The 72,089-nt window shown below is 40.5% G+C and overlaps 1 protein-coding gene and 2 long non-coding RNA genes across 12 annotated transcripts; 2 read left to right on the forward strand and 1 right to left on the reverse strand.

Moving 5' to 3' along the window:
• The first annotated feature begins 20,003 nt into the window (after positions 1-20,003).
• On the forward strand, positions 20,004-22,224 carry LOC126988900 (uncharacterized). The gene is made up of 3 exons (XR_007742639.1): positions 20,004-20,073; positions 21,330-21,468; positions 22,053-22,224. It is a non-coding gene; the product is annotated as an uncharacterized LOC126988900 (long non-coding RNA).
• Positions 22,225-29,374: 7,150 nt separating this feature from the next.
• Positions 29,375-41,174, forward strand: LOC126988902 (histidine-rich glycoprotein-like). 10 transcript variants are annotated; one of them, XM_050847288.1, is made up of 9 exons: positions 29,375-29,481; positions 33,023-33,101; positions 33,705-33,807; positions 34,101-36,346; positions 36,553-36,749; positions 37,557-37,707; positions 38,037-38,552; positions 38,604-39,131; positions 40,551-41,174. In XM_050847288.1, exons 6-9 carry the CDS (start codon positions 37,683-37,685, stop codon positions 40,781-40,783), a joined length of 1,302 nt encoding a protein of 433 aa, XP_050703245.1. In that variant the 5' UTR covers positions 29,375-29,481; positions 33,023-33,101; positions 33,705-33,807; positions 34,101-36,346; positions 36,553-36,749; positions 37,557-37,682; the 3' UTR covers positions 40,784-41,174. The 10 variants fall into 10 exon arrangements, 6 of the variants coding, with proteins under 6 accessions (XP_050703245.1, XP_050703247.1, XP_050703248.1 ...); XM_050847290.1 differs by having other exon boundaries at positions 38,037-38,501; positions 38,553-39,131; XM_050847291.1 differs by having other exon boundaries at positions 38,037-38,381; positions 38,451-39,131.
• A 14,585-nt stretch (positions 41,175-55,759) lies between these two features.
• Positions 55,760-60,497, reverse strand: LOC126988901 (uncharacterized). Its single transcript, XR_007742640.1, has 3 exons — positions 59,926-60,497; positions 59,707-59,780; positions 55,760-56,162 (listed from the first exon to the last, which is right to left on the reverse strand). It is a non-coding gene; the product is annotated as an uncharacterized LOC126988901 (long non-coding RNA).
• Positions 60,498-72,089: the final 11,592 nt, after the last annotated feature.

The raw sequence follows: 72,089 nt of genomic DNA on the forward strand, positions 1-72,089 counted from the left end.
GCAAATCGCACTTTGAACTTGGCGGGCTTAAGGATTACAGTACACATATATACATCCACACAAGAAATTAGTATCTCAAGTCATATTATGTGAAATATGTGTATGGATGTATGTTTAAGTGTCAGTTGCCATACTCTTAAAAAAAAAAAGTCTGTATCATTATATTATTGCCATATTACAAAATGATAAAGTGCATTGAAGCTTTGTTTTGTATTGGTCCATGGCATGCAGTTAGGTTTGAGCAGGCAGGGCTAATGGTGGACTTCTGGTCACTGGTCACTGGTCACCGCCCTCCACACCACCTCCATGGGCCAGCATCATCAACTCCTCCACACAGCTGTGGGTGAGGATAACGTATCGCGTCTCAGACGTGGTGGCCCTGACGTACGGGCCTCCGCCTGGGCCTCACAATGGTCACCTCCACCGCCTGGCCTGGCCCCCGACCCTCACTGACCCTGGTGCAGGACCGTCAAGGAGACCACTGAGCACTTGCTGCACTGCCCCACCTCCACTCCCAGTGGGTGCTGCCATGACACCACCTCCGTGTCCCGGACATGCCCTCCTTCGACCTGCCCACCCTGCTGGCAGCGGCAGGCGTCCACCCCTCACGGCAGGAAGTAGCGGCCACCCGCCCCTGCACCTTCCTCAGGAAAGGCAGCCTGTGAAGCCCTCTCAGGAAAACACCAGAGATCATGTAAGTGAATAGTTGCCTCAGCCCATAGCAACAACAAGACTGGTCACTTGTGGTGTGAGCAACAGATACCGCATTTCACCCAACAAAGGTATGTAATTTGATTCGTACCATTAGATGCAAGCATCATGTTCACTGTGTTCTACTAAACTATGAAATTATACTGGTGCTTTAATGGTTATCTCGAAAACTAGTGCAGGGGTAGGGGTGGCCATGAGTCAATTTGAAAATTTTGTGAACCCAGGCTTGGTATACTGTATGTTAAATACGCTAGTGTACGTATAGGATGCGTGAGTACATAAATCTATATATAACTTAGAGAGAATGGGCCTCAGTGGCTCAGTGACACTGGCTTGCCAGGGTGTTGCATCGCATAGGTTAGAGCCCCACCCTGACCCTTTGAGGTGGAGAGGATAGGCCCCCGGGATCTTTCCTTCACCCCAGCCTGAGTGTTGGCCTTAAACTTATGGCATTGGGCTTATCTATTACTGTCTGGGTGGTTGTGCAGCATGCACTGCCCCCCAACCTTGGGGTATATATACCCAACAATACCCGCAGGTATTACAGGTAACTCGATTTGCGCGAGTTTGGTTTATGCGTTTTTTAAAAAACGCAGGGTTCAAAATCAAAATAAATGTTTCATTTACACGTTTTTTTCACTTATACACGATATTTTATGGAGTGGCCACCAGATGTCTCACGCAACTGGACTCTGCAGTGCAGCTGACACACAGCTCAGATCAGTTGTTCCCTCACGCCACTTGAACAACAATACAGTACCCTCCCTGCCACGCTACTCAACAATAACAACACCCTCACTGCTGTGCTACCACGAGGGAAAGGGCAGCCAGAGGAGGAACCACGAGAGGGAGAGGAGGCAGAGTGATACAGTGGGCAATAAAGGTACAAACCTACCTCCTGTTTGATTTACATTGTTTTGATCTGCAGCGACCTCTTCAAGGACACAATACTCGTAAATCGAGTTACCTGTATTTCATAACGTTCCCGTCTCACTGTGGTACTTCTTACCTAACCATGGGTTAGATCTCATTATTCTATGCATTTTGAATGCCATATATGTGCATAAACGGCTAAAAACTCCACTGCCAATTTTTAAAAAGTTAATGAGTTTTTATGGGTGAGAGAGTGAGTAAAGTCTTAGTATTCAAAGTGGCTAGATTTACAGTGCTGTAACTATATGAATTCTCAGGCTCTTTATACAGCCTCCCTTTAATATTGGTAGGCCTAGGCCTAGAACACTTCTAAATTAGACTAGGTCAATGGCTGAGGATTTGTGGGAAATTTACTGTAAGCACCACCCCTGTAATGTTAGGAATTAGGTCAGTTAACCAGGGGATTAGACAAATTAAATATTTCCCTTATGGAACTAGTCTCGGGCCGAGTTCAAGCCAACTAAGAGTATCGTCTGAGCTCAAACAAGCCTTGGATGGTACCCATCGCTCATCGGCTCCCAGACCGAGACAGTATCACCGTATTCACTGCCTGAAGACTAAACACATTTACCATGAAAGGAATAACAATAGTTAAGTGTTTCCTTTCATGAAATAATAAATAATTGCCCTTGCGGAATTATAATTACAGAGCAAGGATAATTTAACCGATCGAAAGCCACGCCATCTGGCGAGGGAAATTAAAAATACCCCTTCAGACCCGTGTTGGCTTTTGGCCTACAACATCACCTGCTCTCAAGCTAGCAACACCTCAAGCGCTTTACGCCCCATATTAACTTCGCGGCAGTGCTGATTTAAACTTAGTCTCGAGGACAACAGGACTCCTCCAGAACTTACTTCAAGAGACCACTTCTTTTGAAACCCTTGAAGATAAGCGCCTCCTCGGTGATTACAAATAGGTATTACTATCAGGCCTGTTAGGATTATCATTGCAACGCTGGGAGGTGCTTGGAGAAAAGCCGGCACCCTGGTGTATTAGTGGTAAGTGGTTTCTGTGCCTTTTGTGGAGTTGTCCTGGTGTGGTTCAAGTGTCTTGCAAGAAACAATACCGTTGGGTGCGGTAAGTTCACTGTATCACAACAGTAATGGCTTGTATGCTTTTTATTTATAGTTGCAGGAATTAATAATAATAATAGCAGCTGTAGCATTATATGGGCAGTATGTTAACCCGAAACCCCACGGAAACCATTCAAACCCCCCGGCAAGCCCTCAATATATCATGAATAGCAACAAAAATACTTCATATATACACATCATGTCATGGATGAACGCTCCTATAGTGTAAATTTTGGTAAAGATTTACCCTGAGTGTGTTGTTCAATAGAATTTCAGAACACTCCTTCAATCTCAGACTGTTGTGCTGATTTCAGTGGTGGTATTAATTTCTTGGGCAAATCCTTCGTTACTTATCTACAGGCTTATTTCAGAATTTTTGCACGCGATGACGGGGGTTGAGGAAAACCCCATTTAGGGTGAGGGTCAAGAAGCAAGCCCCCGTTAGGTAGGCTAACTTATGTTAGGTTTAGTTTAATTACATTAATTTCAATTTTATTTGATCTGTGGCAGCAGGGAGGCGCAAATAGTCGGTGCAGGGTGAGGTAGGGCAGCATGGTGCTAGGTGAACAGGGTGTTTTGCGAGTGAAATATTCTACTTATTATTAACCGGACTCCCACTTCAATGTCCCAGACAAGACATAACCCTACTCCCTGTACTTCATTATACAGTAACGTGTGTACTGTTCTTATTTGAATTTATATATTTTCATTTATTAATTTATATTCTTCAACATGTAAAATGGTATAGGTAGTAATTATGGCACTACCTTATATTCTTTGTATAAATTTTCAAAATAAATATGTCTACATGTGAAATTAAGAGCATTGCATGGTAATTCCAAGCTTATGCTCTTTTACTTTCCTTTCTTTGTAATTTATTTCATTAAACTGATTCCAGGTGCTGTTACTCCCGGGCTGCCAGCAGTGAAGCTTTATGACAGAGTACAGGAGGAGTTCCAATCACCTCACAAGGAGACGAGAGGAAGGAGGACCAAGTTAGTGGGACAAAAGGGTGAGAAAATGCAGTCACATAACCATATTCTTTACCTATCTTTTGATGCATATAATCAACAATGAAAATCAATGGTAGTTACACCTGAAGATTAGCTGATCCTGAAAATCTAACCTGGGCGGTATTAATAAAGACTCCTAGGAGTGAAATTCAACTTTCAAGAGAGTTTCCTCTAACTTAGCTGCTAACTTCTAGAAGTCGCAAGTTTACTGCTAGGAGTCGCCAATTTTAAGGTTATAAAGAGATGGTTGCATGTGGGCGGAGAAACTGACTAGTTGGCATCTCGTCTTGGCGGCGAGCTCCGCCTCGCCTGCCTAAGCCACGCCCATGTTGACAAACCAAGTTTACTGCTAGAAGAAGCGACTTAACTGATAGGAGTCGCTGAAAATGTAAAGTCCTCGTGGGTACTTTTAACGACTTAAAAGCTAACATTTCAGATGTCTCATTCAATATAATAACGATAATAACAGCTGACTGATGGCCCCCACGCACTAATTATCGTGTCTGAAGTGTTGTGCCAATAAAAATACGGACAAACAGCTGTTCCAGGGGGGAGGCACCAATTAAAAAAAAAAAGCAATGTAGCATTGAAGGCGATTATAGTAGGCTACTTATTTAAAGTAATGCACACTTTCCGACATTATTTCCTACATAGCTCATTCACATAGGCATACTAAATATAATCACATAAATAATATCTTTTACAGTAACTTCATACAGGTTGGAATAAGGAATAAGTTTCGTATCTGTGACTTGGAGGGACGGGTGCGTCGTCTGCAGCTCACCCGTCACCAGACGTACACACCTGTCCTCAAGCCAGGATACAAAACTTATTCCTTAATACAATGATTCCTACCTGTATGAAGTTACTGTAGAATACTTTTATGTGATTATATTTAGTATGCCTAATGAGCAAAATGCGATACAATAAACTTACTATTAAACCTGCTACTATAACTTTTTTGAAGGGCCACCTGTTATCCCATGAAAACTGGCATAATTATTATTGTACCTTGTTTCTTAGGTGACGTCACTGATTGTCAGAGTAGAGTACCAACATTCAATTAAATTACGAATATTTTATTAATCATGAAAATAGCTAGATTATCTCAATCATATATATTTGGTACATGTCTTTGATACAATGCATGACGTCATGAACAGCCAATCAGGTGAAAGGGGGGGGCGGAGCCCGCATTGGGGAGAGGCTTTTTAGTGTAAATAATTATTATTAGCCAAGTAATTTGGACAGACTATAGCAGTAAAGTTAAAAGCTACTGCTAAAAGGAAAACAGCTTCAAGCAGCACTTCTAAAAGTACTGCTAGGAGTCTTTATTAATACTGCCCCTGGTCTTAACCACCAAATGAACAGAGATAGAACAAGATATAGTTAACTAATATTTTATTCATACTTTGCTTCTTTCTCTTTTGAAAATTAGTATATGCAATTGCAATATAACACGTTTTCTTAGATAAGTGCCTTAACCCCTTAACTCCGGGTGACGACATATGTCGACATTACCTAAAAAGTCCCTCACCCCGGGTGACGACGTATGTCGTCTTACCAATTTTTGAAAAATGCACCAATATTAGTGGCTTCCAGAACATTCTGGGAGTGGAAAATTCCATCATCCATCATCCCGCGCACTCCCGCCACCTCAAGCCGCCCTCCAGGCACCGCCCCTCCTTACTCCCTGTCATCACCGTTTTACACCGGCACCAACACACGCTGAGCACGTACCACTGCCCCGGCACTCACTCACTCAGTACACTCACTCAGTACGATTGACACACGGCAATCGTGGGCGCGACAGCGAGGAATACAATGTGTAAACAGCTTGGTGTGGTAGGTATACAAACACGTAGACAATGCAACGCAATACGTAAACATTGGCAAACAGACGGGTGAAGGAAATGTACATTATTTTTCACTTTTGTCGCGAAAAATACAATAATTTTAGTTTTAGGTGTAAATAATTACATTCCAGTGCAAACGATGCGTTTTTTTGTATTTTATAGGTTCAGTAATGGGGCCATAAGTCATGAATGCTCAATTTGCCACCGAAACTTACAACTTTTTCACAAAAATTTCATGCAAACAGGAAGCAAACAACACTTGGAAATCGTTTATGGCGGATTTTCTCGGTTGATACTGATACCACACACTCATATATCATGAACAAACATTTTTTTTCTTCAAAATTCAATGTTTTTTGGGGTGTAAACAATTATCGTGGGTGTAAACAATCACTACTTGTGATTTCCTTCAATGAATAAGCATAGCCAAACAACGGTGTAACTCACATACGTCGTTTTTACCTCTTCATTTCATATGTATCGCGTAAACAAGTCACTGTTTATAATGTAAACAATGATGTTTGTTTGCCACTGTACCTCATATATTGCTACAATACACTTGCAGTCACAAGCAATGGAATGATGTTTTTTTTTCATAAAAAAAAGTACAATCATCCAATAAATTTAGATGTAAACAACCCATAAACAGCTTTTTTTTTCAGGCCAGCCAACTCTGCAAACAAACAGTGTTCTGCGCTAGTACCATTTCACAGAAAAAACGCGTGTTAACGTGCCCCACTTGTTTATGCAAACAACCGAAATTCCTTGTGAAAACAAAGTGATACTGTGTATATATGAGCTCAGTATTATACAAACAGCTTTGTGAGTGTGTGGTACGTCCATGCGTGCTGGGAAGTGCCAATAAATGGGGGGCAAACTACCTTGTTTGCTCCCCCCAGACTTCATTGTCTACGTGCCGGTCAAACAACAACTCCATCTTGAAGTCCAAGGATGTACTTTATTATGCTGTTCGGTTTATTGCTCTGGGTTTAGTATTTTTTTTTGCGAATATTTTCAAAAGGGCAACGTTTGCCCAATTTTTCCAGACTGCAGCACAACACTGCTTAAATATGCCCGTGGTTTAAGGGTTGAATAGTGAATTTTATTCTATCTGTTCTCTACTACTAAAAAAAAATCCACCATGTTAAAATTAGCACGGACATGATCTAAGCATGTTATATTGTAAGTGCATACACTACCCTCTCAAGTTTTGCGGTTTCTGAGTTTAGCGCTTAGTCCTAAATTCTTACCATCCTGACTTTTGCGCACTTTCACCATGAGTTTCACGCTGCTTTGACATGTCTGAGTCACGTCTGCCTACCGTCGGCATCACGTGCGCTGCCTTAGCCCGTACAGCCCCACGCTGTTTGAGCTCTTCTTCACCTCAATCCCGAGCCCCTATCAGTTTTTTTATTGCATAAATCAATTGTAAATGATCTAAACCTAAGGGAAAGGGTATAATAACACTCATATCAGCTTATTTTGCCTCTCTGGGGATGTTACGGATGGTGCTGCGGCGTCCTCCGCCAACTCCCACATCTTGCGTGCCACTCTGGCTGTATTATTCTTGCTTTAGTGATGTTTGTAAGCAGTATGATTAACTCTTTAAATTTATAGTAATAACTAAATACATATTATTTGTGTGTAAATTTATGTCATACATTCACTTTTATTGTTGTCTCTTCGATCTTACTGTCAATCATTATTGTCTTGGTAATAATATGTAAGAAACACAAAATGTTTTGATATAGACTAGTTAGTGTTGAGTTCACTATGGTTGTGGCTGGGTGTGGTGGGGTCAGGCGCTCTCCTCTCTCTCTCAAACAAACAGTGGCGGTGCACTAGTGACTGACAGCCAACACATTGCAAACCTCTTAAACAATTACATTTCCTCGGTGTTTAATACTAACAGTCTTCCTCCCGCTACCACCAACACCAGTACTAATGTAAATCTCGAGCATGCATTGCCTAATTTTGAAATAACAACCGATGAAGTCCTTAAAGCTCTCCATCCACTTGAAATAAATAAAGGTTCCGGACCCGATAAAGTATATCCTATACTGCTTAAAGAAACAAAGAGCGAAATACTCTCCTCCCTCACAACCGTATTCAATATGTCCTTGCGACAAGGCATCGTCCCTTCGGATTGGAAAAAGGCTAACGTGACACCGATTTTTAAGAAAGGAGACAAAAAAATAGCAGGTAACTACCGACCCATTAGTCAAACTTCAATTGTAGGTAAGCTACTTGAGCATAATTAGAGACAAAATTGTGAGTTACCTCGAAAGCCACTCATTAATTGGGGATTCACAACATGGCTTCCATAACAAAAGATCCTGCCTATCAAATCTATTGACCTTTTATAACAATCTCTTCCTAGTTTATGAAGTAACCAAATCATTGGACGTAGTCTATCTTGATTTCCAGAAAGCGTTTAATAAAGTCATAAATTACTTTATAAATTAAAGCAGATAGGTATTGACGGTCAAGTAAACCAATGGATTGTGAATTGGTTGAGCAACAGACAACAAAGAGTTGTGATTGACGGATCTCACTCAGTGTGTGCGGCGGTCACTAGTGGCATCCCTCAGGGCTCAGTTCTTGGCCCAGTGCTCTTCATTATTTACATCAACGACGTGGATGCTGGACTCAATAATCGCATTAGTAAATTTGCAGACGACACAAAGATTGGTAACTCGGTTCTCACTCACGAAGACAGGCAAAGCCTCTGTAACGGTCCAAATGTGTAATGAGTGAACGAGTATGGAATGCAAGTGAGTGAATGATTATATATTACAACAAACAAGCAAGTGAGCGGATGTGTGGACGGGTGAACGAATGTGTGTGATAAGTAGAGATGTAGAGATTATTGGCGTGAATGAGGGTGTGAATGGATGAAGGACTGTTCTGAAATCCCTCATCTCCAGTCTCGAACCCTAGAATGATTATTAGTTAGCTAGCGATAGATTATCTAGTTGTAATGCAGAGAGGGAGTCACGTGAAGAAGGGGGAGGAGCTCAGCGAGGAGCAAAGGCGAGAGGGCAAGGCAGGGAGAAGCACGGGCCAGTGAGGAGACGAGCACCACTACAGCATGGAGGGCAACCAGGGAGACAGAAACCCTGAGATACAGGCAGACAGTGAGAGGCAGAGGCGAGACCGACGGCGGTGAAGGGCGCACGTTAAGAGGTTGGCATGACCGTCCATCACAGCCCTGTGAACACCACATAAGCACGCAGAGGCGAGGCAAGGCACAGCAAAGCTCAGCAAGGCGAGGCGAAACAAAAGCATGGCAGAATCAGCCTCTTTAACAACGCCTTAAACCAGCCTTGCCGTCATAACCACCTCCACGGCTTCTGCAGCCACGCCTCAGCTCGTAAACCACCCAACCACGGCCTCTTCAACCACGCCTCGTCACCAACGCTGCTGCAGTTACCACCCCGGCAGTCTACCCCCGCCGGCGCCTCAATCGCCCCAGTGCCCTCCTCCATCCTGCACCAGTCAGCACTTCAACACAGATAAGCATTCAGATGTTCCCCAATCTCCCTGATAGTTAGTTAGGCTCAATAATATTCCGTTATGTATGTATTCACTTAAAACTGTCACTCCGCTAACCGCCCAGGGGCTGTAACTATATTCATACATAAGAAAAGTTATTAAGATACTGTAAGTGCTATAATTTCAAGCCTGTCAACCTGCCATTTGGGCATTACTGAACACACCACACCCACACACGCACATTATCACCACTTCCCCCTTAACTAAACATTGTCTCAGAGTGGTTCACACAGGAATCCACCCACCTTCCATCATTACCGCACTAAAACCCAGAACGAGTGTTCACTTGTCCTGAGGCTTGTCTCAACATCATTGACAACCGCTCGGAAATAGCCAGATGACCACCCCGCTACCACATTACCATCTAAACAGTGGCCGTCAGAAGGAATGTAGCGTTGGCTTGAAAAAAAGACGTTACACCTCCAAGAGGATTTGCACAAAATTTCAGTTTGGTCGGATAGATGGGAGATGCCCTTTAACGTAGACAAGTGCCAGGTCCTTCAAGTTGGAACAAGAAATAAGAAGTTCGATTACAAAATGCGCGGCGTTAAACTCACAAGCGTTCAATGTGTTAAGGACCTGGGGGTCAAAATCACGTCAAACCCCAAATTCTCACATCAATGCATCGATGCAGCAAATAAAGCGAACAGAATGTTGGGCTTCATTGAAAGAAACTTTTTATTCAAGAATAAAGATGTAATACTTCCGCTCTACAATAGTTTAGTCAGACCCAACTTGGAATATGCGGTACAGTTTTGGTCTCCTCACCATGCAAAGGACATTGCTAAATTAGAAGGTGTTCAGCGTCGGGCAACAAAAATGATCATTTCCTTGTGCAACAAATCCTATGAAGAAAGGCTTTCCACCCTTAACATCTTCTCTCTTGAGAAACGTCGCCTCCGAGGAAAACTGATCGAATGTTTTAAAATACTTAATGGTTTCACGAATGTAGACAGAACAAAATTGTTTATGATCGATGACACTTTGCGAATGAGGAACAATGGCATAAAACTCAAATGTAGACAAGTAAATTCAGACTGCACCAAATTTTTCTTCACCAACGTTGTAGTGCGAGAATGGAATAATCTCCCACCATCAGTGGTCCAGTGTAACACGGTTGACTCCTTTAAAAACAAGCTCGACCGTCACTTCCTTGAACTTAATATTAACTAGAGTAGAAAAACAACGTTTTGGAGCCATCTGATTAGTGTAAATTCACTTCGGTTTAAGGACAGACCACCTAGTCTGGACCATGGGGTCTGTGTGGTCTGATTTTCTATGTAAATCTATGTAAATCTCTCTCTCTCTCTCTCTCTCTCTCTCTCTCTCTCTCTCTCTCTCTCAAAGAGACAGAGAGAGCTACCCTATCAATTTGGAAACCCTTGCAATGGCTACCATACAAGCTGCCTAAGTAAAGGGAGAAGTTGGTGTTGGATACAGGCAGCAGCGGGCCTCGGTGTACAAATGCGGTGTTGGTTAAAGTCGACAGGGGTTGTATGGGTTAAAAGGCGATGTCACAATGGCCGTTTTCCTCCAACCATTAGGGACATGGGCAACCGTAATTGCCCATGCTCAACCGGGAGCAAGTTGTCGGTTGTCTATGCGGATGGAAAACAGTGGTCGGTACGAGCATACTGTTTTCGATCTGAAATGCTCTCGTCTTGCAGCAAACAAAGTTAACCTACGCTGGCGTCTTTGACTTGTAAAGAACAGGTGCTCGTACACCTAGGGACGCTTTCACAGTCACTTTTGTTTGTACAGATCGTTACCAATGGCTGCGATCGCCACTACCAATAAGAAATACGCTGTCACAGTTGTCTTTCGCGGCAATGTTTGTTTGTAGCACTACCAGAGATTGGAACCTCTGGTAACGGAGCTCTGGTAGCCACGGGGCTCCCAATGAAGCTTACCAATGACATTATATAGTAATTAGTACAAATTCTTGCTCTTAAGTGGTTATATTACTTCTTTATACAGGCGTAAGAAAAATTAAACAATACAGTAACACGTTGCAGGGCTTCAATGGTAATATGAGAAAAAACTTGGAATATGAATGACATGAACTCACTTCACCTGCTGACCAGTAAACGTCCTGCTGAGAATTTCAATTTGATTATTTAATGGTTTATTGTTGCAAAAGTACACAATTGAGGAGAAGGGAGCTAGGACTTTAATACTTGTTACCATTATTCACCTGTTAGGCCTTCTTGGCCAAACTTTCATATTATTCTAGATCTAGACAGCCTCATTATGTATACATGCATAGGGCATACAAATAACAAAATTAGCCCTGTTATGTAAAAAATGAATGTGGTCTGGTAAACAAGTGTGACTAATGAACAAATGTAATGAATGTAGGTGAGGGGTCTGTCTTGCTGACACCGATATTCATAACTAGAGACACAAGTATAGGCGATAACCGATATAAATCCACAATTCCGATACTAGCTAGCGATAAGTCCGACAGGCGAAAACGATACTATATTGATATTTCAGATCGAACAACATTGATGAATTTAAATTTTCATTATCTGTATTTTAGGATACTTACAAAACCTTAAAACCACATAACCAAATAACACCGTCCATGTGAACACATGGATGGTAATACTAGAAATGCCTGAACCGGTGTTGTGTTATTTGGCGTCTCCACCGTCAAAAATTGTTTACAAACATTGGTCTCTCGTGAACGGTGCATGCTCAGACCAGCAAGCGTAGACCTGTACAGTCTCACAAAGCTTTTAAACCGTAATTAAGAGTTGCTGGAAGGCTGAATCAGACATATAGTACCACTACCACCATCCTCGCTGTTTCTAGAACGACACTCTGTACGAGTTGTATTTATATGTACAGAGTGTCGTTCTAGAAACAGCGAGGATGGTGTTTGATTCAGCTTTCCAGCAACTCTGTGTTAAAAAGCATTGTGAGACTGTACAGGTCTACACTAGTCTGATCATGCGCAGTTCACGAGACCAGTATTTGTAAACAAAAGCGCCAGCTTTTGACGGTGAGACACCAAAAAACACAACACCGGGTACCTTCAGTATCATGGCATGGTCACAAACGAATATGGAATATCAAATTTGAGGCAGTGAATAATCATTTTTGGGGGCAAAGTTAAATGATTTTTCTCTATGATATATTGATTTTTGAGTATCATAAAAAAATAACCTAGTGTTTTAATTTTCATGATCTAAGTATGAAATCTCATCACCGAAGATATTTCATACCCCAAAGTTTTTTCATAGAACACCGGGCCACGCATGCGCAGTAGGGAGACAACGGTTTTTTTTTCTGAAAGGCGGAAAAAAAGTAGCGATTATCGCTAGTTTGGTTACAAAAGTAATGAAGATACCGATATATATTTAAATAAGTAGCGGATGGTCGATAATCCGATTTTGTTATCAGCGATAAAGTATCGCGATAACGCCCAGCTAAGGTCATATTACCGTATTTCTTATATAGGATGAGGTCATCTATGATGTGATCTCAATCTGAGATGAATATAGTATGACAAAATGTCGCTGTGAATCTATCTATCTGTATATTGAGGCTGTTTCCCCCATAAAAGGAGTGACTCCACGCTCTCCAAAACCACAAATCTCCTGAACTGTGGCCCCATCACCGGATGCAGTTTAATGTCCGACCCAGGATAATTACTAATATTTCCTATTACATATATTTCACAGATGTGAAAGTAAGAAAGAGTAGTTACCAACAGCAAGATGAAGGCAGTCAGTCTGATACCCTACATATAGCTAGCAGCAGTGACAGTCAACACAGCAGTTTGGACCTGCATGACAACCACAGCCTAAGGAACAGATCTGACCGACAGACAAGACATGACAGCAGTGACCAACAAAGCAGACATGACAGCGATTGACACAGCAGACATGACAGCAGTGACCGACACAGCAGACATGACAGCAGCAATTGACACAGCAGACATGACAGTGACCCGACACAGCAGACATGACAGCAGTGACCAACACAAAGACATGACAGTCGTGACCGGCAGCAGACATGACAGCAGTGACCGACACAAAAGACATAACAGGGGTGACCGACGCAGCAGACATGACAGTCGTGACCGACACAACAGACATGACAGAAGTGACTAACACAAAACACATGACAGTCGTGACAGACGCAGCAGACATGACAGCAGTGACCGACACAAAAGACATGATAGGCATGACCGATGCAGCAGACATGACAGTCGTGACTAACACAACAGACATGACAGTCGTGACCAACACAACAGACATGACAGCAGTGACCGACGCAGCAGACATGACAGTCATGACCAATACAACAGACATGGCAGCAGTGACCGACGCAGCAGACATGACAGTCGTGACCAACACAACAGACATGACAGTCGTGACCAACACAACAGACATGGCAGCAGTGACCGACACAGCAGACATGACAGCAGTGACCAACACAACAGACATGACAGTCGTGACCAACACAACAGACATGGCAGCAGTGACCGACGCAGCAGACATGACAGTCGTGACCAACACAACAGACATGACAGTCATGACCAACACAACAGACATGGCAGCAGTGACCGACGCAGCAGACATCACAGTCCTGACCAACACAACAGACATGACAGCAGTGACCGACGCAGCAGACATGACAGTCATGACCAATACAACAGACATGGTAGCAGTGACCGACGCAGCAGACATGACAGTCGTGACCAATACAACAGACATGGCAGCAGTGACCGACGCAGCAGACATGACAGTCGTGACCAACACAACAGACATGACAGCAGTGACCGACGCAGTAGACATGACAGTCATGACCGACACAACAGACATGACAGTCGTGACCAACACAACAGACATGACAGTCGTGACCAACACAACAGACATGACAGTCGTGACCGACGCAGCAGACATGACAGTCGTGACCAACACAACAGACATGACAGTCGTGACCAACACAACAGACATGACAGTCGTGACCGACGCAGCAGACATGACAGTCATGACCAACACAACAGACATGACAGTCGTGACCAACTCAACAGACATGACAGTCGTGACCGACACAGCAGACATGACAGTCGTGACCAACACAACAGACATGACAGTCGTGACCAACACAACAGACATGACAGTCGTGACCAACACAACAGACATGACAGTCGTGACCAACACAACAGACATGACAGTCGTGACCAACACAACAGACATGACAGTCGTGACCGACACAACAGACATGACAGTCGTGACCAACACAACAGACATGACAGTCGTGACCAACACAACAGACATGACAGCAGTGACCGACACAACAGACATGACAGTCGTGACCAACACAACAGACATGGCAGCAGTGACCGACGCAGCAGACATGACAGTCGTGACCAACACAACAGACATGACAGTCGTGACCAACACAACAGACATGGCAGCAGTGACCGACGCAGCAGACATGACAGTCGTGACCAACACAACAGACATGGCAGCAGTGACCGACGCAGCAGACATGACAGTCGTGACCAACACAACAGACATGGCAGCAGTGACCGACACAGCAGACATGACAGTCGTGACCAACACAACAGACATGACAGTCGTGACCAACACAACAGACATGGCAGCAGTGACCGACACAACAGACATGACAGTCATGACCGACACAACAGACATGACAGTCGTGACCGACACAACAGACATGACAGTTGTGACTGACACAATAGACATGACAGTCATGACTGACACTACAGACATGACAGTCGTGACCGACACAACAGACATGACAGTCATGACTGACACAACAGACATGACAGTCATGACCGACACAACAGACATGACAGCAGTGACCGACACAGCAGGCATGACAGTCGTGACCAACACAACAGACATGACAACAATGACCAACGCAGCAGACATGACAGCAGTGACCGACAAGTGAGCGATTGGATTCAGAATCTGTCTAGTGAAAACCTTGATGATGTTCAACCCTTGAACCAAGGAGAAAACCGTCAGAGTGGATTTCCTATGGATTAGGCAAGTAAGTTGAAAAGTTTTTGTGCACTGAGTAGTACTCAAGTGTTTTAAACACTGAACAGTGTAGTGCTTTTCATTAGGTGTTCCAATTCTTCTTGTACGAATATATTGTAAATGTACTGAGTTATGTTGTCCTAACAGTTTTACGTTCTTTCTGGTTGCATTCATTGTGATCACAATTTTCGGTAACCTGACATTACAGTGAGTGTACCAAAGTCCTGCTGTCTTTCACTTAGTGGCACCACTCATCATCTACCTGCAGGTTCCAAAGATTACACAAGTGTCCTATACCATGTACTTACAGCATCATGTAGTTTACAATGCTATGATTTTCACAATGTATCCTGTAAATACTTTAATTTTTTAATCTGTCCAAAAGTATAAAAATTAAATGGAGATGTAGCAACAATGTAACATAACAGGGCTTTGGAAAGTATTACAATACTGACAGTTTAAATATTATTGTTCAGCTTCTCTAGCCATTCCTTGTTCACAGGGCAAAGAGACTATCTTCAGATCACAGTCAAGCTTAACTTTAAAGGCATATGCAAACCCCCTCCCCACTTTATCTTGGACAGATGAGAAAAGCAAAGTATAGACAGTGATGGATTTATAAAACATGATTGAGGATTATACTTAACCATGCTTAGGGATATTTGATTTCAGTTAACAAATCTGAAGGAATTTAACTGCATGTATGGAAATTTCCATGTAATTACTGCAAAAATCATTATCAATAGATTATTATTGGATTTGTGTTGTGATTTGAAAGGAGTTATGATATTAAGTTAATAAATTATTAGCATTAATCTGTATAATATAGGTACTAGTTTATATAAATATTTGGTGGAGAGTGGATTGTTAATTTGTGAGGGTATGTGTAAGTAGGAAGATTAAATAAATAAGAGTGTAGCTCTAAATAGTTTCCACACCATAATTAATATGGTTCACTCACTCAGATTCACCACATTTGGATAACAATATCTGAGGAGGATTGAAAATATGCCTGTTCTAATATGCCAAGTGTATGTCAAAACTTCTTTCCCTCACTTTTTTTTCCAGAATTCCAGAGGCGAGTCATTCATTTGTCGCTGGATATGAGGACCTCTTTGCAAACTCTTACTGGCTCTACACCAAGTGACAATGATATATCAATTCAACAGCTGGACTCTATGGGGGATGCAGAGGCATTTGAAAATGAATTGGCAACACCCTCTTTTTGCAAAGAAATGACAGAAAAATTTGTCCACATAGGTGGAATTTCAGTGAAGGATATGATATCAAAGGTATTGTGCAGCATTATGTCGAAGAAGTTGATGTGTAAGTACAACATGTATGGACAACGGGGCAGAGTGGCTTTTAAAAATACAAGATTGTGCAGTGTCATCACAGACTGTTATGAAGAAATTCAGAGATGTGAGTTTAACAGAAATACAGAAGATGATTGCAATAAAATTGTGTAATGCCCCCAAATTGAAGTAAAGTGGAAACTAAATCATGTAGGGTAGTGGGCAAATAGTGATGCTGGGTCAGGGGATACCATAAAATCAGGTAACCAGACATTTTTTAGGGTTTTGGCCTATAAATTCTTGTAGAACTACACTATTTGAAACCTGTCCTTACTGTGAAAACTGTTCTATGATCTGTCCAACAGTGTGGTTAGACTCAGGAAAACTGTTGATACCCACATTTTTATTCCAGGTATGGTGTGCAAAAAATGTAGCAACAAGATATGTGTATTCTCAAAGCATGAACAGAAATTTGTATTAGTAATTAAAAGCCACACCTGTAATATCAAGGCATACTGTGTAGAACAGTCCTTAGGTTAGGGCTGAGGAGGTAAAACTAAAATCTGAAATCTGCCACAAAATGGTTGTTGATAATGAAACTGGCTTTATAATGCTATCCAAGAGCTCAGCTGGAGTCGGAGTCAATGTAATTTTACTGACTCCTGCCTCCTTTCACCCACTATTGCTGTGACTTGACTGCAGGCCTGCCATGAATAACAGCAAATTGTGAAAATGATGATGTACAGTATTGTATTGTGGCTTTTCTTTCTCCTGATGGATATTAAATTTACACAGTATTATATTGTATTGTGGCTTTTGTTTCTCCTGATGGATATTAAATTTACACAGTATTATATTGTATTGTGGCTTTTCTTTCTCCTGATGGATATTAAATTTACACAGTATTATATTGTATTGTGGCTTTTGTTTCTCCTGATGGATATTAAATTTACATAGTATTATATTGTTTCATTGCAAAAACATACTGCAATGCTGTAGTGCTTTATGTGAATTTTCTGTATTGATTATTTCCTAGTTTATCAGCAATGCATAACCTATATTGTTTAAAGATGTAAATGTCATGGTAGGATGTGTGTATTTTCATTCCTAAAATCCTGAGCATTGTATAGAAATATATACATTCACTTCAAGATATTCATGTATGTATTCCTTGTACTACCATCATAGTAGTGCCATAATATATTATGCATTGTAGTACTTATAAGGAATACATATGAATATCCTGCAGTATGTGGATGTATATAATTCTATTCAATACAAGATTTAAAAAATCCAGATATACAAATCTTAGATTGGAATTTATATCTTTAAATAATACAGGAATACAGGACATACACTGCCGATAAGCTAGGAAATTTTCATATTAATACAGAAATTACCCAGGAAATTACACAAGTAATTCAAGTGTTTTGGTCACGTGAAACACTCGTGTTCACGACACGTAAAACTCGCGTGAAAATTTCTCGTGAATTTCATGTGTCAAAAACATGTCAATTCCTTTTTGCGTTTTAGATCAGTTTTTCTTGTGATATTCACGTGTCATATTCACATGAATCTGATCAGATTTATCTGAGTTTTGCCCACTGGGTATGGGGTTAAGGGCAATTTTGGGGTACCATCCAATTTCTGCTGAACAAAATTATTTGCAACGAGTGACATGCGACATACAAAACTCCTTCAAGTATCGGTAGTATCGGCAGAAAGTCAGCCGATATCAATACTCTTAATTAAAATGTGCCGATACATCGATACCGATACGTCGGTACAACCCTACTCTGCTGTTCAATACCGTAAAATGGGGTGACTTCAGACTTGTGGATGACTTCAGACATTTCCGGATAAAATGTTATTGAGTTATAGTACAGTCGTCCCTCAAATAGTAGAGTTTCCAATACTACGGTTTTGGATTTATACGGATTGTCATAGACTACGCTTCTCCATTACCACATAACATAACATGGGACCCAAGAGACAAGCCAAAACACCTGCTGAATGCACCCCAAAGCATTCGAGAAAGCTATTCACCTTGCAGAAGAATTCAGATTTAGAAGAAGTTACGTTTTGGTACGAGTTAAGTTGCGGTAGGGAGAGCTTCCACGTGAATCTGGGTCCCGCCTGGCTCAGCTTCTACTCGCCGGCCAAATTTGCCAGTTATGCATAATAGCATTTTCTGCTGCAGTGTTACCACGCTGGGCAACGGAGCCATCCTGGCAGTGCTCCCTTCCACATTGTCAGCGAGCGAGCCATGTCATACACTCACACTCTCTTGCTCTCTACCACAATTTTTATTGCTCTCTAATTCATACTTGAAATAAGATATGAAACAGTAATTGTGGAGATTGACTCCGCGCCTCCAAAATATGACATTACGCCTCCATATTATATAGTTAAGGGACGCATATTTAAACTACTCCAACTGAATTTTAAATATCCTGACCTCTAACGGGGGGGCATTGCCTCCTTCACACCCCTATCGTGGTAACACTGCTAACGGCAACCTGGGCCCATGGGTAACAGCTGAGCCAGGCCGGACTCGGATTCCATCCCAGGCAGCACACGTGCAGAATTTCACATCTTTTAGATGTGGATATCTGGTGAAAACTCGTGAACACGTGAATTCACCAGAAATCCACGTCTTTACCACGTGAGTATTTAGCCGACAAATTCACGTGAATGAATGCACGTGTAATTCTTAAGAAATAGACGTGTCTACAGCCGTGCATAAAACTGGGGTAAGAAATTCTCGTGGAATTCACGAGTTAATTATGACAAGCTATACGTACACCACACATTATATTTCAATTCAATTAACTTGAGAACTACGACGCGTCCCTTCATAAAAAGGTACCTATTCTAATGTAGTTTGATGTATAAGAATAGATATTGCAAAAAAAAAAAAGTCGTGCAAGATCTATCTATCTATCTATCTATATCTATATCTATCTATCTATCTATCTATCTATCTATCTATCTATCTATATATATATATATATATATATATATATATATATATATTTATATATATATATATATATATATATATATATATATATATATTTTTTTTTGTCAGAAAAAAAATTCTCCTTCCTCCGCAGACAGATATGTTGATGAAAAGTACTGACAAGGTGCAATTTGGTAAATTTTGTAATTTTCAATTTTTGCCAGATCTACGTCATTATTTTTAAGTTTTTATCAGGTCCATATAACGTACGTACACATGCCCTAGATGTCTCTTCTCTGGCATTAATTATCTAGTCAACAGTGATACTGAATATTAAAATTAAATACCGCGTGGCGAAATATGGTTATTAATGGTGACGAAAATTTGAATCTGAAATGGCCGGTCGATCGTTGTAAAAATTACGGCTGCAGCACGTATATGTTAGCTGAACTTGCAGGTTGGAAAGTGTTATTTTTATCAGAATGAATATTTGCGGTGAGAAGGTCTAGATGAGAAATTTTAGTCTTCATTATATATACATATCGGCTCGAGTGTGGATTTCTACGTGTTGCTGTGCTGTCAGACGCTGCAGCTGAGGGTGGGCCCCATGCAGAGAGCGCGCCAAAACTCCAGTACAGCGTAAACAAGGTATGTAGACCAGGCCTTTTAGAGTTGATATATTGTTTTCTTCATGATGAGGGCATGTGCTGTATGTGTTAGGAAGGGCTTGTGGATGTGCTGGACACTTGAGGAATCGTTGATGATAATATCTGTACAATGAGAGGTAAGAAGCGTGCCAGCCAGGGCGGCCACCCGGGCCGCTGATGCACAAGGCCCTGTCCTACACTCCCCATGCAACTCTTATAAGGGGAGCAAAAATCGAGGAACTAACTCCATCACGTACATACCAGCTGAGTCACATCAGGGCTCACAGCAGGAGGGCAGCTGGACTCCCAAAGGCGCCCTGACTGTTACACAGTACTCATGGGCGCCTTGGGAGTCAGTTCCTGATTTTGCTCCTTATAAGAGTTGCATGGGGAGTGTAGGACAGGGATCTCCGGCAGAAACAGGTCCAACTCGGTATTATTATTGCAGAGGTCAGAATGGATTTTGGGGTTGAAACTACTTTTTTTCCCGATAGATTTCGATGTGCTGATTGTAAACCTGGCAGTTTTTTTCATCAAAATATTTATTAATTAATTATTTTTATTTTTCCCCACCACCTCATACTTTAGGTTAGGTTAGATGCGTTAGGCAAGGTTTGTTTAGGTTTGGTTAGTTTTAGTTAGGTTAGGGGATGTGGGGACATTTTTGCCTCGAAAATTGTTTTTTGCCTACCCCCTTGTGATTTAGGTTAGGTTAAGTTAATTTAGGGTTAAGATTCGTATTATGCACCCCTCCACATCTTGTCTCCAGTCTCATCAAATACTAATTCTTTAATGTGTAGCCTATATCTTTAACTCACTTCACAAGCTCCTGCAAACCTGCTATTTTCATTATAATCACAGACATAAAGTTACATATAAAATGAAAAGGGGTTAAGTTAGTTTGGATAGATAGACAGGTTGGTTAGACTAGATTAAGGTAGGTTAGGTTACGTTAGGTTGGTTATTGTAGATTCGATATAAGGTTAGATTAAAGTTAGATTCATATTTACTTATTTATTTTAAAGTTTGCATGTATAGAGACACGTCAGTTACTAGGCAAGGGTGCATAATACGAATCTTAACCTAATTTCGGTTCTTTAGGGGTAAACATTTAGAAAACGCCAGCTTGCTTTAATGCTTAGGGCTATGGATGTAATAGTATTCAAGTAATATGAAATATTTGACCCAAACTCTGCAAAGCTATGAATACTGTCATGTATTTTGTTGTGGTAATTACAGTATTCTTATTATTTTCAGTTGAAGAAAACTTGAAGTCTCATGAAGTTGAGCGTCACTAGCTTGTGATAACTGGGCTGAAAGGCTGCAACTCTTGAAGCCTATATACAGTGTCAACACAGGCTTTGTTTTGTCTTCTTCCTGCCCAACTTATTACAAGGTTAGTAAATTAATTATCTAGTATTTTTTCACAATCATTGCAGAAGTAGGTACCTAATTTCGTTTAACAGTATAGTTTTGGACTAGTACATTTAAACGTGTGTGGTCCCGTTTTTTAGATTTACGATAAAATCATCTAGTCTGTACCTACCACAAGCTTCTTGTTGTGTTAGGTGAAGTAAATAGCCTATATATGAATTTATAGCCCGTGCAAGTGAACAAGCTAAACCTACCTAGCCTAACTTGAAAATAATCTATCTAGGTATTTCTTAACTTTACTCATGCATATTTTTCTTGGTCTGTTTGCATATGAAAGTAAGGAGTCTACAAGTGGCCAGTTGGCCTATACAAAGCAGCTCCTGTAAGCCTGACCCCACCTAACCTCGCTTTCCATGAATTTATCCAACCTCTTCCTGAATGTCTCTATGGTATTGGCACTCACAACATGGCTGTGATGTCTGTTCCAATCATTCACCACTATCTATCCTTGTATATCTGCAGATGGCTTACATGTTTGTATGTGTGCATACTTGTTATGTGTTCTCAATGTTGGTACCTAATAATATTGTTTTGTCTTAATTTCAGATAACATTGCTTCAGTTCCTTTTCTACCTATATGTGATGCCTGTCACTAAGAACTCCCCTCATTAGGGGATGGCCACATCAGCAGTCTCCGCTTATTCCTATCCTTGCATGCTCTAATTCTCTCATTCTCTCCTTGCATTCTCTAATCCTCTCTCTCTCTCTCTCTCTCTCTCTCTCTCTCTCTCTCTCTCTCTCTCTAGCATTCTGTCCTGCCATTTCAGTTTCTTTCACTTTAAAACAGTCTTTATATATTATACTGTATTCATTCTTAGTTAACTATCCCTCATAATTCAATATAAAAGCTCTGTAGTAAAGTCATGGCTTACTATAAAAGGTACCGGAAATTACAGCGTCAACTGCAAGAGCTCTTTTCTAGTAGTGAAGATGAAGAAAACTATACTTCTTCTAAAGTCAGTAAACTTCATGATGCTAAGGAGAATACTGATATGCCTTACACTTTACCTTATCAACAATTGATTGATGACAATATAATATGCTCTTCAGAAGAAGAATCTGGCACCGACAGTGATAGTCAACCTGAACTTAAAGATAGCATCAATGATGATTCTGTTCTGGAGGAATTAGCTAAGTGGGCCTCTGAGAATAATATAAAACATCAAGCAATTGGTCAGCTTTAGAAATACTTAACAAAAGGGCTTAATCTTCCTAAAGATGCACGGACATTACTGCAAACGCCAAGGCACGTAACAACAGTTGAAAAATGTGGCGGACGCTATTCTTATTTTGGAATGGCCTCATGTTTACAAATTATATTGAATCACAACAAAGATTTCACAGAAAACAATGATTTCATTAAATTAAGTGTAAATGTAGATGGAATTCCATTGTATAAGTCAAGTAATGAACAGTTCTGGCCAATACTGATAAAGTTTAGCAATTTCAGGCCAGCATTAGTAGCTCTGTATTGTGGGAAGACAAAGCCAGAACCGGTAGAAAGTTTTCTAGAAGATTTTTTAGGAGAATACATGAAACTTTCAAAAGATAGTTTATTTGTGGATGGGAAAAGATTAGGAGTGGAGATTATTTCGTTCATATGTGACGCTCCTGCACGAGCCTTTCTGAAATGCATTAAAGGCCACACCGGGTATTATGCTTGTGAAAGGTGTGAGATTAAAGGAACCTGGGACTCTAATGTTGTCATACTAGACTCCAAAGATAAATGTAGAGAAAGAACTGATGAAAAATTTAATCTAGGTCATTATGAAGGAACTCATCAACGGGGAATAAGTCCTCTCATTCAGTATGGAATATCCTGTGTTAAAGGATTCCCTCTTGATTACATGCATCTAATTTGCCTTGGTGTCACAAGAAGAATGTTACTTTTTCTTATGAGAGGTCCGAGAGTGTGTAAACTCTCCCAGCATCAGTTAAGCTTGGTGTCTGCTGCTTTAAAGGGCATGTCAAATAGACTCCCAAGTGAGTTTGCAAGGCAGCCAAGATCTCTTGCCTTAATTGATCGCTGGAAGGCTACTGAATTCAGGCAATTCATCTTGTATACAAGTATCATTGCAATGAAAGATATTGTTTCAGCTGAAATCTACAAAACAAGCCTGTCACTAACTGTAGCTCTTAGTATCTTATTGAATTCAAATAACTATATAAGGAATGGCTACTTGTCATATGCCCGAGAACTACTGGAGTATTTTGCAGGGGTGTGGAGTCGGAGTCGGAGTCGGAGTCGAGGAGTCGAGGAGTCGGCTACTTTTGGCCGGAGTCGGAGTCGGAGTCGGAGTTGGAATTGGAATCAGAGTCGGAGTCGGAGTCGGAATTGGAGTCAGAGTCAGAGTCGGAGTCGGAGTCGGTAAAAATATGAGCGACTCCGACTCCTTTACGTGCTATTTTTTTTAGTAAAGATTTCACTTCATGGAGATTCTTACAAATTGGGAGAAATTGACGTTTTGGAAGATATGTCCAATCAAACAGTCTGCGGGAATATTGGTATTTTTAATATTTTTTCATGCTTTTTATTTTGTATTTTCTTGAGGATATACCTTAAGGAAGGAGGGCGGTACATGCCGCAACAACCACCCTGACAACAGATAGTACAGGTATCCCTTTTGCCATATTTTATGGTGTTTTGCATGAGCTAATGTGTATATTTAATTCTATCATGGAGGATAATTGCTAAGTGATATCCAAGGATGGTAAAAAAAATATATATATATATATATATATATATATATATATATATATATATATATATATATATATATATATATATATATATATATATCAAAAAAAAACAAAAAAACGGAGTCGGAGTCAGAGTCGCAACCTTCAAATTTCCTGGAGTCGGAGTCGGAGTCGGAGTCGCAACATTTAAATTTACTGGAGTCGGAGTTGGAGTCGGAGTCACAACATTTAAATTTACTAGAGTCGGAGTCGGAGTCGCAACATTTAAATTTACTGGAGTCGGAGTCGGAGTCGGAGTCGCAACATTTAAATTTACTGGAGTCGGAGTCGGAGTCAGAGTTTTGAAAATCCGACTCCACACCCCTGGTATTTTGTGCAACAATGTCATGATGTATTTGGTCCTCATTTTGTTGTATATAATGTACATAATGTCATCCATTTAGCTGATGATGTGGAAAGCTATCAGTGCTCACTGAATTCTTTAAGTGCATTCCCCTTTGAGAATCATTTATATAAAATAAAAAAGTTAGTGCGGTCAACAAATAACCCCATCTCACAAGTATTCAAAAGGCTTGCTGAAAAGGAAAGATACACTTCTCTAGAAACATGCATTCCCACAAAGTACAAGGATAATTGTTTCCTGTTGGAAAGTGAGGACTTTGTTTTCCTGAAAGAGGTAACATGTGAAACATGTGATGTTTTAAGCCAAAGCCTTACTGAAAATTTTTTCACTGAACCTTGTGATTCAAAACTCATCAATATTGTGTTCATGAAATAAAGTTATTCATTCCAAGCAATTGTTCAGAAAAGTTGTGAAATTACCCTACAAAGACGGAGTAGTATTGATACCATTTTTGCATGACAAAACTGAATAAAGTATGTAAGATATTTAAATTATTTTTGCCTTTGCTGTCTTGTCATCTGCTTAAAAAAATTATTTTGATAATATGAATACAGTATCTCTAATGTCTCCTTTTTCATACTGAACTTTTGAGTCTTATATTCTGGATATTCTGGCCTCAATTTTTTTTTTTTTTTTCATGTGTGCTACATCTACTCCCTCCTGTTCTCATTTCACATCTTTATTCCCTCCTGTTCTCATTTCACATCTTTATTCCCTCCTGTTCTCATTTCACATCTAAAGATGGCTGTAACACCTAGTGGAAGTCTTTATACGAGAAGATAATCATCAATGGTGAGACTATTTACTTTTGACAGGGTGTGACAAGTTTCATTTTGTAGCATTTATAAATTACTGATTTTGTTAAAGATATAATAGCTTATTTAGAATTGAGGTAAATATGTTTGCCAGCATTGTCATATTTCTATTTACACATCTATTTTTGACATAAGATTGTTTGAACCTAATCTCCCACCATTTGATGCTGCAGGGTTGTTTTACCTCTGTGATGGTATGTAAAATATATATATATATATATATATATATATATATATATATATATATATATATATATATATATATATATATATATATATATATATATATATATACAGGTTATGTCTTCAAATGAAATAAAAACATCTTATTACAATAGGTTCTGAATTACTAACTCTGGTATAAATTGTCAGGATGTGGAAACGAGCAGACTGGCTTGAGGGAAAACGAGAAGAGGAGCATACTGTACCAAGTAGCTGGATCGATGAGGAAGAGCAAGTCTTATATTGGCCTCAAGGTGTAAATGCAGAGAAGGCATTGAGGTCTCAACAACACTGGACTTAAAATCTTGGAGGAAATTCCGTTTGGTTAAAGTGAAAATATCATCAGGTAGGTGTTAATCTTCTTATATTTTTCTGCTTTTCATGTATAGCTACAGCTGAGAGTGCATAGACTCTGTTATTATATATTAATCTGAATGCAGGTGGAGAAGTTTAGGTACTTGGATGTGGACATTGAACCTGGGGGAACCGTATGGAGGTAGAGATAAGTCATAGGCTGGGAGCTATTGTTTTGGGAGCACTGAGGGCATTTGGTGTAATCATAGCACACTTGGCTTACAACCGAGAGAGCCGGTTTGATTCCCAGGGCGTAGAGGAAAAATTTGTGCATTTTTCTGATACCCCACGCCCTGTCCACAAGCAGTGAGTGAGTACCATGTATTAATGGGGGGTTGTGACCCATGTCCAGGGCTCCTAGCCACTGGCAAGCTCAGTGGTAGCATGTGCCTGCCATTTTGGTACGAGCGTGTAGTATGATCGAGTCCTGCTCAGACCGATAAAAAATATCGCTGACAACTAGAGATTACCCCCCTGTGAGCAAGATGTGGGGGGTTTTGAGTCATCCGATATGGCCTCCCAGTGTCAGCAGCCATAGCCAAGGCTGGCTTGGGTCTCAGTGGGTGAAGATGGGCCCTGGGCAATCCACCATATATGTAGTGGTTGTTACAGTGTGCATTCACACTGTTTGTGCACTGTCCCTTTGCTCTGCCACTCATTGGCAACCTTTAAACATTCAAGAGGGACCTGGCTGTGTAGGCAAAAATTCAAATGTTTGAAGGAATCATATTACCAACTTTTGTATGGAGCATGTATGTGTGAAAGTAGTTTAAGTAAATTTGGAGTTCGTGTTATGCATTTCTGCTTTTCAAGTGCCACCCCACATGTTTGGTAGAGTTCTGCATGTATGGTAAAATAATTTATTGTTTTCTGTTCATATTTCAGATAGTTACCAAGACTGTGAAGATTACCTGCACACATCTACAGTTGAGGATACTCTGAGCAGTGCTGACTCTGATGGTGATAGTAATGTTGTATCAAGGATCAAGAGAAAACGTCCTAAGAAGATCCTTCCAGATGGCTTTGTCAGTAGCCAGGATATGCGTGATGCGTAGGCAAAGAGGCAAATACTGTGGCCCCGCCCTAACCCAGACTCCTCACTAACTTGGACACGGACCGACCCCGGGACTAAAGTCCAAGTGTAAGTACCTGCTTTTTTTTTTTTTCTTCTCCTTTGGAGGGGGGGGGGGGTAAATTCATCTGTCGGACATTTGCATTTGTCAGACCAACCTTTCCCCTATTAGTCTGGAGTTAGCATGGGTCAACAGTATACTAATTTAACCCATCTGCTACCGCCCTGTGGGAAATAAAAGATGCGCTCTATACCCATTGGCCAATTTTTTTTTTTCTTTTGGGGGCTAAAATTACTTAATATAGCCAAAACCAATACGAAAAGTTGTTCATTCCACTCACCGTCCCTAGAAGTGCTGCACTCAAGTGAACGCATGAAATGCGCATGAAAGCATTCTTTCTATTGCGATTTATTACGATAATTTTCTGGCGTCAGCAGTATATAGGAGTGGTTTAGCTTTGAGCAGCGTGAGACGCGTCAGCGGTAGCAGACAGGTTACAAAGCAAGTGCTGCTTTTCTTATTATTATAATTATGTGAAATCTGGTTTACTAAATAGATATTTTTTTCCTTCAGTGTTGCAGGAAGTTACTCCAGCCAAGACAAAGAAAGGGATTTCACCTCTGAACAAGGTTCCAGATCCTCCTCAAAAGCTGCCTTCACTACCAAATGGGGCCACACCATCACCTCAGTCTCAAACGTCATCTACCAGAAGCAGAAGTGTAACTTCTACTTCATTTCTAAGAAGGTCAAGTTCTTCTGATTGTGATTGGTAAGTAATTCTCTATTTTCTCCCAATAAACCCTTTCAGGGTTTTCATACTAATTGAGATGCATGTGAAAAATTTGGTTAGAAGTAATTCCTACCACACAATCTGTATATCAGGTAGTAATACAATCCTCGTTATAAACATCGTTGCTGTGACTTTCCTGAGCGTCTTGAGTGTTTAAAAGAGTTCATGCTCCCACTGGTCTGTTGCAGTCACGTTAAACCAAATTATCACACATACGGCAACTAAATGAGTGTGCGTGACGAAATTTTAGTGGCAAATTGTCATTTACCCGCTCACAGCTGACACAAGGGAGAAATTTTCATGCAAACCTCCTCTCACAACCTACCCCAGACAGGCTTTCAGTCACTTACTGTTTCCGTGTATAACTTGACAATGGCTAACTGCATGACCTTGTCAAGGGAGGACACCACAACCACTACCTCCCTTTACAAGACTGAACAAACCACTCTTAAGTTATTTTCTTTTATTTTTTGGCTTGGACCCCATTTCATGGTGCACCAGTCACAGAGTTCTACTAGATATCTTGTGGGGCTTGCCAGGAATTTTTTTCTTATGTTTTGTTGTCTCCAGTGTCATGGCGTACAACTGAATTTGGTGAACACTGACACCCATTTGCTTAGAGGTGGCCCGAATGGTTCATCTGGCCTTGTAAGGAATGTAATGGCTGTGATGTCCTCCCTTGACAAGGTCATGCAGTGAGCCAATGTCAAGGTATGCGTGGAAACAGTGAGTGACTGCAGGCCAGTCTGGGGTCCCAATGGGCACGGCACGTGAATTCGATGTGGATTATTCATGGATTTCTGGTGAAATCTTGAGTACGCAAGTATTCACTAAATTTCCACGTCTTTTCCACATGGATAACTGGTTACCAGATTCACGTGAATAACTGGAAAAAGAAATCACGTGATTTCTTTAGTAATTTTATACACGCATAAATCTGGTACTTGAATTCACGTGATAATACATTACTAAAAATGGCATTCTGGGCGTTAATTATATACTTTTGTTAACATTAAATTTAAAATAAAATAGTAAAAATAAGGTCAGTCCAGAACATTATACATCCACCTTGATTAATTTTAGTTGTTATATTTCATCTGTAGCCTACTAATGATAATCCATATATTCGCAACCTTCATACATATATATAGGCTACAAAATTTTGAGCTGCCCGCTAAATCAAATAGTCTACCGGCCGCCAGGCAATGCACCATGCAGTCACTGAAACACTTAGATTAAATTGATTATTCATCTCTCTCTCTCTCTCTCTCTCTCACTCTCTCTCTCTGATGTATTTATTTTCTTTACATCAATAAATTATTTTAATTTTAATTTGAATTTTTCTCTATTGTTGTCCGTAAATGCTGGCAAACCACAAAGTAATCATATTATGTATTATGAAATAGATTTCAGGGTAGCATTGTTGGAATATATTAAGGAATTATCACCATAGTAAGCTAAAATAATAGGGCGAGGAGTTTGCGCAACGCTGCTCGGATGGTCTGCCATGTACGTGCCAGCCTCGGCCGTTGGCGCGAAAACTGTGGGAAAGACAGGGACACTTCAGGAAGTCTCAGGCTGTTTTGGAGCCTTTCGTGGCTGTGCTAGCAAATAGCAGGTATGTAGTGATGTATTCAAGTGTGAGGATTACCTGTGGGCAAAGTGTAGGATGTCAGTGGAGTGTACAAGGAAAGGAAGAGCGTGATTGGAGAGAGTGTTGGACAAGAATTTTTAGGCGGCAGTGAATCTAGTCCTAGATCGAGTGTTTCTTCATCTGCTCTAGGGGCTATGTGAGTTGCAGCGGCTGTGCGAGAAAGACGCCTGTCTGCCCTACGGTAGTGATAGGTGTGCTCGTCACCTCTTATCCAGAGATGACCCTACCGGGGTGGAGTGGAGTGGGGTGGGGCCTGAGTGGAGTGGTTCTTACCTGGTTGGGCTCCCGAGGGAACCCCACAATGGCTATACGCCAGCCGGAATTTTTTAAAGAACAGAGGACTATAAACTGAAGAAATGGCTGGAAAGTGTGCTATACACCCAAAGTATGTACAAACATTTGTAGTACCAATACGAACACTCAAACACTGGTGGTCTGAGTTTGTAAAAAATTCTCAATGATTTGGTAAAAAATCTAAGCCCTTTTTTTAAAAAAAAGTTCCCAGGTGGGTAGGTATCAGAGCATGTGCCCCAACTCTATGCCTCAATTGCCTTAACAATTTATAAAATAAAAATTCCGGAGGGGGCTCACAGCACCCAATTCTCAATCAGCTGGTAAAAAAATTAAGGAGACTTTTTTCAAGGCAAGGAGGGCCCAGTCAGGGAAGGATCAGGGAGCCGTGCATGGGCTTCCTGCGTTCACTTTTGTCCACGCAGGTTCCCCCCCTCCCACACACACACACACACACACAATTTCAGGCTTCAGTTTTCTGGATCCGTCTCTGGTTTGTATTGTGTCAATCATCGAGTGGCTTAAAATTACCTAAATGTCACCATGATACCTAACTAGTTGCACATGAAACAAAAATTCAAAAGATGCCACTATAAAAAAAAATGGGGCTATGAAAACCCTGCCCGCACCACAAACGGGCAGCTATTTTCATCAGATATTGATGTGCATTTTTTCATAAATTTGGCCATTTTTTCCATCGCAATTATTTTCATTTTCCTCCCTCCTAACCTAACTAAAACGGTAATTTTTTACTTTAGCTACACCAGCAGAATAAACTATTTACGGCTTCATATTATAGTTGAGGGAGGTCTATAAATGTCCCTCAACTATAATATGAACCCGCAGATAGGAAAACGTAGGGTTTTTTTTTTTTTTTTTTTTTTTTTTGTAAAGGTCCAGTATAACTCCGGCGCCTTAATTTTGGTCTATTTTCTTCCAAAACCTCACATAAGCCATGTATTCAAATATAAATAAGCGTTGTTCATTACCCCAAAACCGTGGTAAGACGCCCAGGTAGGCGAGTGATATGTGGCGTTAGGTTATGTGCACCCGACTACCCCTTGATGTTAGTTTAGCGTTCCTAATGCTCCCCCGACATGCTCTTTTTTAATACTTTAGCTGGCGGCCTTGTGCCTCGCATGTCGGGGGTCAAAGGAACGCTAAACTAACATCAAGGGATAGTCGGGTGCACATAACGTAACGCCACATATCACTTACCTGGCCGTCTTGCCACGGTTTTGGGGTAATGAACAACGCTTATTTATATTTGAATACATGGCCAAGCTCTTTGTCATTAAGACACCCATTTATTAAACAGGTCTAACACCTCTACACTCGAGAACCCCGTAAAGTAAGATAAATATTAATTCAATTAATGCAATATCTTACCTTGTAATGGGGATAGAGACCCAGAGGACACTTATAGAAACCTTAACCATAATGTAAGACTCCAGTAAGGCAAACAAGGCCGTAGGTAAGGTAATCTTTTGGTGTAGCTAAAGTAAAATATTACCACTAAAACTAATGAATCTAATCTAAAACAATCTAAAATAACCTATCCTACCTAACTTAACCTAAATTACAGGGCGAAGGCAATTTTTTTTTCATTTCCCCACCTAACCTAACCTAAAATAACCTAACAAAACCAAACCAAACCTAACCCACTAACCTAACCTGATTCGAAGTATTGGGGTGGTGGTGAGGGGCAAGTATTTTTTTTACGAACCAAAAAATTGCCAATTTATAAATAGCACATCGAAATCTATAAAAAGAAAGTAGTTTCAACCCGAAAATCCTAATCTGACCTCTGCTATAATAATTCTGCAAAATATTTTAGGCCAAGTATATACAAAGTTTAGATGATTGCCTTAATTATTGTTCACTAACCAAACCCAAGATTTCCTAAGCTAACCTAACCTAACCTTTCCAGAAATTACCTGCCAAAATGGAAGGAAGGGTTTGCCACCCCCTTCCTTGTTCAAGTAGTCATTATGGGTAAAAGTGTAGAGTCCTTTCTCGGCGTTATTACTGGTTTGTTTTTTTCCTCGTTTTCCCAGCACCAACAAACTTTAAGACGTGGCGGGAAGGCGGAGTTTTAGGGTGGAGGAAGCCACATAGGGCAAATTTGGCAAGACCCAGAAAGTCTACTATGAAAACTATAACATTTTTAGAGAAATTCCCCAAACAAGGAAAATCCCTATCTAGGGAAAATCCTCGATCATACAATGGTGGCAACGCTATGAGCCTAGAGTACCCCATGGGGACTGCGCTCCCAGCGACCCACCCTACCTAACGGAGGGCTGTGCCCCCTCGATCCACCCTACCTATTGGGGGCTGCTCCCATCGACCCACCCTACTTTTGTTTTGTAAAGTAAACATGGAATTAAAACATATCCAGACGCCCCTTCCCCGAACCCCCTTGCCTATCTGGGGTACTGCGCCCCCTCGACCCCCTACCATTTGGTGGCTTCACGCCCCCTCGTCCCCCCTCTACCTAACCTAACCGATAGTCGTTTGGCCATGCAACTTAAGGACTTGGGTTTAACTTGACCTAACTGAGTCATTTTGGTGCGTAACCTAGGGACTCTCAAGTTAAACTTAACGTAACATTAACTGATACCTTGCCTTAACCTACCATCACCAAGTACATGTAATGCATGGTAATGTTGTGATATATATAGCTAAAGTAGAATATAACCGTAATTATGAAATAGAGTACTCCAAGATGTTAGAATAGGCAACGTTAAGTAAAAAAAAAGGTAAAGTGGGTGCATTCGCAGTGGCTGCGCGTGGCTGCGGCACTCATCTCCATCCCATTAGCCCTTGGAGCCTGTGGTGGGTAAGAACCCGTTATCTCGGGACACATGGCTGCAGGGAATGACATCCGGGTTTCCACAGTTTACCTTCCCCAGGTTTCCCCAGGTACCCGTTTATCGACCAACCCGAAAGGGATGGATGAACAGCTGGGTGGGCTGTACGCCGACTGCCCAGGCCGGGATCGAACCCGAAAACTGGGCCCGCAGATTTGTAGCCAGGCATGCTGACCACTGCACCACGGAGGCACTACATTATTGGGAAACTTCCATAGATGATGGTTTTCCTTTTGGGGAGCCTTTAAAAAAAAGTTTTTTTTTTATTTACCATAGACTTTTTGAGTCTTGCCAAATTTGCCCTTTTTGGCTTCCCACACCCTAAAACCTCACTTTCCTGCCAGGTCCCCAAGTTTGCTGGTGCTGGCAAAAACAGAATCAATGAAGCATGGCAGACGCAGAAGCGGCACAATAAGGCGAAAGGTATTTCACTTTATGTTAGAGGGTACCTAGGTGGCACTTCTCCCCACTTTCTGTTTCTGTTTTACGGGTGTGTGAAGGCTTGTGCCCGATCGGTTAGAAAAACAAACCAGTAAATACGTCGGGAGAGAACTCGGCACAATTACCATGAGGGTTTTGATCCCTTCACTTCTCACTTGTGTGGTTATTAGTGATCTATGATGCGTTATTAATAATAAAATACAGAAATACACCTTATAGTACTACTAACATGCAATACTGTTATGAATTTAGTGACAACGAAAATGTATATAGCTATGTATTTTTCTTTAACTGGGATGCATTATGCTAAAAATGCAGTGTTTGCAATTTCTTTATGGCATTTCTGCCAGAAACATCACTGGTATTATTTCTACTTCCCCATATGCATACTAAGCCTGTTAATATAGCTGCAGTAGTTTTCATGTGTGTAGTGGTAAAACCACTTTTGTCTGTAAATTATCAGTTACTGAATAGTAACTAGTTTTGAAGAGGTCAGATAGAATGTTTTCAAACTTAGGAAATTAATTTTACTAGGATGTGATGTGAAATTTGCACAGACAGACCATTAGTAACAATTAATTTCAGGAAGAGCGTATCCTGCTACTGTATGGGCTGGATCAACCTCAACTTGTAACTGGTGGTAGCTACTCCATCCATTAATTCTTTCCCTCTGTTGAGACAACTTAAAGTGAGTATGTATATATACGGTAATGTCTTATTGAATGTTCTATCTATACATGATGTACTGCTTCAAATTTACTTTACAGACCTTTAAAGTCTGACTGATCACCTATATCACTGTCATACTGAAACTCTCTTCAGAAGGCAATTTTTTGCTACTTTGTGTTGTGTGTAATCATTGAGCTCGTTTGTGTTGTAGTATGTAATCTTTAAGCTACTCTGTGTTTTGTGTAAACTGCAGAACTACTTTAATTTGTTTTGTGTACTCTAAACTAATATATTTCATTTGTTATCTTTCAGAGTACTAAACCACTACTCTAACTCTCCTATTTTTCCCTGACTTTTGATCACAGTCTCTTCTCAATTAATTATGTCTTACCATAAAAGATACAGGCAGATACAACGTGAGCTCAAGGAACTGTTGGTTAGTAGTAGTGAAGAGGAAGCTGACTGGGTTCATCAAAACACCAAAATTCCCAAACTTTACCATAATAACTCTGACCCATCTTTAAGCTTTTCTGACCAGGACAGTTGTGAAAGTACATCCTTATCCCCCTTGATAGTAACTGCACCAGAAGAATTAAGCACAGATGATGAGAGTCACCACCATATATCTGATTTGGCACTTGAAGAAGGATTAGCTTTATGGGCATCAAAAAATAACATTACACGCCAGGCAGCAAATGAATTATTGGAGCTGTTGAGGAATAATGGGCATAATCTACCTAAAGATTCACGCACTTTGATGGAAACTCCAAGGTATGTAGAGGTATTAGAAAAATGTGGAGGACACTATTATTATTTTGGGATTGGTTCATGTTTGCAAAATATATTGAAGACTCATCCAGCATTTGTAAAAGAAAATGATTCGGTTAAACTCAGTGTAAACATAGATGGTATTCCTTTACATAAATCAAGCAATGAACAGTTCTGGCCTATACTGATAAAGTTCAGCTGCTTTAAGCCAGCATTAGTTGCTCTGTATTGTGGAAAGACTAAACCAGATTCTATTGACAGTTTTTTGGAAGATTTTCTTCAAGAATATAAGCAACTTTCTGAAAATGGTTTAGTTTTTGAAGGGAAAAGACTGGCAGTAAGAATAGTTGCATTTATTTGTGATGCACCTGCACGCTCATTTATCAAATGCATAAAAGGGCACAATGGGTATTACTCATGTGAGAGATGTGAAATTAAAGGAACCTGGCAATCACATGTTCTTGTATTAGACTCTGCACAACCCTGTAATGAAAGATCTGATGAGAAATTCAATCAGGAACAGTACAGGGATTCTCATCAGTTAGGAAAAAGTCCTTTGATTCAGTATGGAATATCTTGCGTGAAAGGGTTTCCACTGGATTACATGCATATGATTTGCCTTGGTGTTACCAGAAGAATGCTACTTTTCCTCATAAGAGGTTCTAAGAAATGCAAACTCTCTCAGCTTCAAATAAGTTTAATTTCTTCTTCTTTAGAGAGTCTTTCCAACAAACTACCAAGTGAATTTGCTAGACAGCCACGATCACTAGCTGTAATTGATCGCTGGAAGGCCACCGAATTTAGACAGTATATATTATACACAAGTATTGTTGTCCTGAAAGATGTTGTTCCTGATATTATATACAAAAACAGTCTTTTGCTTACTGTGTCCTTATCAGTTTTATTGAATTCCAATGATGAAATACGAAATTCTTACTTACCATATGCAAGAGAATTACTTAAGTGTTTTGTACAACAGTGTCGAGATATATATGGTCAAAGTTTTATTGTATATAATGTTCATAATCTTCTTCACTTGGTAGATGATGTAGAGAATTACCAGTGTTCCCTTAATGACATTTGTGCTTTCCCATACGAGAATGAACTTCACAAAATAAAGCAGTTAGTGAGGTCATCAAACAATCCAGTTTCTCAAGTTTTCAAAAGACTTGCAGAAAAGAAAATGTTTAATGAATCAAAAGTGACAGAAGCTAATCACAGAATATATATATCTACAAAATACAAAAAAAATTGTTTCATGTTAAAAAATGAAGATTTTGTGTTCCTTAGGAAACTAAAAAATGATGTCTACTATGAATGTGATGTTCTTCGTCAAAGCCAAACTGAAATTTTTTTTACTGAACCATGCAATTCTAAACTCATTAACATTGTGTTTATGAAAAATAAGAGTAATTTAAAAAAGAAAGTAATTCACGTAGAGCAGCTGCATAGAAAGGTGATAAAATTGCCATACAAAGATGGTGTTGTTTTAGTACCAGTTGTACATGACATTTTCAGTTAGGTGGGCAGTTGTACATGGTGTATTCTCATGACTGATATGTGTTTACTAAAGAGAAGTTAAGCAAAACGTTTCAGATCTGCAGGATTTTAGTCTTCATACACAAGTTGTATTTGTTATGTATCTCTCTTATGGCCATTGTTCTTTATCTCAAAACTGTTCATCTGCATCTTCACTCTCCTATTCGTATCCCTTATGCCTTGTGTGCCAGTACAGCTCGGAGTGCTGTTCTTCGGCTTATGAAGAGGATTTTTGTCAGGTTGAGACATGGGTAATTGTTTCTATACTACATTTAAAATATAGAAATTAGGTTGTTATTCTTGTCATATACCTATCTGAAGAGGTAAAACTGCCAACATGCCTAGCTTTTAAATATTGTATTATTCGTACTTGAATATCTTACTGCTGATGTTATTAATGAAACAAAATATGCAAAGCATGAACATAGCCCATTGATTAATTATATTTTATATTTAGAATGTGGAAACGAGCAGTTTGGTTGGAGGGTAAGAAAGAAGAAGAGGGTGTGGTGCCATCCAGCTGGGTATTAGAAGAGAACCAAACCTTGTTTTGGCCACAAGGAGTTAATGCTGAGAATGCCCTTCATAATCAGCAAGAACCAGAGCCTGCATCATGGAGAAAGTTTATGTTGAAAAAAGTGAAGATCACTTCTGGTTGGTGTTTTACTATTATCTTGCTGTTATTGGATGACGTTCACTTTCATGTTTATTCACCTCAGAAATGCTCATTTTTGTTGCCTTTTAGCTGTACCTGATTGAGATAAATGTCACAAAAATTTAGGGCTGGTAATGAAATGTTTGGCGCCTGAGATGGGCAGTGGTCGAGGTATGCAATATATATATATATATATATATATATATATATATATATATATATATATATATATATATATATATATATATATATATATATATATATATATATATATATATATATATATGGGTTATGAACAAGATGTACTCAGTACCGTAACTTTATTTTGCTACGTTTGCCACTCAGACTTGATGGCAACTTCAGGCTAATAGAAGAGGTATTGGTGTGGAATCTTATATTATAATATTTTAAGTATTTTGGTGTAATTGTAAATTTAATATGTATTTTATTCTATTAGACTGAAGATGCCAGCAGTCTGAGTGGCGAAACTTAGTGCAAAATAAAGTTATGGTACTGAGTACGTCTTGTTCATAACCCAAGTATTTCAAGAAACTTCATCAACGCTATATATATATATATATATATATATATATATATATATATATATATATATATATATATATATATATATATATATATATATATATATAATATATATATATATATATATATATATATATATATATATATATATATATATATATATATATTTATTTATTTATTTATTTATTTATTTATTTATTTATTTATTTATTTATTTATTAATTTATTTATTTGTTTATTTATTTTTTTTTTTTTCCCCTCAGATAGTTTTCAAGAATGCGATACCTACCATCTGACATCTACGGTGGAGAGTTCTGAGAGCAACAGTGATCCTGATGAAGGTCTACTCATGAGAAAAAGGAGAAAACGTCGTAAGAAAAATCTGCCTGATGACTTTGTCAGCAGTGAAAAGTGGTAGGCATGCCTGGTCATATTTGAAAACAATTTATGAAAGAAGAAAATCATAACAGTGAATACAACAGCAATACTATTGTTCATTGATAATTAGATTGACAAACTGAGAGAAGGGGATAGCTGGGAAAACACAAAGTGGTTTGGTTAGCAAATTTCTTCAATCTCATTTTTGTCTACAAAGTGTCTGACTGTAAACATTTACAGGTGAAGGGTTTCCCCGGACTATTCACTGTCTCCTTTTATTTGTCTTTGACAGCCCCCAACACCAAGCCCTTTCACAGTTTTTTTTTTTTTTCGTGTCTTTGTAATATGTAATGATTTTTCCACAGAAGCTGTCCACATGAAGCCAGCCTCACAGAAGCCACAGGTCACAACCTCTCAAGATAAGGTAGCTTCTGCTCCTTCACAGGTTGTACTTCCAACACCTCCTCCTAAGGTGTCTTTGGATATGCGGTCCACCAGAACCCATGGGATGATGGAGTGCAGTGCAACAAAAGATTCGGTATCCAGCAAGACATCCAAGTCATCTGACAACAGTGATGGCAGTGGCCAGCATGACAGGAGACATCATGACACGCCTTACCAAAAAAGAAACCATGATCGAGGTGACAATCTTGACCACCATGACAGGAGACACCATGACACACCTCACCGAAGAAGAAGCCATGACCAAGGTGACAGTCCCGACCACCATGACAGGAGACACCATGACACACCTCACCGAAGAGGAAGCCATGACCAAGGTGACAGGAGACACCATGACACACCTCACCGAAGAGGAAGCCATGACCAAGGTGACAGGAGACACCATGACACACCTCACCGAAGAAGAAGCCATGACCAAGGTGACAGGAGACACCATGACACACCTCACCGAAGAGGAAGCCATGACCAAGGTGACAGGAGACACCATGACACACCTCACCGAAGAAGAAGCCATGACCAAGGTGACAGGAGACATCATGACACACCTTACCGAAGAAGAAGCCATGACCAAGGTGACAGTCCCAACCACCTATCTTACTATAGTGACAGTCCCGACCAGCATGACAAGAGGCACCATGACACATCTTACCGAAGAAGAAGCCATGACCAAGGTGACAGTCCCGACCACCTATCTTACTATAGTGACAGTCCCGACCAGCATGACAAGAGGCACCATGACACACTTTACCGAAGAAGAAGCCATGACCAAGGTGACAGGAGACAGCTTGACACACCTGACCGAAGTGATAGCCCTGGCCAGAAGGAGAGGAGATATGAAAAACACTATCAAAATAGAAGTCATGACCACTATGACTGGGACAATAGACGTGATAGACACAACCAGAGAGACAACAAGAGCAGGTGTGACCCTTGTAATGACAATCAAAAGAATCACAAAGGTAGCCAGGAAGATGCTGAATCCAGCTTCCCTCTAACTAGTAAGTTCTAATCCTTATCACTATGAGGAATTGTATGTAGTGATTAGTACCCAAAATGACAAAGTTGAACATAACAATATTAAGTACGTAGACCTAGTTGATATACCCTGGAACATTATTGCACTGTTATATTCATTACGTATTAGGCTCCGTCCACACTAGCGGGTAAATCCCTCCGGGCACACAGAAGCTTACGTCCACGTGGCAATGCCTGCCTGCCTAGGCCCCTTGAGCCCCAGTCAAGAGACGAGCACCCGTGCAGTCAGGCAGAGGATCTCTTTAATCTGATGAAGACTGCGGTACGACAACATGAGACCACTGATTCTAGCCGGATGGAGGGGTAGACATGACCATCTGGTGTAGCCGTATGTACTTCCCTGGCAAACTGACAGCCATGGATCCAAAGCTCCCATTGTACCTTGTATGTCTGGCAGTGGTGTACTGCCAGGTGCAACGGGCTATGCCCGATGAAATTCCTCATCTTCTGTCACAGGCAGTTTACTCATCTTTTGCAAATGTGGAGAAAATGTCAGCGGGCAAACAACTCGCTTCTGCCCGCTAGAGTGGATGGAGCCTTATATTGCATGGCATAGTAGGTAGTTTCCCACAACCATTTTCAGTTTCTCAATTTTCTAAATATTTAACCCAGCTGTCCTTTATATAATGTTTTTTTTTTTTTTTTTTTTTTTTTCTCACATCTTGGCCACTACGCTTGTTAATGACACTGGCCTATAGTTTAACGGATCCTCTTTACTGCCACCTTTAAAATTGGTTTGATGGTTGCCCTCTTCCAATCCACTGGTATTTTCCCGGCCCTGTGCCAGTGAGACATATCAAGTTACTCAATTTACCCGCTAATTGTTGTATGCACTCTTTTAGCACCCAATTTGATACCCCATTTGGCCCTCCTCACTTTCTTGCATCCAGTTCCTCCAATAGTTTTATAATTTCCTCTGTTAATGTTTGTACCCTTTCCAGTGCCCTTCCAGCCACTGACACTGTATCTATCTCAGCAAACTCCCTCTCCCTTGTGAACACACTTTGGAAACATTTATTTAATACTTCTACTACCTCATTAATATTACCAAACATTTCACCATTCACTTTAACTTTCAGAATCTCATCTTTATTATTCAGTTTCTTATTTAAAAACTCATAATCACTTATCTACAATATTTTTCTCAAACTTCTTTTTTTCCTGCCTTCTTATTTTGACATATTAATCTCTCTTCCTTTTGTACTCATTCCATAAATCTCCACTACTGTTCCTTGTCCATTTATGCTATGCCCTCCTTAACTTGCATGGCTTCTGCACACTTTGTGATACCACTCTTCTCTTGATGTGTGTGTGTGTGTATTTTATTTTTCTTGTAATTGGGAAGTTATTTAGCATCCTCAGTTATGTATTTTTTCTTATAGGATTTCAGCAGCGAGTGTTACAACTTCTGTTGGACATCAGGAAAACTGTTTCGGATACGAGCACATGTGGTGGTAAACCAGCTGACACAGCTTGTACTCTTACAATCAAACGGAATAATTCCCTGGAAGAAGTGCAGAATCTAGAGGATGAATTGGTTAATCCCAGTTATTTCATGGAAGTGTGCAACCAGTGCGTCCGCATAGGTGGCTATAATAAGAGATATGGTCTCTAATTTGATGTGCAGGTTTATGACCAAAAACCTCATGTGTCAGTATAACATGCTTGGGCAGAGAGGCAAGTTGTCTTTTAGAAAAACAAAGTTATACAATGTGATTCAGGAGAGCGTGCTTAAAAAGTTCTCAGATTCAAATGTGACAGAAATACAAATGATAGTTGCAGCAAAATTGCGTAATGCTCCAAAATTGAAAAATGAAAATTAGCTGATGTAAAATGGTACTTACAATCAGTTAAGATCTGCAAGAATGTTAAAACAAACCAATCTTTGTCTCATGCATGACCTTGGTGAAGTAAAGTATTTTCATACCAAGATGAACTGCAATAGCGCAGTGAAAAATCTAGTCATACTCACTGCCACCAGGAGTCTAACCCGGGTCTCTTGAGTGAGAGCCCGACCGCAAGACCACAACACTACGGTGGGGGAGGGGTCTTGCTGCCTAACTCTCACTCAAGACCAGGTTCGACTTCTGGTGGCAGTAAATATGACTAGATAAAGTATTTTCATTTTGTATGTTACTAAAAAAATGCTGGTAAATTTATCTCATGACTGATTGTACACAGATGACCTCATACATTGTAACTATGTGTACATTTCCCTTCCTCCCCCCTCTCTCTCTCTCTTAAAGAAGCTCTTTTTCTATCAGAATGACAAAATTTATTGATGTGTAAACAGTATAAGGGGGGATGTTAGAGAAGCTTAAGAATGAAAGACCCAGGACCGCCGAGAACAGACCTCAGACAAGCTGTTCCCGCCACCACGCTAACCTGGTCCTGGTTCTTTCAACTTGTCGTTATGGGATTCAAGCTTAAGAATGGTTTTAAGATGTGGAGAGAGACTTACTGCTGTAAAATCTGAACCGATTGGGATATTACCTCATGATATTTATGTGAGATGATATTAATGATCTCAGATTATAAAAGCAAACTAGTATTATTAACAGTGATTTATTTTGTAATTTAGTAATAGGTATAACATTTTAATTTATAATTTTGCTTTTGCCTACCACTTAGGTTCCCATGTATTTTTACGTAAATGAAAAAGTATGGAGCTACACAAGTATCAATTCACAAAATGCTTAATTTCATTGACAACTGTGGTCTGTATTGTTTTAAGCATATTGTGTACTTGTGGCAGGCCTGGTATTCTTTGCATATATTCCCCCTGGGGCTACATAGATGCTAGAATGTAGCCCTCTCCATGTCGGCTGTGTGCCGTAAGAGGCGACTGATTCTGGCCCTGGGTGGGGATCTCTTTTACTAGCCCATAGCAGGTCTTTTTACCGCTTGACATATTTTCCCTTCTCATTTCCCTTTGCTTTCTGTCCATTTTCTTTTACGTTCTCTTACTTTTCCGAGTGGTGGGCTGACTCTTTGTCAGAGTGAGGTTGGTGTCCTTTACTTCCCATAGCCATTTCTGTCTTTCTCTTGTTCTATATACCTCTACTGTTTAGGGTGACACTAGGCTGGGGATCTGCCCATTCTTCTCTACCTTTTATAGTCCCACTTGTGGCACATGCCCAGGGATAATGCTAGGCACAAGTGCCATGGGAACCCATTTATTGAGTCGTGGCCCGGGATGGCGGATGGTCACCCTCACAGTTCAAGGGTGGTTTCTGCTGTTCTGGACCATGGCATGGGGAGGTAATGCATAGGAGCAGGTGTCAGGCTATGGATGGATTGTGGCTAAACAAAGTTTTAATTTTTTGTATTACTGGGATCATCCATTTATATATTGCAATTATTCTTCATTCAAGTCAGATATCTTGAAAGCCTTTATATATAAAAATGCAAGCACTAACTTTTTTTTTTCATAAAATATGGAAATTATTTTGGTTTTGATATTTTTACAAGGATGAAGATTATTAAATTTATGAAAAAGTGTAAGACTGAAGAATATATATATACACACTTTCTGTATTACTTGTATTTTTTACATGCCTACCTTGTATTCTGAAATTGCACAGTACTATGGTTGCATTCAACAAGTGTGAAGGCTGCATTATCGTGCTCTACCAGCCTGCCTGTCAACAATGTGCGGTCTCGTAAAGGATATGTTTCTGTTTATAATAGCCTATTCGACTATAGCTTACGTAAATGATACAGAAACATATACTGAGAGACTGGATGCACTGATGACATGCAGATTACCAGAGCACGATAATGCAGCCTTCAAACTTGTTGGAATCAACTACAAAAGCTCAGATAATTCACGGATAAATAAACACATGGATTATTCCACCAGATATTACCGTGTATTACACGTGAATTTGTACACGTGTATTCCACGTGTTCATTTTCACGTGAATTCGATTTTGCATTTTCCATCAAATATCCATGAGTAATCCACGTGCAGGATCCACGTGTATTCCACGTGAATTACGTGACATTTGCCCACTGGGGTAGGTAGTGAGAGAAGGTACACATGAATATTGCTCCTTTTATGTCAGTTGTGAGCGGGTAAGTGACAATTTACTGCTAAAATGTCACCTAACACACTCTCTGAGTTGCCAGATGTTTGATAATTTTGGTTTAATGTAACTGCAACGGATCAGCAGGAGCGTAAACTCTTAAGCACTTAACCCCTTCTTTACAGGATTTCAGAGATGCACACTAACATACAGAGAAAACAAAGCCTTATATTCTTATGTTGTAATATACAAATTCCAACGTTAAATTATAAAGTCATAACGCCAATATAAGCGTCACCGTAGTGAAGGGGTTAAGATGCTCAGGGAAGTTGCAGCGACAATGCTTATGATGAGGACTGTATATAAACATGAGTATGTCTATTTAAATTAATGAATTATCACACTTAAAAATCTGAATAATGGTGAATCTGTAATTAGTACTGGGCAAAATTTCAGGTTATTGAGGAAGGAACATTCTGGACAGATGAAGAAATTAATATAGACAAACTGTGTAATTGCTGTTTTAACAATGTTTGGTATGAGAATTATAAAAGAAGAAAAATCATCTGAATTCTTTGAATTAGTTTAGTGCAATTTAATATGTCAAGAAATATGCTTTTTAATATAAAAAAAATGTATTATTAGATATAGTAATCTCTGGCATTATATTCTCAGGGATGTGGATGAACAACGTTCTCCAATGTCTGGATCTAGCCAAGATTATTACAAGTCTTGCAACCTGGCCATACCAAGAAACTTAAGAATGACAGCCATAACAGCCTGGACCGACCTCAGCAACATTACAGTAAGAACCAAAAAGAACAACATGACATCAGGGACCAACAAGAACTACATGACAGCAGGAGCCAACAAGAACGCCGTTTCAGTAGGGACCAAGAACAGCATCACATCAGGGACCGACAAGAACAACATCACATCAGGGATCAACAAGAACATTACAGTAGGGACCAAGAACATCTCATCAGGGACCGACATGAACTACATGACATCAGGGATCAACAAGAACCACATTACAGTAGTGACCAAGAACATTACACCAGGGACCAACAAGAACTACATGAAATCAGGGACCAACAAGAACGACATTACAGTAGGGACCAAGAAAAACAACATCACATCAGGGACCGACAAGAACCACATTACAGTTGGGACCAACAAGAACGACGTGACATCAGGGATCAACGTACCAGACGTGATCAACATAACCCCTGCAGCCCACCCTATCACACTGGCAGGGATGAACGCCTCACAATGCAGCTAGAACCAAAGGATCATAGTTTCCCCATGGATACAGCTAGTAAGTAGTCACATATTGTGTATACTGTATGTAAAATAACTTATATTGTAAGCATGATGATTCAGATACTGTAACAGTAGTAATTGTCAGACTTTTGATATCTTTCATGTAATACTTTTTATTGGTTAAAGTCTCATTATGATACTATAATGCGACTCCTTGAGAATCGTAGTATAGATGAACGTTTGTCACTTAAAATAATTAAAACTTTTGGGGGAGATAATAACATTTCTTTGAGAAAACAGCTGTAGTCATGCCAGCCTCCCCTTATAAGAATATATTATACAATAGCAGTACCCAAGTGTTGTCACACTGTCCGCTATGCTTCGTTCACCGGCTCCGACTTGAGAATATTTTTAGTAAAACAATATACTCATGACCTGTTCAAGCGTACAATTACTTACGAAATGTGATGAAATATTTTCAAGAATATACATACACCCCCACGCCCACACCCACACTAACATAACATTGACATGTACACGCATCACTCCCACTGAGAACGAACATCTGGCGCCCAAACATTTTGGAAACTGTGACAACACATATGTCCTACCACTGTACAAAAGACTTTAAAGAAGGTAAATTTTTCATACTTTTGTGCTGGACAGTTTTCTGATTTTTTAGAGACATCAGAGAGAGAGAAATAGAAACAATGATATGTGCCTTCAAATCAATGAACTTATCCCCTCCCTTGCTTCTCATTTGGTTATTATTTCCTCCACAGGGTTCCAGAAACGTGTTCTCCAACTGCTGTTAGATATGAGGGATGAGATGAGAGATGTGAAGCACGAGGTGAGAGATGTGAAATCTGTCGACCGTGTTAGCTCATTTAGTGACAGTGGTATAGACCTGACTATCAAGCGGAGTAACACCTTAGAAGAACTTCAAACTGTAGAAAGGGATTTGGAAAATGCCACTTATTTTCAAGAAATGTATAGTAAGTGTATTCGCATAGGTGGTATGAATAAGAAGGATATGGTATCAAAGTTGCTGTGTAGTTTCATGAGCAAAAGCCTTCTTTGCAAATATAATATGCAGGGTCAAAGGGCCAAAATTGCATTTAAAAACACAAAGCTGTGTACTCTCATTCGAGACAGTGTGCTTCAGAAATTCACGGATTCTAGTGCAGCTGAAGTAATTCATATAATTGCAACAAAACTGCGCAACGCCCCCAAAATGAAGGAAACTGTTGAGTAGATACTTTTGTTTGCTTCGACAGCACATCAGCTTCACAGTTCAGCCCCAGACCCAAACAGAGTAGCCAGTAATAATGCTTTTTAAGTCAGCTTATTCATTAACCATGCTTATGCATTATATGTTGCAAAGAAGATTAGTAATTGCATGTTATTCAATATCATGCATCTCCAGAGAAGATTATTAAGAGATGACAATGTTTTTCCTACTTTCATAAATCACTCTACTTATGTATTTTAGGTATTTTAAAACAATTGCAAGGCCATTGATATTGTTTCATACCTTTCCTTACATTCCATGTAATTTGATATATGTATGTTATGATTAAAATAAGATTTAATTTTTTCCCAGTATCCAAAGCCTTTTGTATACTATGTGCTTGATACCAAGTTATGTATTATTTGTCACAAAGAGGAGGATAATTGACTCTAGTTCATCATACCTCAGAAATGTGTTATAAGTTTTAATGAATGTAATGTTTTGTACAAGTATATGGCAGCTGCCTTTAAGTTCACTATCATAGTTTTTTTAATTCCTTCCGTAATTTTGTGGGTTTGTTGTTACCCTAAAGACCATTAGAATTATGATGTTTACAGAAATTGTTATTTTCTTGATATTGTCATTCTTTACAGAACATGTTAATATTTTGCTGTAGTAGTCCAGCTATGTATGCATAATGTACAATACAGTATATATGCACATATATATGTTGCTTATACTGCATTGTAACTTATGTGTATCAGTACATACTACAAAATATTAATATACTGGGCGGGGATGCAGAAAACAAATTGCACATTGAGGTTGGCAAGATACGGCCGCCCCACCTTGCATATATATTCTATGTTTTAAACACCAAAGCAAGTCGAAAACTCGTTGAAATTTCGCCAATAAGTGGATGTCCACTTATTGGTGAAATTTCAAGGAGTTTTAGACTTTCTTTGGTGTTTAAAACATAGAATATGCAAGGTCGGGTGGCAGTATCTTGCCAACCTTAATGTGCAATTTGTTTCCATCCCGAATAATTAAGACGAAATCCCATCTAGATTAACACGGGTAATAGACACACAATATTCACGTCAAATACTCGTGAATCTTACACGTGTTTTAGGCGAGAATTACAACACGTGAAAATCACGTGTCACATTCACGTGAAATCATCTTGCAAAATGAACCAGATTTACTCTTCGTATCCACGTGTTGGATTCACGTGTTTTACTCGTGAATTACGCAAGCTGTGCTCGCAGGGTGCACTGTGACTGCAGCAGAAAATGCATACCTGGCAACCTGGGCCCATGGGTAACAGCTAGCTGAGCCAGGCCGGACTCGGATTCCATAGGAGTGCCCAGGAGCGTTTCTAGGGGGGGGGGGACTAATTTTATACGGATTTTCAAATAGTACAGGGGTCCTGGGTCCCTAACCCCCGTACTATTTGAGGGACAACTGTATAGAGAAATTAAGACATGGTAGTGAAAACAAAAATGTGCATTTTAATAAAAAAAAAAGGAGTGATGTGGCTATAATGTGGATACAATCATACTGCTAACCCATTTACACAATTTATGTAAACATTCATTGAAGGCGTTATGAAATAAAGCATGTTTTTTCTCATCCGTCAAACTTCTATTGAGCGTAACAGGCGGGAAGGTGTGAAGACATGGGACCAATGCGAGAATGTACCAAAAACATCTGGGACACCATACACACGTTTACTTTTGCTTCTGTGTCCATGTTTCAATACCCACAGGCCTAACAGCAAAATATTTTCTTTTTTCAGATTTAATGGGGAGACTTTGGCCATGATTTGGGGTGACTTTGGCCGCATGCGCCAAATTTCAAATGTCGCTACTGATTACAACAAGTTTTAAGCCATAAACTCAATATAATCATCATGTATTAGTGAGTGTGTGTGTGTGTGTGTGTGTGTGTATGTGTGTAAGAGAGAGAGAGAGAGAGAGAGAGAGAGAGAGGGGGGGGGGGGAGCGCGCATATCTTTCTCTCTTCCGAAATAGTAACCACACATCATGGGATGGGAAACCTCTGCAGATGATGCAGGAGGAAAAGGATCTTGGAGTCACTATCAGAAGTGACCCGACATGTGAATCACAGTAAAAAAGGCATATAACAAAGCCAGCGCTATGATCGGGTTCATAGCGAGGAACTTCGAGTGTAAACGCCAGACGTGATGTTATCCTCGTATAATAACATAACAAGACCGCACCTCGAGTATGCAGAACAGTTCTGGTCTCCTAATTACAGAAAGGATGTTGATTTACTGGGAAGGATTCAACGACGTGCCACGAAGATGATTCCAACCTTAACCCTTTCCTTGTGCGAAGTGTGAACGTGACTATCCCCTCAGGCACAGTCGGGCAGCCCAATTGGGGGTCTCTTTTAACCTCTATATCTCAAAAACTATTCATCACAGCTTAAAAAAAACAAACATTGGAAAGAAGAGGTCCAGATCTATAGGAGTCGGTTATGTATGCCTCTCTTGCGAACGTACATGCACGTTTAGGGAGTGTTGAATGTTAACACTTATGTCGGTGCGTGCGTGATGATCAGCCATATTGAGGGAACTGCGGACATTTTTTTCTTCAGATTCTGGCAAGGGAGCATTGCCAACTGCAATATTTACAACTATTTGGTCAAAGAATCAGTCGGTGACAGGTGAAGCTATGCAAAAATGCCGCTATATTGGGCAAGAACATCTACCAGTCACTCATCTGCAGATTTGCCGCGCTGGGCTGATATGATTTTCCACCAAATTTAGGGAAGAATCCACTCAAATGGCAATCCTGTGTTGTGAGAATTAATGTTGCAACATTCTCATATGCAGGAGATTTGAGTGCGGGTGGAGGTCGCAGCGGGCGTTTAGCACCACCAGCAAATACGCCTAACGCCTGCTGCAAGCGTTTAGCAATGAAAGGGATAAGGGCCCAACCGCAAGAGGAATGACTCAAGCAACTCAATCTCTTTACATTGGAGAAAAGACGCCTACGAGGGGATATGATTCAAGTCTTCAAGTACCTGAAAAAGTTCAGTAACATTGATTACTCCAAATTCTTTGAGCTGCAAACCAACTCAATAACTAGAAATAACGGTTTACCCATTCAGTCGAGTCGATGTAACACGGACATTGGAAGGAGTTTCTTTTCAAACCGAGTCATCCGCCACTGGAACAATCTTCCCTCAGAAGTACTAAATTCGAATACCATCAACTCCTTTATATATCGAATCGACTGTCATTTCGCTGCGTCAGGAGTAAATTGAATATCAAGGTGCTTTCATCTGCTCCTCAAGCCCCAAGTGGCTGTCGAGCAGATTAAATCACTAAGGCAGGCAACCTGGTAATGAGCCAATAGGTTTTCTCTTGCCTGCATTTCTATGTTTCCATGTTTGATCTCTCTCTCTCTCTCTCTCTCTCTCTCTGAATTCCACACACATACATATATATTTCTTTCTCATTATTTTTGTTATTTTCTGTTAGAAGTGATTGTTATTGTCATGTACAAATGCGTGCAAGACACACTTACGTTATTACCAGTGGTGGGCACCGATCAATTTTTTGCTGTTCCGATCTCCGATCATCCAAACAGTTTGGGCAACTGATCCGATTCCGATCACCCGATCATTTTTAAGTACTGCTGTTCCGATCACCATTCCGATCATCCGATCATTAAAACTTATTATAATTAGTATTATTTTTTAAAATAATAATTACAAGAAACACCTATTATAGGCGTTCTTTAAGTAATACTTTCAAATAAGTAATAACTTAAATATCTGCTGATAAATATTCTTATTTTTCCTCTTTCTTTTGGTATATAGGACATTGTATAGAAGAAATGTTATCTTAACTTCTTATTTTATGCATTTATATAAGTCTTATATACCTCATTTATCACATTTACCGACATACAAGGGGTGTAGGGTACTTTATTTATCACATTTACCGACATACAAGGGGTGTAGGGTACCTTATTTATCACATTTACCGACATACAAGGGGTGTAGGGTACCTTATTTATCACATTTACCGACATACAAGGGGTGTAGGGTACCTCATTCATTACATTACTGACATTCAATGGGTGTAGGGTATCCCATTAATCACATTTACCGAGCTACAAGAGGTGCAGGTTATCTCATTTGTCACATTTACTGACTTATAAGTGGTGTAGGTTATCTCATTTACTGACATACAAGGGGTTCAGGTTATCTCATCACATTTACCGACATACAAGGGGTGCAGGTTATCTCATTTATCACATTTACAGACATACAAGGGGTGCAGGTTATCTCATTTATCACATTTACCAACATACAAGGGGTGGAGGTTATCTCATTTATCACATTTACCGACATACAAGGGGTGTAGGTTATCTCATTTATCACATTTACCGACATACAAGGGGTGCAGGTTATCTCATTTATCACATTTACTGACATACAAGGGGTGCAGGTTATCTCATTTATCACATTTACCGACATACAAGGGGTGCAGGTTATCTCATTTATCACATTTACTGACATACAAGGGGTGTAGGTTATCTCATTTATCACATTTACTGACATACAAAGGGTGCAGGTTATCTCATTTATCACATTTACTGACATACAAGGGTGTAGGTTATCTCATTTATCACATTTACCGACATACAAAGGTGTAGGTTATCTCATTTATCACATTTACGGACATACAAGGGTGTAGGTTATCTCATTTATCACATTTACCGACATACAAGGGTGCAGGTTATCTCATTTATCACATTTACCGACATACAAGGGGTGCAGGTTATCTCATTTATCACATTTACCGACATACAAGGGGTGGAGGTTATCTCATTTATCACATTTACCGACATACAAGGGGTGCAGGTTATCTCATTTATCACATTTACCGACATACAAGGTGTGCAGGTTATCTCATTTATCACATTTACCGACATACAAGGGGTGGAGGTTATCTCATTTATCACATTTACCGACATACAAGGGGTGCAGGTTATCTCATTTATCACATTTACCGACATACAAGGGGTGGAGGTTATCTCATTTATCACATTTACCGACATACAAGGGGTGGAGGTTATCTCATTTATCACATTTACCGACATACAAGGGGTGTAGGTTATCTCATTTATCACATTTACCAACATACAAGGGGTGGAGGTTATCTCATTTATCACATTTACTGACATACAAGGGGTGCAGGTTATCTCATTTATCACATTTACCAACATACAAGGGGTGCAGGTTATCTCATTTATCACATTTACCAACATACAAGGGATGCAGGTTATCTCATTTATCACATTTACCAACATACAAGGGATGCAGGTTATCTCATTTATCACATTTACCGACATACAAGGGGTGCAGGTTATCTCATTTATCACATTTACCAACATACAAGGGGTGCAGGTTATCTCATTTATCACATTTACCAACATACAAGGGGTGCAGGTTATCTCATTTATCACATTTACCAACATACAAGGGGTGGAGGTTATCTCATTTATCACATTTACCAACATACAAGGGGTGGAGGTTATCTCATTTATCACATTTACCAACATACAAGGGGTGGAGGTTATCTCATTTATCACATTTACCAACATACAAGGGGTGGAGGTTATCTCATTTATCACATTTACCAACATACAAGGGGTGGAGGTTATCTCATTTATCACATTTACCGACATGCCTCATTTACCTCATTTACTGACATACAAGGGTGCAGGTTATCTCATTTTTCACATTTACCAATTACAAAGATTATCTCATTTACTTTTAAAAAAACTCAGGTAAGACATATCGCGATAGGCAGTCGACAAAGACATATGGTACTGTGTCGCAATTCATCCACCCTTTGTTTGTAAACAAATCCCACGCATGCGCAGATTGGATGTCTTAGGATACGTGTATGGCAGATGACACCACACTGTTTAGGACACGTAGCAATGAATTTAAGTTGGATAAGTTCAGGTTCAACAAAGACATAGGCAAGAATTGGTTTACCAACAGTGGGGGATGAGTGGAACAGACGTAGAAGTCATGTGGTGAGCGCCAACACGATAGATACATTCAAGAAGAGGTTAAATAAGTATGTGGCGTATGGTATGTGGGTATGGGGCGTTAGTTTGGTGCCGTGGTCTGAGCGGCATGTTGCGCTGTCTCACGAGACCTCCTTCCTCCTCCTCCTCTTGTTGCGGGGCGGAGGCATTTTTCCCAACTGTATACTGGCTCGTCAAGGGAGGCACAACCAGCCAATCACCGTGCGTCTTACTCATGACGTCATGAGTCACCACAGCCAATCAGCATTATTAGAAGTGAATTGGCAAAATTAGGCAAATGCTTGCATGTAACTGCAAGAAGTGAGATTGTTTGACATTCAATGACTCAATTTTATTGTAACACATCATTCTGACCAAGTAAAGCAATGATGCATGTTTTTGCTGCCATTAAATCAATTCATTACTTTCGTCTCCCTCCCCCTCAAATCTTATTTTATATAAGTAGTACTAGCATGAATACTGAATGGGCAACTGTAGCATAATATTAAGTTAAATTTATATTTGCATTTGTAAAAAGAATGTTGTGAATACAATGCATAGATGTAGTTGTGTAACTCTGTTGGGGTTCTCTCTTTTCCCGCCACTTAATTCAAGCCTACGACAAAATCATTGTTAAAGCTTAAATTAAGGATTGCTATTAAACAACAATGGTAAGTGCAAGGAATGTCAATTAAGTTAAACTTCAAACTCCAAAGGGATCATAGAAAATGACCAAACGAGTAAAGCGGTGTGATAATGATCATTATTGTGACTTCAAATGTTTTATATCAGCCACAGTATACACAGCAAAATTGCTGTGAACACTTATATATAAAAACACTTTATTAATGTTCTATTGAAGGATCAAATATCAAAAAAAAGTCAAGTTGCAACGTAGCCTAGCCCAGTGTGGTCAGATAAATGGTGGATCTATGTGACTGTTTCTTGTACCACATAAATGACTTTGTATTGCCCATGTTATTTGCTTATTATGTAATTTAATTGCTACCTGTTCTTAGTTATGTAGCAAGAGTGCAACTTTGCAATTGTTTTTTCAAAGAAGTTTGATAAAAATTAACAACATTTCAGTATGCAAAATATTATTACTTATGTTGAACTTATCTAAATAAATGTTTTTTATGGTTTCGTGACATTTTTAGTGCCTTAAATTTTAAAATTTTATGCCATTTCTACAGTGAAGAGCAGCATGCAATTAGCTAGGTAAGTATGCTGCCAGTAATTACATGTTAGTATTTGTTGATTTCAGCCAAGATCTTTATAAAATGTGCGCAAATTAGTTTCAAGAGGCATTCCATAATATTATGCTATAGTTGCCCATTCAGTATTCACGCTAGTGCTACTTCTCATAGAAAATAAGATTTGAGGGGGAGGGAGACGAAAGTAATGAATTGATATCATGGCAGCAAAAACATGCATCATTGTTTTACTTGGTCAGAATGATGTGTTACAATAAAATTGAGTTATTGAATGTCAAACAATCTCACTTCTTGCAGTTACATGCAAGCATTTGCCTACTTTTGCCAATTCACTTCTCCTAATAATGCTGATTGGCTGTGGTGAGTCATGACGTCATGAGTAAGACGCACGGTGATTGGTGGGTTGTGCCTCCCTTGACGAGCCAGTATACAGTTGGGAAAAATGTGGCCGGGAGCCTGACGGGTGGGTGGGGGGGGAAGGCAAAGCCCTCCCCCCCGGTTAAGAAGGTGACGCTTATTGGAGTAACTATTTAGCAACGTGTATAAAAATAATTGTAAGAACTCCGCAGCCACTTGTTGCCGTGACAACACTGACCACTTTTTTATTGTGATCGGTGATCGGAAGTTAGTTTGTGAGGTTCTGATTTCTATAGTCCGATTACCTTTTACAAAGATGATCCAATCTTTGCATTCCGATCACCAAGTGCTGTTCCGATCAGATCGGAAGATCGGACTGATGATCGGAAGTGCCCAGCTCTGGTTATTACACTATAATAACATTGAAGGTCAAATAAGCCAGAGCCAACAATGAACCAAAAATATCAGATGATATTCAATGTGGATGTCAATAGCTGGCCTGTGTGAAAGAGAGGGAGGGGGACAAGAGGGGGAGGGATGGAGCAAGCGAGTGAGAGAGAGAGGGGGGGAGAGAGAGGGAGCGAGCTAGGGATGGAGAGAGGGGGGAGGGAGGGAGGGAGCGAGCTATACTCCGGCTCAACTAAACGTGCGGTTGTGGGCGGGTTCAGCGTACGGGATCCCTTGTACAGCGTAGCTGCGCGTCTCCTAGCCATCGATGTAGAAATGTTCTTATATAAGTAAAACCATGGCAAATATGATCAGCAAATATGCATACACACTTATCTTAGTATAATAACATATGAAAAAACAGTTAAATTATTATGGATAAAATATTTATAAGCATATAAAGAAATGTGGCATAAATATTTTAGTGTTGCTAAAAAAAAATGCTATACTTATTGTTGAGTTTCCCTTACGTTTTGAGATGGGTAAGTAGTTTCACAATTATATTAAGATTATATCGTGAAGGACTGTACGTTAAAATAAGCTGACATAGGTATGAAAAAAAAATACATTCAAATCCTTGTAACGGTAACGTACACTCCTGGCCATCACCCAGACACTCCCAGCATCCACACAGGTGGAGAGATTTTTTGTTTGTATAATTTCCCACAATTTCTGTATTAGAACATATAATAAATCAGGTTGAATAAACGAGAGAGAGAGAGAGAGAGAGAGAGGCAACCAACGTGGAGTAAAAAATGTGTCAACACTGTACTTCCGCTTATTCCCTAGAGACCTACGTCACAGCCGCACGTTTGGGTGAGCTAGAGTATAGTAAGGAAGAGCGGGAGGAGGGACGGAGATAATCATGGTATACTATTATACCTATATATTGATATTTACATATTAAGATGTATTTGCTTTATCTGAACAATATTGTTTTATTTTCAAGGAGTCATTATAGACATTTCATAAAGGAAAAATGCGTGTTTCCTGTGTTACAAAAGTTCCTACACGTTCTGTGTACCTGAATAACTTGTGATAAAACACTGACTATCACTTTATTGTTTAGTGTGCATATTATGTGTTCAATGTCAGAAAAGGAGTGCAAAATTACTTTTAATCTTAATTTATTCCTTCAGGAGCCAGAAATATATGTTTTTGATAGTTTGATTTTTTAAAAACTTCCCTCAGTGTCCGAGGTCGCCTCAGCAACGTCTGAAGCCATCCTCAAATGCGGCCACTCCCAGTTAAAGGGAAAGAGAATAAGTGCACGAAGTCACCTCACACCTGTCCGAAGTGACCGCCGATCTATTATGACTTTGGACACCATTATATACGTGATTTAACAAGAAAGCATAGACCTGGAATTTTTTCAGCTTGACCACCATATACCTACGTTCTTAAGCCACACTTTCACGTAAAAAAAAAATCTTTTAAAGGCATACTATACTGAGTTACTACTTAGAACAGATCAAAATCGTCCGAAGCCACCCCACTGTATGGTACACATGCACACTCGGGGAATTCACAGCAGGAAAAACATTAATTTGCCTGGTTTAGTTCTAGTTTGCCCACTTGTGATGTTTGTGAGTGGTGAGTGAACTATAGAAACAGTAGGCAAGTTGAACCTTTCTGTGAGCTATTTAGCGCCTGTGGTGGCGGGTTCACAACAGGCATTGAAAAGTCAATCATTTAGTGATTTCCAGAGAAAATACTATTTCTATGATATTCAGCATCATATTTTGTCCAGAAACAAGCAGTCAGCATCTCAAAATTAGTAGGCTACCCTCTTGTGAATAATACCCAAAATGCATAATAATAATAGTAATTCCTTCACAATGCTTCATTATTATAAATAGTGGCTTGGAGTGGCGCCCCCTAAGATTAGCCTAAACAAATAAGCCCTCACAAGCCAGAGGCCCAATGGACATACTTCTGGACTTTAACTGAAGGCTTCCCCTCCCCAAAACCCCCTTTGTTTTAACTGGAGAAACCTAATATCACTTCCTTATCTTAATTCAACCAAACCTAACTTCCTCCTAATGGAAGTGATATGGGTAGACAAAGACCAGAAGAAAACATCTGAATTAACTTACCTAGCTGTTTGGCAGGGTTACTCTGCAGCAGCTGGATGAGGTCTGGCGGTGGGACGAGCAGGGAAAGGGTGATGGCACCAGCGGGGCGGGGCTCGGCTCACCCCGGCAAGAAACTTCGACAAGGCTGGAGAGGGTGATGGCACCAGCAGGGCGGGGCTCGGCTAACCCCGGCAAGAAACTTCGTCAGGGCTGGAAAGGGTGATGGCACCAGCAGGGCGGGGCTCGGCTCACCCCGGTGCACAGTTGTCCAAAACGCCAAATTCCCAGTCAAAAACCTACGGATTTGAAAATATATCATATAAAAAGAAGATTTTGCTTCGTTGAATGTTTATTTTTTATTTTTATAGAGGTAAATTTCATAAATTTACCTTACATGATACATTTTTTTTCAATTGCACTAATGCTTCTGTATTTCAGGAGTAACATAATCATTTATTACTCATTTTGAAATCTTTGTCTCCCTTCACAATATATAATTATTTTTCTATGAATCTCACTTTCTTGCATCACATATATATCTATAATCATTTATGTTGCTGTTCTGGTAAGAAATTCTAAATGAGAAGACACCTAGGTACCCTGTCATAGTGGGATTTGTTAACGCAGAGCTCATCAATGACTGAAAGTGTTGATGTTTGGTGTGTTCTCTGAAGAAAACGGAAAGGCTACGGTAAATTTAAATCATGGCAGCGGCAGCTTCAGGGACAGTCTGAGGGAAATTGGAATGGTTTTTGAAGGGGCACCCAAGAGTATCTAATTTTTTTATGTTATTCCTATATATTTGTCCTACAAGGCTGTAACTATATAGTACATCATTGAGTATGCTAGAATCTGTTTTGTATATGGCTTGTATCAAAAGCATTTTATATCATAATATTGATACTATGCATATATATGTATACACATATATATAAATATATATATATATATATATATATATATATATATATATATATATATATATATATATATATATATATATATATATTTTTAAATTTCCCACTAGTCGCACTAAGTAGCCATGGCGTGTGTGGCAACAATGTTCTACCAAAACAGCTGCCGAAAGCACCAACGTTGCCAAATTGTCGTACACTGAACATTGCATTTATCATTTTTAGGCTCCAAGACTGTCGTAACCACACAAATAACGATAGGAAATTAAAGTTAGCGTTAAAACTGTTAAATATTGATGGGTTTCGTTCTTTTTTGCTATAGTTATCGGTCAGAAACTACAAAAATGCAATGCGCTGAGTACGATAACTTGGCAACGCTGGAAAGCACCCCAAAGGTTTAGAGAAAGGTGTTCACCTTGCAGAAGAATTCAGATGTAGGAGAAGTTATGTTTTGGGATGAGTTACGTTGTGGTAGGGAGAGCATACCACGTCAATGAGAGCAGTGTTCGTGATATCAATCTTAGTGAAAAGTAATTCTTGCCGCAGTAACTGCCAGTGCTACAAGAGTGCTGCAAGAGTGGAGATAAAGGCCGCCCTTTTACTAAGCCTCGTCGTTGCTATGGTAACGGCATCTCACTCACAGCAAAATTGCGTACGTTGATCTTCCTGGCAACGTTACACATGCATTACTAGTTGTCCTGTCTGACAAACTCCTTACAACAGAAGATGAAAAAGAAGCTGTAATGGTAATGGTGCCACAGAGGTGAAATGAAATGGAAACACTTATATGTGTTTGTTTGGGCCGCCATATTTGCTGATGACATCATCACAGCATGAAGGCGCTCCATCTCTCAAAGCCGGGAGCCAACAGATGTGCCGAGTTGGCAACTCGTGCTGCCGCGTCATGCATTTGAGAGCACTCGTGACATTCCAAAAGTCCCAATTCCCTCTCTCAAACACAGCCCAGGAGCACACTAATTTTATCCGGATTTTTGAATAGTACAGGAGTCCTGGGTCCCTAACCCCCGTACTATTTGAGGGACGACTGTATATATATGTATATATATATATATATATATATATATATATATATATATATAGATATATATATATATATATATAAATTTGCCGTTTTTTAAATGGAAGAGTAGGGCATGTTTACGTTCAAGATTTCATGGCAGTACATAATAAAACAATAAACTACAGCCGCTTTTAAATTTTAAGGAAATTCATTTTTGTCGTGCAGTTCATTAACACAAGGTGATCCTCCCGAAAACCTTCAGAAATTGTTGTAAATAATTCACATCAGCTCCTCAGTTTGATTATACAGATATAGCATTACCCTGATGCTTATGGACCACTTTGCGGCTCGGCTTATCCCACCCCGGCATGACACACGTCTCGTCAGGGCTGGAGAGGGTGATGACACCAGCGGAGCGGGGCTCGGCTCACCCCGGCGTGACACACACCTCGTCAGGACTAGCTAGGCATTTGGCTCTACCACTTCCTTACAAAAAGAGTCCAAGTTGTCACAGTGGATGGCCACCAGTCCAGTGAGGCCAGCGTCATCAGCGGTGTGCCACAAGGATCAGTGCTGGGCCCTCTCCTCTTCCTTATACACATGGGAGACATCGATGAGGGGATCAGGAGCTCGGTTATCTCCTCTTTTGCCGATGATACCACTGCGAGTCACACTACCACCACCGTGCAGGGAGTCGCCCACCTACAAGAGGACCTCAACAAAGTGTACGCCTGGGCGCAACCAACAACATGGCATTCAACGAGGCAAAGTTTGAAATGCTGAGATGTGGCCCTGACCACACCGTCAAGACGTCTACTTCGCTGCTCACAGAAGGAGGACAACAAATATCTGGACAGCCACATGTAAAGTGCCTTGGGGTTCACCTCAGCGACAATGGTTCCTTCTCACACCACATCACAGAAACAGTGAAGAAGGCAAAGGCAATGGCAGGTTTGGTCCTTAGAACATTTGCTTCCAGAACCCAAGGTAATTAATGTTAACCCTCTGGAAGGCCCTGGTGCAGCCTACGCTGGACTATTGTAGCCAGCTGTGGTCACCACACAAGAAGGGTGATGTGCAGAGGCTTGAAACTGTGCATAGAGCCTTCACAAGACAAATCAGAGGGTAACATCACCTAAATTACTGGGAACGTATGCAGAAACTAGGGCTCTATTCACAACAAAGAAGAAAGGAGAGATATCGGGCCATATTTTTATAGAAAAATAATGCGCTGCAAGAGCACGTCAATCAGCGGAGCGGACGAAAGTGCAGCAGAAGGTCCCTCCCAACAAGAGCACCAGGTGGAGGCAGGACCCTGCTGGCCCCCAGTCTGTCCCATGAAGGGCCATGAATCTTTAACAGCCTGCCTAAGGAAGTCCAAAACCTAACAGGTTGCCCGGTAAACAGGTTTAAGAATGGGCTGGACAAGCTGCAACAAACAGTCCCAAACGAACCTCCAGTGCCAGGCTACACCTCAAGATGTAGGACTTCCAACACGATACCGGACCAAATTGCCCTGTTGAGCAGGGATGGCAGGACCGGGAGCAGCGGTGGACCACCACGACTGTGAGGCGGAGCCTCTAAACAACACCAAGTAAACCAAGTAAAATAGCTGGGGAGGGTGATGGTGAAATGCCAGGATTTTCTCTTTTACTATACTCACACACGTCCTCTGCATGTAACAAAACACACGAAATTAATCCAGACAAGGAAAGGTTTGCCGGCGCCGGGGATCGAACCCTCGACCAGTGTAACGGGAGCGCCACTCCTGTACCAGTCGACCAAATTAGAGGTACCCCACTGGCTAAGTGGGTTATGGGAGGCTCGCCCATCAGGCAGGTCATGTCACTACAATGGCACCAGCGGGGCGGGGCGGGGCTCGGCTCACCCCGGCATGACACGCACCTCGTCAGGGCTGGAGAGGGTGATGGCACCAGCGGGGCGGGGCGGGGCTCGGCTCACCCCGGCGTGACACGCACCTCGTCAGGGCTGGAGTGGGTGATGGCACCAGCGGGGCGGGGCGGGCTCAGCTCACCCCGGCGTGACACGCACCTCGTCAGGGCTGGAGGGTGATGGCACCAGCGGGGCGGGGCGGGGCTCGGCTCACCCCGGCGTGACACGCACCTCGTCAGGGCTGGAGAGGGTGATGGCACCAGCGGGGCGGGGCGGGGCTCGGCTCACCCCGGCGTGACACGCACCTCGTCAGGGCTGGAGAGGGTGATGGCACCAGCGGGGCGGGGCGGGGCTCGGCTCACCCCGGCGTGACACGCACCTCGTCAGGGCTGGAGAGGGTGATGGCACCAGCGGGGCGGGGCGGGGCTCGGCTCACCCCGGCGTGACACGCACCTCGTCAGGGCTGGAGAGGGTGATGGCACCAGCGGGGCGGGGCGGGGCTCGGCTCACCCCGGCCTAGCATCCCGATCGTCCTCCTCGGCCACACATCTCCTCCAGGCCAGCTCCCTGCCTGTCCTGGTTGAGGAGTCAAGGCAGCGTGAGGCAGGGCAGCATGGCGTGGTCGGCGGCACCGGTGGTTACCTAACGCGTGGCGGCGGGTTGTTGCGGTCTTCCGCCGCCTCCTCCACTATGTTCACCGCCTCACATGGCTCCGCAACATGACGACCAAACGCAGTGTTAAATCGGACGCTCACGGACATTCTCAGGGAAAAGTTACCGCCAAGATATGGCTGGGAAGGGAGAAATACCTGTAGGGTATCAGCGCTGGCACATTTACGTAATGGTGTGGCGGCGTGGGCGGCGGCGGCGACAACGACGGCAGTGTTGCCACCCACGCACGAAGATCATAAAGCCACGACTGCCTCTATAGTAAAAAAGTCAAGATTGGCCTAAAATATACTAGACTTAAAAATAACACTTGCTATTATGTGTTGATCTCAAAGATGCTACGAAAAACAGGTATTAATCTTATCTCACACAAAAAATAGAGGTCAACAGCAGGGCCTCATTGGCACCACCGCTGGTAGTGTTGGACTCTCGGCACCGATGCCAGATTATCGTACCCAGAGCATAGTTTTTACCAGTTTCTTACGCATAAATACTGCTAAGAAACATCAGGAACTAACTATTTTAACGATAACTATGAATGAATCTCGTTTTTGGGACCCAGGAGACAGTTTGGGGGTCAGAAATTGGTATATATATGAGGCTGAGTACAACAATCTGTTGGGAATCAACCAACTCTGCAGTTGGGGGTTGCCTGTTCAGCTTAGTTCCTTAGGGTGCATATATGGTTCTCTTGATGTAACGTTCGTGACACTTGCCAGTTTTGACATCACTAATGAGTAACGGAGTAACACGATGGAAAATAGGCAACTTCCCAGGGGGCAAATCAACGTTGATTCAACGCTGAATGCCCCGGCCGACCATCCATTCGTTGAATCAACGTTGAGAATTAATTGATTTTGAAAGTTTTTCTAACGTAATAAATCCAACGTTGAATCAACAGTGGGATTCCAACGTTGAACTGGCGTCGATCTGCTTGTCAATGTTGAATCTTGGTCTATCCCTCAATAATTATTAACGTACATTGGGACTCCCCTTGAATTTAATAGCATCTTCCAGACGCCATTGCTGTGTTTGTTTTTTCGCGCTTTTCACAAACACACGCGGCGTCTCGCGGGGCAGTCTCGCGGGGGCTGTCGGGACTCATCTATCTATCAAGGACAAAGACAGATCGCCAACAGAAGCGGTTTAAATAAAAATGAAAAAATATAAATCAGAACCCTGATCAACCCTACATTAAAAAAACGTTGAGAATTAATTGATTTTGAAAGTCTTTTTTAACGTAATAAATCCAACGTTGAATCAACAGTGGGATTCCAATGTTGAACTGACGTCTTCTTGTCGTCTATCCCTCAAACTTGGGAATCACGTACTACGTTGAATTCCCGTTGTAAAAAAAACACGTCCTCCTGACGTGGCATCAACGTCACATTTTCATCATTACTCCAGGGCCTAGATTCACTAACAATCGAGTTACGACGTTCGTAAGTCACAAAAAATGTCTTAAGGCAACCGTCGGCTGCTTTGGGCTATTCACTAAACAGTTACGACACTTCCGGCACTGTAACTTTACGGCAGCTCCAGGCATGGCGTAAGATATCGTGACCCGTACGTAGGGCAGATTTTCTCCACAATACAAGGAAAAATGAAGAAGAAGAGGAAGACCCGCTGCCAAAATAATGAACAAAACGTCACAGTGCTATCAACACATTGCTTTATAAGGACCTGTCAACCGTATATAATACCTTTCACTGAATATGTGGTGATTGTGAACTCCTACACTATTGAATATGTAGCGTTCTCTTTTTATTTCTATTGCCTTCTTGTTTATGGGTGTCGCTACATCCCTTTTTGACGACCACTATGGTTGTGATGGTATGTGGTAGCGTGGTAGTCGTCTACATTCCCGAGCGTTGGTCCCGGATGGTAAGGCCTCAGGACAAGTGAACACTCGTTCCGAGGTTTGTGACCAGAAGGGCGTTACTTGTTGTGTGATTAATTATGGAAGGTGGGAGGATTTCCGTGTGAGCCACGTGTGAAACAATATTGTTATGCCGGACGTATTGCTTGGGTTCCGTGTCGCCGTCACAAGACTCCGTGGGAGGGAGATATGTAAACACTTTGCACCGCTTCTGTTGTTTAATATTCTTCCTTAGTAAGTTAGTAGTACACTTCACTCCGACTCTTCACTGACCACTAGCTTACTATGACTGGGAATGTCCCCTCTCGCCCTCTTCTCCTTTATATATCCAGAACAGTACAGTCTAGAATGTTACAGTATATTTTAGATCATACAAGAACATGTAGCAAAAGTATGTGCGAGTTGGCAACACTTCCCGCCTGGCGCCTGGCCGCGCCCCGCGGGGCGCGGACGAGGCTTTGCTCCCCGCCCCCCTGCTCGATCGCTTCTCCTGGAGCCTTCTAGAGGCCTATGGACACAGGGGGAAGCTTCCAGCACAACACTATCCCCCCCTCTTAATTGTGATCGTCCCGATCACACACTTAACTATATACAAACATAAGAGAATTAATCAAAAACATAATAATCGTCGTACCGCTGTGGACGCCTGCATTGTCTCTGTCTTCTGCTCGGTGCCTCCTGCGCGTCTGTCTCCTGGTGCGTCTCGTCGTCGTCCGCTTCTTGGGGTGTCCCTGAAACATCTGCCGAAGCCGGGAGGTTATATCCCTCGGCTGAAAGGTCCAGAAGACCTATGTCGTCGTCGACCTCCTCTCGGTCCTGGACGTCCCTTGCGTTTTCGTCGGCTGCTGGGTGTCTGTAGTTGTTCCAGGTGTAGTTTCCCGGACCGTGGTACCTCCATAGGCGGTTGACGTGGACAACTTTCGGCTTGGTCCTTTCCGTTCTCCGGATTCGGTAAGTCACGTCGGAGAGGCGTTCTAGCACAGTGTAAGGGCCTTCCCAGGGGCTCTGTAACTTCGGAGATTGTCCTTTCTTCCTCTGCGGGTTGTAAAGCCAGACATGGTCTCCTTCCTTGAAGTCAACGTGGCTTGCCCTCATATTGTAACCGCGCTTCATGGCCTCCCCGGAGAACTTCAAGACACCTCGAACTTGATGGTGCAACTCTTCCAGCCGTTCCTCTAGTTGACGGGCAAAACTGGAGGCGTCCCTTGGAAGGCTTTCCCCAGGAGGCCTTCCTGTCAGTAGGTCCACCGGCAATCGCAGCTCACGTCCAAACATCAGCTTTGCCGGTGAATACCCCGTAGTTTCGTGGGCGGCAGACCTGTAGGCCATGAGAAGCGCAGGCAGCTTCTGATCCCATGAAGATTGATCATTGTTGCACTGCTTGGCCAACTCCTGGCCCAACGTCCAATTAAACCTCTCCACCATTCCATCTGACTGTGGGTGCAGAGGAGTGGTCCGGGTCTTCTTGATACCCAGAAGCTTGCAGCACTCAGCAAGGACTGTTGGCTCAAAATTCCTTCCCTGGTCGGAATGGAGCTCGTTAGGCACACCGAAGCGACAGAAGAACTCCTCCACCAAAACCTTGGCGATGGTAGTGGCTTCCTGGTCAGGGATGGCGTAGGCTTCCGGCCACTTGGGGAAGTAATCCATTGTGACGCAGATGTACCTATTTCCGCCCGTCGTTAGAGGCAAGGGTCCTGCTATATCCACTGCCACCCGTTCCATGGGGGCTCCAACCTGGTATAGTTGCAATGGGGCACGGTGACGCTTCTTGGGGCCCTTCTTTGCACAGCACACCTCACACGCGTGACACCATTCTTCCACGTCCTTCCTCATGCCAACCCAGTAGAACCTTTGGCGCAGGCGACTCTGTGTCTTCTTTACCCCAAGGTGTCCGCTGGTGATGCTGTCGTGCATTTCTTTCAAGACGCCTTCCCGGGACTTCACAGGTAGCACCGTGGACCAGTAGTGGTCAAGACCATCATGAGAGACCCAGCGTCGCTGCAACACCCCGTCGTCCATCCGAAGAGTGTCCCACTGAGTCCAGTAATTCTTGGTGGTAGGGCTTTCTCTAGAAATTACTTCCCACCCAGGTCGCGTTGACGACTGACTCAGCCACTCCATAATTGGTCTCAGATCTCGGTCCTCCCGCTGCAGTTTTCCCAAGTCTTCCCATGGCACCTCCGCTGTCTGTTCCACTGTAGTGCGGCGGCACATATTCTGGACGCTTTCCCTCTGGAGGCAATGTTGACACTCAGGTAGGCAGGGGCGCCGGGTCAAGCTGTCCGCGTTACCGTGTGTTAGCCCAGACCGGTGCACAATAGTGTAGTGATGCTGCTCTAGTTTACCTATCCAGCGAGCAAGCTGGCCCTCAGGGTTTTTCAGTGATTTCAGCCACCGTAATGCAGCGTGATCCGTGCGGATGGTGAAAGTTGCACAGTACAGGTAAGCATGGAAAAAGTCAAGGCTCTTGACTACTGCCAGGAGTTCTTTCCGGGTCACGCAATAGTTTTTCTCGGCTGGAGTGAGCTTCTTGCTGAAGTAGGCCACAACCCGTTCCATGTCGGCACATGCCTGGGACAGCACTCCACCAATCCCCTCATCACTGGCATCACAATCCAATATAAAAGGCTTAGAGGGGTCTGGGTAGGTGAGTACGGGCGAGCTGATGAGGGCCTCCTTGAGCTTCTCAAAGGCAACCTGAGTTTCCGCTGTCCACTCAAACTTGCGCCCCTTCTTCGTCAGGAGGTGCAGTGGTGCAGCAATCGTAGCGAAGCCTTTTACAAACCTGCGGTAGTATGGGCACAACCCGAGGAAGCTCCGCAGCTCCTTCACGTTGGTGGGTGTCGGCCAGTCCCTTACCGCAGCCACCTTCTCAGGATCAGTGCGTACTCCAGCCTCGCTCAAGATGTGTCCCAAGTATTGGACCTCCCTTTGGAATAGGCAGCATTTCTTCGGGCTGAGCTTAAGGTGTGCAGCTCTAAACCGGGCGAAAACCTCTGATAGCCTTTCCATCTCCTGTTCGAAGGTCTGGCCAAAGACAATCACGTCGTCGAGGTACATGAGTGCCGTCTTCCAGTGAAGTCCCTCCAGCACCCTCTCCATCAACCGCTCGAACGTGGCCGGCGCGTTGCAGAGGCCAAAGGGCATAACCTTAAACTGCCACAGGCCTTGACCGTAGGAGAAGGCTGTTTTCTCTTTGTCCTGTTCCGCCATTTTGACTTGGTGATACCCAGACTTCATATCCAGTGTTGAAAACCACTTGGAGCCCACCAAAGCGTCGAGCGTGTCGTCGATCCGTGGGAGTGGGTATGAATCCTTGATGGTGAGATCGTTGAGGGCTCGGTAGTCCACGCAGCACCTGAGGGAACCGTCCTTTTTCCTGACGAGCACTACAGCAGACGCCCACGGGCTGCTGGACCGCTCGATTAACCCCTGTTGCCGGAGATCATCCATTACCTCATCCATCTCCTTGCGACGGGCTGGTGCCATCCTTCGAGGAGCTTGCTTCACTGGGCGGTGGCTACCTGTGTCGATGTGGTGCTCTACCAGGTCCGTACACCCCAAGTCCAGGTCTCCTGTGGAAAACACATCTGCATTCCTCACGAGAAACTCCCTGAGCTGTTCCACTTGGGGCTCCTCTAGACACTTGGAGCTCCTGTCAAACAGGTCGCGCAGGTAGTCGGGCAGCTCCTCCTGGTGCTTCGTCAGGGTTCTCCTGCAGACACAGGTTCTCGGTTCCTGGTCGATCTCTTGGCACAACCCCACCATGGTCCCTTGTTCTATTTTCTTTGGGCTAAAGGAGACATTGGCCACGACGACAGGCACTTCCGCTGCAGCAGGGTCTACCAAAGTACTGCCTACAATCACCCCGTTTTCTACCGGGAATCGACTTCCACTCTCTACCACACACAGGCTAGCCGGGGGGGCACCCGTAATTTGACAGGGTAACAGCATCTCCGACCTCGGAGGAATAATGGTGGTGCGTTTGACCGTCACTGGCAGGTCTTCATTGTTCACAGTTGTCAGTGGCACCCTCCTTCCTACAGTCAGCTGCTTAGCGCGGAAGTCCAGCTCGCACCTGTGGGAGACAAGATAATCCATACCTAGGATGTACGGGTCGTCCATGTCAGCCACGTAGACAGAGAGGAACTCTTCCTTTCCTCCGAGCTCAAACTTCACGTCCACTGGGCCTCTGAGCTCTGCGTAGTGTCCTGTGACTCCGCACAATCGATGCGGCGTCTTAGGAAGCCGACGATGACTCACCACGTCAGGCCGCACCAATGTGCGTTCCGAGCCTGTGTCGATGACCACAGGCCACAACCTTGCCCTCCACTTGGCAGCTTGTCATGGTGGCTCTCCTGCACACTGATATCTTCGGGGCATGTACAGGACAGACTGGTCGTTGCCCCCGTGAACCAGTCCTTCTTAGTTTCCCGAGTGGTGGTCCCTCGCTGGGGGCACAGTTTTCCGACACTAATTCTTCCAGTGCCCCTTTTCTCCACAGATCCAGCACTTGGGTCCTTTCCTGGGCTTCTTCTTCAGCGCCACCTTCATATTCCTTCTTCCTCTTATAGCATTCGTTCTCCTTGTGCCCAACCTTCTCGCAGTACCAGCACGTTCCTTGGAACCTGTCTGTGTCGCTGACAGCGCCCTTTCGTGCCCTAAAGCCAGAAGTCGAGTCGTCCCTGAAGCTTGACAAGCTAGACCTAACAAAGGACTCAAACTCCATGACACGTGCCAGAGCTTCCTGCATTGATGTTGGCTTAGCTTGGTTCACTTGTATCTTCAGCTGAGGGCTGTCCAGGGCATCGATGAATTGATCACGCAGCAAAACCGTCAGCAGGTCAGGGGTGGCACCTGGGTATGCCTTGTGCGCCATGCTCTCAAGGTCCTGAGCGAGTTCCTGAAGAGACTCGCCGCGCCTCCTGTTGCGGGTTCTGAACCTAACCCTGAAGAGCTCGTTCTGGTGCTTGGTCCCATATCGTTGCTCCAGCGCCTGTGCCAGCCCGCTGTAGCTGCCCTTTGTCGCATTGTCGAGCTGAGCAAGGACCTCCAGCGCCGCCCCTTTCAGGCTAGTGGCCAGCTGTACCGCGCATTCTTGGTCATCCCATCCGTTCCGAGCTGCCAACAGCTCAAACTCAGCGCTGTAAGCATCCCAGGAGAGCTTGCCATCAAACTCCTGAGGCTTCTTTCCAACAGGCGACCTCAGCGGACTCATGGGGCTGGCGGAGCTTCTTGCGGATAAACTCAGGCGAAACAGGGCTCAAACTACCCCGGACTTGCGTAGGAGAAGCATCTTGGGTACAACTAGCCCCTGCAGGCACTGGCTGTCCGTTTCCAGCCAAGCAGTCTTCAAGGGCCTTCACTCTGTCACTTACATCACAAACTGCCTGCTCAGTACGGTTCACCTTTCCCTGCACTTCTAATATTTCTTTGTGTGTCGTCTCCACCTCCATCTCTTGTTGAAGATTTGTGTGTTCTTTCTCCACTTCTATCAGGCGTTGTCCCAAGTTCGTGGTCACATCAGTCATTTCTCTTCGCACTGACTCACTTCCATCTTGTACTGCTTTTAGCTGTAGCTGTAATCCTGTGAAGCGATCTTCTAGCTGTTCTTTGAGTTCTTGGAGTGTTCCTTCTTGTTGTTGCTGTGCTCTTTCTTGTTGTTCTTTGAGTTCTTGGTGTGCTCTTTCTTGTTGTTCTTTGAGTTCTTGGTGTGCTCTTTCTTGTTGTTCTTTGAGTTCTTGGAGTGTTCTTTCTTGTTGTTGCTGTGCTCTTTCTTGTTGTTCTTTGAGTTCTTGGAGTGTTCCTTCTTGTTGTTGCTGTGCTCTTTCTTGTTGTTGCTGTGCTCTTTCTTGTTGTTCTTTGAGTTCTTGGTGTGCTTTTTCTTGTTGTTTTATATATTTATATTATTAATGTGCATTTTCTATATATATTTTATACTAATATACGTTACTTTATGTCTATTTGATTATATATTTTCATACAAATTTACATTATTTTATGTGTATTTTGTATATTTATTTCAATACAAATTTACCTAATTTTATGTGTATTTTGTATATCTATTTGCCTATAAATTGAAATTATTTTTGTACATTTTTATATATATTTTTATACAAATTTTAGTAATTTTATATATTATTTTGTATATTTATTTTCCTCCATAAATACATTCTTTTATTGAAATTTATTGAAATACGAATCTACCTTATTATAGGTGTATTTTGTATATATATATATATATATATATATATATATATATATATATATATATATATATATATATATATATATATATATATATATATATATATATATATATATATATATATATATATATATATATATATATATATATATATATATATATATATATATATATATATATATATATATATATATATATATATATATATATATATATATATATATATATATATATATTTTTTTTTTTCATAGAAATGTACGTTATTTTATGTGTTTTCGTATATATATTTTAATACAAATTAACACTATTTGATGTGTATTTTGCATATCTATTTCAATACAAACTTACCTTATTGTATGTGCATTTTGTATATTTATTTTAATACAAATTTAATTATTTTATCTGTATTTTTGTATATATATATTTTTTTTATAAATATATGCGTTATTTTATGGGTATTTTGCATCTTTATTTTTATAGAAATTTAGACTATTTTATTGATATTCTGTTCATTTATTTTGATACGATTTTACATTATTCTATATGTATTTTGTATATGTTTTTTTTTTATACATTTTTCCATTATTTAATATGTATTTTGTATATATATTTCATACAAATTTACGCTATTTTATGTGTATTTGTTGATATATTTTGACACAAATTTACAATATTTTATGGGTATTTTGTATATCTATTTTCAAAGAAATTGAAATTATTTCTGGATATTTTTGTATATATTTTAATACAAATTTTAGTTATGATATGCGTTTTTTTAAAATTTATTTTCATTCAGATATATATTATTTTATTGATATTTTGTTGATTTATTTTGATACGAATTTACATTATTTTATATGTACTTTGTATATATATTTTTATACGCATTTACATTATTTAATGTTTATTTTGAATATATATTTTTAAACAAATTCATGTTATTTTATGTGTATTTGTATATATATTTTCATATAAATTACATTATTTTATGTGTATTTTTTGTACATATATTTTTATAGAAATCTCCGTTCTTTTATGTGTATTTTGTATATGTATATTTATGTGTATATTTTTTCAATATAAATTTACCTTATTGTATATGCATTTTGTATATTAATTTTAATACAAATTTAAATATTCTATGTGTATTTTTGTAAATGTATTTTTTTTATAAAAATATGCTTTATTTTATGGTATTTTGCATCTTTATTTTCATACAAATTTACATTATTTTATTGATATTCTGCTCAATCATTTTGATACGATTTGAAATTATTCTATGTGTATTTTGTATATATTTTTCATACAAATTTACGTTATTTTAGGTGTATTTGTTTATATATTTTGACACAAATTTACAATATTTTATGGGTATTTTGCATATATATTTCAAAAGAAATTTACCTAGTTTTATGTGTAATTTGTATATCTTTTTTCATACAAATTCTAATTATTTCTATGTATTTTTGTATATATTTTAATAAATTTTTTAGTTATGTTATGTCTATTTTGTAAATTTATTTTCATTCAAATATATATTATTTTATTGGTATTTTGTTGATTTATTTTGATACGAATTTACATTATTTTATATATACATTTTATATATATTTTTATAGGCATTTACATTATTTAATATATATGTTGAATAAATATTTGTATCTATTTTGATACGATTTTACACTATTCTATTTGTGTTCTGTATATATTTTTTTCATACATATTTGCATTATTTAATGTGTATTTTGTACATATATTTATTTCAAATTTACGATATTTATAGTGTATTTGTTTATATATTTTCATTCAAATTTACATTATTTATGTGTATTTTGTATATGTATTACAATACAAATTTACCTAATTTTATGTGTATTTTGTATATTTATTTTCATACAAATTTAAATTATTTTTTTGTATTTTTTTATGTATTTCGTATATGTGTATTCGTATATATATTTTGAAATAAATTTACATTGTTTTATGTGTGTTTTGCATATCTATTTCACTACAAATTTACCATATTGTATTATTTATTTTAATACAAATTTAATTATTTGATGTGTGTTTTTGTATTCATATTTTTTAAAAAAATATGCTTTTTTTATGGGTATTTTGCATCTTTATTTTCATACAAATTTACATTATTTTATTGATATTCTGTGTATTTATTTTGATACGATTTTATATTATTCTATGTGTATTTTGTATGTATTTTGTTTTACATATTTACATTATTTAATGTGCATTTTCTATATATTTCATACAAATATATGTTACTTTATGTCTATTTGTTTATATATTTTCATACAAATTTACATTATTTTATGTGTATTTTATAAATGTATTTCAATACAAATCTACCAAATTTTATGTGTATTTTGTATATCTATTTCCATACAAATTGAAATTATTTTTTGTGTATTTTTGTAAAAAATTTCATTCAAATTGTAGTTATTTTATATATTATTTTGTATATTTATTTTCCTACATATATACACTCTTTTATTGAAATTTAGTTTTTTTGAATTTTAGACGAATTTATCTTATTTTAGGTGTATTTTGTATATATATTTTTTTACGTATTTACATCATTTTATGTGTATTTTATATATATATTTTCAAAAAAACTTACTTTATTTTATGTGTTTTCGTATACATATTTTAATTCAAATCTACATTATTTGATGTGTATTTTGCATATCTATTTCAATACAAATTTACATTATTGTACGTGCATTTTGTATATTTATTTTAATACAAATTTAATTATTTTATGTGTATTTCTATATTTTTATACAAATATCCGTTATTTTATGGGTATTTTGCATCTTTATATATATATATATATACATATATATATATATATATATATATATTATATATATATATATATATATATATATATATATATATATTTATATATATATATATATATATATATATATATATATATATATATATATATATATATATATATATATATATATATATATATACATATATATATATATATATATATATATATATATATATATATATATATATATATATATATATATATATATATATATATATATATTTTTTTTTTTTACAAAAAAGGAGGCAGCTCAAGGGCATAAAAAAAGAAAATAGTAATAAAAAAATCCCGCTACTCGCTGCTCCTAAAAAAAAAAAAGAGGTGTCCAAAAGCAAAGTCAAATTCGGGAGGAGAGATGTCCTGATACCCTCCTCTTGAAAGAGTTCAAGTCGTAGGCAGGAGGAAATACAGATGAAGGAAGATTGTTCCAGAGTTTACCAGCGTAAGGGATGAAAGAGTGAAGATGCTGGTTAACTCTTGCATAAGGGGTTTGGACTGTATAGGGATGAGCATGAGGAGAAAGTCGTGTGCAGCGGGGCCGCGGGAGTGGGGGAGGCATGCAGTTAGCAAGTTCAGAAGAGCAGTCAGCGTGGAAATATAGATAGAAGATAGAAAGAGAGGCAACATCGCGGCGGAATTTAAGAGGTAGAAGACTATCAGTATGAGGAGGAGAGCTGATGAGACGAAGAGCTTTAGCCTCCACTCTGTCCAAAAGAGCTGTGTGATTAGAGCTCCCCCACACATGAGATGCATACTCCATACGAGGGCGGACAAGG

The sequence above is a fragment of the Eriocheir sinensis genome, unplaced genomic scaffold, assembly GCF_024679095.1.
Source record: "Eriocheir sinensis breed Jianghai 21 unplaced genomic scaffold, ASM2467909v1 Scaffold1000, whole genome shotgun sequence".
Classification (NCBI taxonomy): Eukaryota; Metazoa; Arthropoda; class Malacostraca; order Decapoda; family Varunidae; genus Eriocheir; species Eriocheir sinensis.

Bases quoted from the DNA above. Each gene is read 5' to 3' on its own strand.
- LOC126988902 (XM_050847285.1), top strand. From the start codon at position 37,683: ATGACTTTGTCAGCAGTGAAAAGTG. The intron at 37,708-38,036 runs GTAGGCATGCCT...ATTTTTCCACAG, and splicing joins TTTGTCAGCAGTGAAAAGTG to AAGCTGTCCACATGAAGCCA. The intron at 39,132-40,550 runs GTAAGTTCTAAT...TTTTTCTTATAG, and splicing joins ATCCAGCTTCCCTCTAACTA to GATTTCAGCAGCGAGTGTTA.